This window comes from Mus caroli, chromosome 8 (assembly GCF_900094665.2).
Source record: "Mus caroli chromosome 8, CAROLI_EIJ_v1.1, whole genome shotgun sequence".
Taxonomy (NCBI): domain Eukaryota; kingdom Metazoa; phylum Chordata; class Mammalia; order Rodentia; family Muridae; genus Mus; species Mus caroli.
In genome coordinates, this window is record NC_034577.1 from 62,367,685 (window position 1) to 62,426,294 (window position 58,610).

General features: G+C 51.1%; 3 protein-coding genes across 4 annotated transcripts in view; 2 read left to right on the forward strand and 1 right to left on the reverse strand.

Annotated features, from left to right (window-relative positions):
• The window catches only part of Mef2b (myocyte enhancer factor 2B), a 16,670-nt gene extending 9,294 nt beyond the window's left edge, over positions 1 to 7,376 (forward strand). Inside the window, exons 2-9 of one of the 2 annotated variants that reach the window (XM_021169706.1) lie at positions 4,388 to 4,463; positions 4,991 to 5,194; positions 5,474 to 5,608; positions 5,992 to 6,121; positions 6,234 to 6,337; positions 6,497 to 6,581; positions 6,701 to 6,788; positions 6,956 to 7,376. In XM_021169706.1, the coding sequence (XP_021025365.1) occupies positions 4,410 to 4,463; positions 4,991 to 5,194; positions 5,474 to 5,608; positions 5,992 to 6,121; positions 6,234 to 6,337; positions 6,497 to 6,581; positions 6,701 to 6,788; positions 6,956 to 7,175 (1,020 nt within the window). In that variant the 5' untranslated portion in view covers positions 4,388 to 4,409 and the 3' untranslated portion in view covers positions 7,176 to 7,376. Of the gene's footprint in view, positions 1 to 4,387; positions 4,464 to 4,990; positions 5,195 to 5,473; positions 5,609 to 5,991; positions 6,122 to 6,233; positions 6,368 to 6,496; positions 6,582 to 6,700; positions 6,789 to 6,955 lie in introns of both variants that reach the window. The other variant, XM_021169705.1, reaches the window with a different exon arrangement.
• A 5,153-nt stretch (positions 7,377 to 12,529) lies between these two features.
• On the forward strand, positions 12,530 to 23,328 carry Tmem161a (transmembrane protein 161A). Its single transcript, XM_021169643.2, has 12 exons — positions 12,530 to 12,584; positions 14,399 to 14,502; positions 16,861 to 16,941; positions 17,257 to 17,354; positions 17,467 to 17,623; positions 18,873 to 19,024; positions 20,200 to 20,260; positions 20,367 to 20,510; positions 20,597 to 20,710; positions 20,810 to 20,984; positions 21,091 to 21,187; positions 21,529 to 23,328. Exons 1-12 carry the CDS (start codon positions 12,582 to 12,584, stop codon positions 21,783 to 21,785), a joined length of 1,443 nt encoding a protein of 480 aa, XP_021025302.1. The 5' UTR covers positions 12,530 to 12,581; the 3' UTR covers positions 21,786 to 23,328.
• A 1,556-nt stretch (positions 23,329 to 24,884) lies between these two features.
• Positions 24,885 to 51,772, reverse strand: Slc25a42 (solute carrier family 25 member 42). The gene is made up of 8 exons (XM_021170557.2): positions 51,708 to 51,772; positions 33,626 to 33,738; positions 31,352 to 31,457; positions 29,528 to 29,553; positions 28,926 to 29,092; positions 28,348 to 28,464; positions 27,806 to 27,957; positions 24,885 to 26,322 (listed from the first exon to the last, which is right to left on the reverse strand). Exons 2-8 carry the CDS (start codon positions 33,704 to 33,706, stop codon positions 26,015 to 26,017), a joined length of 957 nt encoding a protein of 318 aa, XP_021026216.1. The 5' UTR covers positions 33,707 to 33,738; positions 51,708 to 51,772; the 3' UTR covers positions 24,885 to 26,014.
• Between the last annotated feature and the right edge of the window lie 6,838 nt (positions 51,773 to 58,610).

The window sequence follows — 58,610 nt, forward strand, 5'->3', positions numbered from 1 at the left end:
GCCTCGAACTCAGAAATCTGCCTGCCTCTGCCTCCCGAGTGCTGGGATTAAAGGTGTGCACCATCACTCCCAGCCAATAAATTATTTTTTATCACAGAGAAAACAAGTAAATCCAGCCAGGCATGGCTCCGTGGGTGGAGCACCTGCCTGACTCACATGAAGATCTGGGTTCCACACTCAGCACCACCTAACACACTCAGGAAGTAGAAGCAGAAAGATGGAGTTCAAGGGCATCCTCAGCTATGTAAGAGTGGGACCAGGGGAAAAAAGAAACAGCTGGGTGTGGTGGCGCACACCTTTAGTCCCAGCACTTGGGAGGCAGAGGCAGGATTTCTGAGTTCGAGGTCAGCCTGGTCTACAGAGTGAGTTCCAGGACAGCCAAGGCTACACAGAGAAACCCTGTCTCGAAAAAAAAAAAAAAGAGTGGGACCGGCTTAGGCTATATGAGACACTGTCCCAAACTACAGTAAGAAACAAAACAAAAGTAACTTTTTAAAAAAGTGTATTTTGCTGGGTGGTACATGTCTTCAATCTGAGACTCAGGAGGCAGAGGCAGAGGCGGAAGCATCTCTGAGTTCAAGGCCAGCCTGTCTATGTCGTAAGTCCCAGGACAACCAGGGCTATGAGAGACCCTGTCTCAAGACATAAAAATAAAAAGTCAATTCCTACCCTCAGTGACAAACTAAAGGCACCTTGTCTGCTTGAAGCAGAGACCCTGCAGTCCCCTGCTAGCCTCCCTCCCATGTCAGGGCCCTTGCACCTGCTCTCCCTTCTTCCAGGAACTTACTGCCTATCTCTGCCCTCGGGTCTGTGTTCAGAGAGAGCCCCCACATCCCTTCTCTCTGCACCCCACCCTTTGGGGGTCCCTCTCACCATCATCTCTGCCTCACATCTTCAGGGCAGAGGGAGATGGCCCAATGGCTCAGGTCCAAGCATGGCCAGGCTCCCACGGATCTGAAGTCGGAGACCTTTCCAGAGTTCTCTTGGCTGGGGAACCTCCTGTCCAGTGTCCCCTTCAGCCTCTGAGGACCTGCCTGGGTTTTAACAACATGTCCCAGTCCCGGGAAAGGCCTGGTTCCGGCCAAGGGTTAAAATTAGCGAGGAGGTTAAATTTAGTAAGAAGCTGCAGCTGGCCCCTGACCGCCCTGGAGCTGCCTCCTGGACTCACCTCAGAGAGGGTGGTGACTACACAGGATCTCACCTGTGCTAGCTGAAGTATCCCACATTGCTGGGTATACAGGGCTCCCAAATGGTGGGAGCCACAGGCAGGCCACTCGGTTTGTGGACTAGGAAGCAGCAAGGGCTAGCTTCACTGGCTGAGTCTAGTCTTAAGCTTCTAGTCCCCTGCCTCCACTTTGTCAGTGCTGAGATGATGTGCCATGGTGTCTGATTATTATTATTTGAGTCCTGCTTTGTAGGTCTGACTAGCCAGGAGCTCCAGAACTCAGGGAATCCCCTGCCTCAGCCTCTGGAGTGCTAGGATCACTGGCATGAACCACCATTTGAGGCCTCCATCTCTCATGGACTTCGGGGCTCATTACCAGCCAAAGGTGGCACTGTATATGCTGTGTCTGCCTGGGCTCAAGACAGCAGAGGGTGAGGGAGAGGCAGCCCCTGTAGGGAGATGGGCACAGGCAGGCCCATGTGACCCTGAGGTGGCATGAGGACATGTGTATCTGTGTAAATGGGAACCTCAACCAGTTGTGAGGCAAGAGAGGCTGTATAGCCCTGTAGTGTGTGGAGAGGACTGTCCCCAAGAGGGTAAAAACCGAGTACACTGTAGCTGTACAGATAGTTGTGAACCTTCATGTGGTTGTTCAGAATTGAATTTAGGACCTCTGCTCACTCCAGTCGGCCCCGTTTGCTCAGTCCCTGCTCGCTCCAGCCCAAAAATTTATTTATTATAAATAAGTACATTGCAGCTGTCTTCAGACACACCAGAAGAGGGCGTCAGATCTCATTACTGATGGTTGTGAGCCACCGCGTGGTTGCTGGGATTTGAACTCAGGGCCTTTGTAAGAGCAGTCAGTGCACTTATCCGCTTAGCCATCTTGCCAGCCCATGTCTGGTCCTCCATGTGTTATGAAAGGGCTCTGGAGCTACCCAATCCCCAACACAGGGGTCAGCTTCTGCTACATAGCAAGTTTGAGGCCAGCCTGGGCAACAGGGGAATGCCTGTTTCCTACAAAATAAAAAATTGCAAGAGAGAGAGAAAAAAAAATCCAGATCATCTGAGGATGGCCAGTTACTTCTCTGCTTCTAAACTGTGTCCCAGGCCCAGCCTAGCCTGGGTCTCTGAGAGTCCAAGGTTTCATGCAGGATGTAGTGCCCTAGGCCAGTGGGTGTCCCTACCTGAGCTCTGTGTGTATGGGGGTGGGGTCTGGAGAGCAGAGGTTGGTGTGGGTTGTCATTATCAGTTGCTTTCTGAACTTGTCTGTGTATCTGTGCTCATGTGTGCGTGTGCGTGTGTGCGTGTGTGTGTGTGTGTGTGTATGTATCTACATGCCTTTGCTCAAGTGCATGTGTGTGTATCTATCTGTGCATGGATTCACAAGTGCACAGAAGACAGTGTCCTGTCCTGTCCTGTCTACCTCATCCCTTCTCAGACAGGGTCTCTAGCTGAAACTGGATCTTGATGGCTACCAAGCCCTGTGCTCCTCCTGTGTCCCCCAGTCTCACTCAGCACTAGGGTTAGACATTAGCAGGCAGACTTTCATGTGGGTCTTGGGATTCAGACTCAGGTGATCATTCTTGTGAAGCCACTTTTACACTTTTACACATACTCCAACCATCTCCCTAGATCCCACTTCATGGTTTTGAGACACTGTTGTTCACCGAGCCAGGATCTTGCTCCGTTGGCCTGGGGTCTGCTTGACTCGGCCCCCCCAGTGAAAAGACTGCAGGCTTGTGTTTTGGGAGAATGCCGGGAACTCTGACCCTAGCATCTACACAGCAAGGGCTTTACCAACTGAGCCACCTCCCTAGCCTCCCGCACGCAGCCAAGCCCAGACTAGCCTAGAGCTTCTAGACTCCAGCAATCTCCTGCCTCAGCCACGGAGTGCTCACACCATTCTGTGTCACCCATGCACAGCTCAGAAACCTTACCTTGTTTTCATTTGTTTGTTTAAGATCTCACCATAGCCCAGGCTAGTCTAAAACTCCTGGAAGCCCTGCCAGGGAGACCCAAGATCCTCCCTCTGCACCCCCACCCCCACCCGAGGCCAGGGGCTGTTCACATCCCCATATGGATCCTTTGATGGAGTCCCCAGGTCTGCCAGCCTAAACCAAGCAAACAGGGATGAGTTTTCCGTGATGCCACACACCAGTCCTTTTCCTCAGGCCCATGCAAAAAAACCACAGCAGAGCATTTTCTCTCCGGGAATGTGATGGCCGCTCTGTTCCACTGGCACTCCGGAGGCTAAGAGAGAGATTCTGAGTTCTGGGTCAGCCTAGACTCTTAGCAAAACCATGTCCCAGAACACTCTCACTCCAGGTCCCATAGTGAAAATGTGGGGAGCACCCAGGCCCACAGAATATGTTACCTCATGTGTGGAAATGTCCAGAACAGGAAACTCCACAGAGCCAGAAAGCAGGGGAAGTAGGGGAAAGGGGGAAGGGAGCAAGAACAACTGCTGCCTCGGTGAGGTGAGCAAAGAATGTTCTGGAGGTAGCCCAAAGGAATGATTACACTGTATAGAAAAAACACGTGTGCCATATAGTCACGCCAGTCAACACGGTGAATTTTACACTAAAGAAGTAAGAGAGCTGGGTGTGGTGATGCATGAGTTTGGGGCTAGCCTGGTCTACACAGCAAGTTCCAGGACAGCCAAGGGCCACATAGAGAGATCCTCTTTCAATAAAAAAGAGGACGTGTGAGATGGCTCACCTGTCAAGGCCGTTTGCTGTCTAGCCTGATGCTAGAGCTGTATCTGCGGAGCGTTGTGGTGGACAGAGGAAACCTGAAGGTTGTCCTGTGTGTGCTCAGAGTGATGCCTGCACACACACGCACACACACAGTAGATGTGTTCCACATCTGTGGCCATGGCCCAGAGCACATGCTAATGCTCCCTTCCATTGGGGCAAGTGATATTATTCCTTGCTGTCCTCCGTCTTCCCTGTGGAGCTGAGGCTTGCCTGGATCCCAGCTTCTTCCTGCCCCAGCTGCCTGGGTGCGAGGGAGGACACGGACCTCCACATTGCCTCGCATTTATTGAGCATGGAGTACACCCAGCTGGTGCCCAGTAGGGGCTGCCTGGATTAAGTGGCTGCCTTCCTTCTCCCTGTCATTTTGTTATGCTGGGACTTGAAGAGAGCAGGGTCAGGATCGAGGCTGGGTACTGTTTGCCTTGTACTGCTCACGCCTTCCTTCTGCCCTCTTACACAACAGCCGCTCTGCACAGCTACCCACGATGGGGAGGAAAAAAATCCAGATCTCACGCATTCTAGACCAAAGGAACAGGCAGGTGAGTTCCCAGGTGGTGTTACCATTATACGGGGAGTGGCATTCCAGGCAGGGGCACATCCAGGCCAAAGTCGAATGGTCTTGCAGAGAAGTCTGAGTCCTGAGGCCATCTTGGGGAGTCTGAGTGTGACAGAAAGTGTGGGTTCTGTTTCTGGGGCCCAATCTTCCTTTCAGAAGGGAACTGGACATTTGGGTGGAGTTGTAAACGCAGAGAGCTTTCCTAGCTTCAGATGGAGACTGAAGGAAAAAAGCCTGCTCTGTACTCATTTAGGAACACCCTCCTTTAAAAAAATTTATTTATTTATTATATGTAAGTACACTGTAGCTGTCTTCAGACACTCCAGAAGAGGGAGTCAGTTCTCCTTATGGATGGTTGTGAGCCACCATGTGGTTGCTGGGGTTTGAACTCAGGACCTTGGGAAAATCAGTTGGTGCTCTTAACCACTGAGGCGTCTTACCAGCCTTAGGAACACCCAGCATTAACCCTCCTCCACCCCAATCCTGTCTCTGCCCCTGTGCTGTATGTAGGTGACTTTCACCAAGCGCAAGTTCGGGCTGATGAAGAAGGCTTACGAGCTGAGCGTGCTTTGTGACTGCGACATTGCCCTGATCATCTTCAACAGCGCGCAACGCCTCTTCCAGTATGCGAGCAGCGACATGGACCGGGTGCTGCTCAAGTACACCGAATACAGCGAGCCGCACGAGAGCCGCACCAACGCGGATATCTTACAGGTACCTGAAGCCTCCTGCAGTCCCCCGAGAACATCCTGGCCAGCCGGCCACTGTGTGACCCTGTTAGTTCTTGATCCTTTCCTCTGACACTAAAGGGACTTGAACTTTGGGGGAACTCACAGTGGTTTTAGTCCCTGGGGTCCCTCTGGAGCAGGCCACGCCCATCTGTATCTGTCTGTGCAGTTTGGCTGGAGAAGGACTCTCCCAGGTACCTGAGAACCAAGTTCTAGGAGTCAGATAAGGTCGGAGGGCCCACCCTGTCATCTGCTGTTCCCACAGACACTGAAGAGGAGGGGCGTGGGCCTTGATGGGCCCGAGCTGGATATGGAGGAGGGGCCAGAAGGTCCTGGAGAGAAGCTGCTGAGGACACTGGGGGGTGACAGAGGCTCGGCCTCGCCCCCGCCTCGGATTTATGTAAGAGGACTTCCCTGTGCCCCCTCTCACCCCCAACACACTTCCAATACATAGTCTGAGTTTGAGACTCTGGGAGTAGTGATAAAAGGGCAGACAGGGGAGCCACTGAGTGGAAGCCAGTCTTGTCCTGGGTGGCTGAGGAATGCACTTTATGACCCGGGCTTTGAAGGACAGTAACAGTTCAGCAAGCAAGTCTTCCTGCCAAAATTTCTCTGACACCCCATGCTCTGCAGAGGGAGACCTCAGCCCTGAACAAGGCAATGCAGCTGAGATGGAGCCCACCCGGCAACCCCAGCCTTGGGTCTAGGCCTTAATGGAGACCCTCAGAAACTTCTGAGGCACAGGGCCCCCTCTGCCTCATTCTCTCCCCCTTCTGTCCACAGCCCGTGGCCCCCACAATGTCGGTTTCAGAGCTGTCATACCGGGTCCCACCAGCCACTCCAGGCTGTGATCCTGGCGGGCAAGGGGAGGCCCCATCTGTTCACAGCCGCCCACCTCACTTTCGACCCCCGGGTGAGCGTTAGCGTGAGAGATGGAGCGTGGGGAGGGCAGAAGGGCACGAGGAACCCGGGCTCTGAACTCGATGAGTGACACGACAGCCTCTTTTCCTGGGTCTTCACCTCAGGCCTGGGACACCCGATCTTCTCTCCGAGCCACCTTGCGAGCAAGACGCCCCCGCCTCTGTACCTGGCGACTGATGGGCGGAGGCCAGACTTGCCTCCTGGCCTGGTTGGTGCCCGAGGGGGACTGGGCACCTCGGTGAGAGGGGAGAGAGTTGGAAGAGGATAGAGGAGGAAGAGGAGAAGGAGGAGGGGGGAAGTGGGAGAGAGGAAGGAAAGAGGCAGGGGGTCACATCCAACCACAGTTTTCCCTCTGTTGTTCCTGCAGAGAAGCCTGTACAGCGGCCTGCAGAGTCCCGGTGCCCCGGGCCCCGCTCTGGGTAGCTTTGCCTTCCTACCGTCAGGCTCCACAGGTGCACCCAACCCTGTCTGATTTGCCTGCCCGTTGGCGTCCTTCACCCCAACCCCAAGTCCGGGAGCGGGAGGGTTGGAGTACTGACAGGATCTCTGCTCATCCAGCCTCTGCCCATAGATTGCAGCCCAGGAGACACAGCTCAGGGACCCCTGCAGCCCTCGCCCTGGCCACCAACGAGGGATGCTGTAGACCCCATCCGGCCAGTGTGAGTTGGGCGCCCCCTGGCGGCCAGGAGCGAGACTCGCCTGGACCGGGCTGAGGGTGGGGCTGTGAGATTTAGAGGGTACTCCAGAACCCCATGGCCTACAAGCCTTCTTACCTATCTTGTGGGTCTCTCCCCTTCCTGCCCCCCTTCCCCCATCTCTCCAACAGTGCCCGCAGTCTGTGCGAGGAGGGTCCCCCCAGCCGAGGGGCCTCCCCTCCGACACCTCCAGTCAGCATCAAGTCCGAGCGACTGTCTCCAGTCACTGGGACCGCTGGCGACTTCCCCAGGTCCTTCCCCTACCCGCTGCTCCTTGCCAGGCCCCTGGCAGAGCCACTGCGGCCCTCGGCCTCCCTGCACCGCTTGACCCCTGACAGCTGGCCACGGTAGCGCTCCAAGAGGTTCCTCCAGCCTCCACAGAGTTCCCGAAGTCTCAGGTTCCCTGCACCACCAGGAGGATGAGGGCACCCACTGTGCATCACTAATGAGGCCCTGTCCCTTCCTGGGGGCCGCTGCATCAATAAAGCCCAAGGACTCGGGAGGGCACTGGGCAGCCCCTAGCTCAGAGCTCCCGAGCCTGGAATAGCCACACCCAATCTCCTCAAAGATCTCTTTTTGCCTACACTGGCTTTGGGGTGCATACCACAGGAACGGGTTCCAAGAGGAAAGCCAGGTGGAAGGTGGGGTGACCTAAGAAGGAGCCACAGGCATCGCTACCAAGGGTGAGCCAGGAGGTCTGAGCTGCTCCTGGAAGTGTGACTCTCGGATGAGACCACAGCCTTGTCACCATGGTGGTGAGAGGGGAGTAAAGTGGTTGCCTGTGGTAACCAGGAGTTCTAGTACAGCCTGGGACTAAGAACACTTTTAAAAAAGTAAACGGGGGGGGGGGGGGGGGGGGAGGGGGCACACACACGCCTTTAATCCCAGCACTTGGGAGGCAGAGGCAGCTGGATTTCTGAGTTCGAGGACAGCCAGGGCTACACAGAGAAACCCTGTCTCGAAAAACAGAAAACAAAAACAAAAAGTAAACAGGGGAATGCTCCAAAACGGCTCATGGCATAACGGCACTTGCTGCCAATCTTGTGGACCTGAGTTTTATTGCTGGAAGTTCTGCTGGTGGAAGGAAAGAACCAACTGCCTCCAAGTTGTCCATTGACCTCCCTACATGTAGGTGCCCCCCCACAGATGCAAATGAACGGATAAATATATAAATGGGGAGAGGACGGGGGAAGGGTCGATGGTAAGAGAGCTTGCTATGCAAGTGTTAATATCTGAGTTCAAATCTCCAGCATATAAAAGGCCAGACGTGGTCTGGATGCCAGAGTAAGGTGGGGAAAGTATGGCTGGGGCTTAGTAGCCCAGCTCCAGCTTAAAGACAGATCATATCTGAGGGGAATAAGACACTCACTCCCTTTCTGTGTCCTCTGAGGCTGTGTTGGCACCGTTCTGCAAGGAGACAGACATAATTTACGTAAAAACAATGAAAGGGTGGAGCAAGGGCTTTGGGGCTGCACCCTTCCTCCTCCAAGTGTGTCCTGGGCTGCAGAGATGGCTCAGAGGGTGCAATGTTGGTTATGTCATCATGTGACTAGGGTCCAGTCCCAAGTGCCCTGGTCACAAGCCCAGGGTTCCACAGACACTGCTAATTAGAACTAGCTCTGCTGGAGGTTTGCTGGCTGCTACTCTTAGCCTAGAAAGTTCTGCGTCTGGTTCAGGCAGAATCCCTGCCTCAAAGGGGACACCTGATGTCCTCCCACAGCTTCTGCCAGGGGGCAGGCAAGTATACCGGGAAGCTCACATTCATGCGAACCGAAATGATGATTATACATGAATGCCTTTTAGTTTTAGAGGGGGTGGGGTCCCCTAGGGCAGGATGGCTGCACTGGTGGGAAAAGCACTTGCCAGCTCTGAGTTCAGCCCCAGGAGGAAGTTCACATGGTAAAAGGAGAAAACGAATCCCGGGATCCCGTGCGTTGTCCACTTGTGGCAACACCACACCTTTCCCCAGTCAGTAGTTCTCAACCTGTGGGCCACCGAAGATCATTGGAAAACACAGATATTTACTTTTCAATTCATAACAATAGCAAAATTACAGTTAAAAGTAGCAACGGAAATAATCTTGTTATTGTTGTAATGTTGGTGGAACACCATAAGGAACATACACCATAAGGAACTGTATTAAAAGGGCTTCTTAGCATTAGGAAGGTTGAGAACCACTGGCGTTAAGTCCATGTAAAAACAAGATTTTAAAAAATAGGTTTCTAGGCTCAGTCCTCTCTTTCCACCCAATCCTCCTGGTCTCCATTATGACAACACATCCTGGAGCAGGAGGAAGCAAGGTTGCTTGGGTGCTTGGGTGGCACTTAAAGGGCCTTTGAAACTCAGTAGCCAGCCGGGCGTGGTGGCGCACGCCTTTAATCCCAGCACTTGGGAGGCAGAGGCAGGCAGATTTCTGAGTTCGAGGCCAGCCTGGTCTACAAAGTGAGTTCCAGGACAGCCAAGGCTACACAGAGAAACCCTGTCTCGAAAAACCAAAAAAAAAAAAAAAAAAAAAAAAGAAACTCAGTAGCCATCTTCTGCCCGGCTGTTCCTGGCTCTGCCCTCCCCCAATGAGTGCCTCAGACACCACTGGGGTTGGGGCAGGGGATTGACTATGGCCTTAGGCCACTCCAACACTAAGAAACACAATCTGTGACACTCAAGACTGAAGCCAGCTTGTGAAGCCCAGCAGGACCCAGGAGGCCTCAGGGTTCTAGAATGATCCTCAGGGCTTCCCCAGCCCAGACATTGAGCCAGTAGGGCATGAGGAAGTTTCTGAAAACCAAACAGGCCTGGGAGGTGGGGAGTGGTGTCCTGTGTCTTTAACTCCAGCACTCTGCAGACGAAGGTGGCAGATTTCTGAGTTAGAGAGCAGCCTGGTCTACATTAAATTCTTACCCTGGACTACATAGCAAAACCATAACTGAAAATGACGCCACCAGGCCAGGCCAGGCCAGGAACCTGGAGGCTGGAGCTGATGCAGAGGCTGTGAGGGTGGCTGGCTCAGCCAGTTTTCTTCTTCTTTTCCTTTTCCATTTTCTTTTTGTATTTCCAAGGCAGAGTTTCTCTGTGTAATAGCCCTGGGTGCCTGAAACTCAATCTTTAGACCAGGCTGGCCTCAAACACACAGAGAACCACCTGCTTCTGCATTCAGAATGCTGGGATTAAAGACGTGGGCCACTACCCCGGTTTAGAACCCAGGACCATCAGCCCAGGGATGGCACTGCCTGACTTAGGCTGAGTTCTCCTACTCTACCACTAGTTTTAAAAATGCCCTACGTGCTTGCCCACAGCTCTGTCTCCCGGAGGCATTTCTCAATTAGCATTCCCTTCTCTCAGACAACTTTAGCTGTGTCAAGTTGACATAAAACTCCAGCACACAGGACTACACCAGACCATGAACGAGACCAAAATGGCTCAAAGACCAAAGCAGCTGCACCTCAAATATAGACAGGAGTTTGAAAAACAACCAGGCATGGTGTAGCAAGTTTGTAACTCCCAGCACTGGGACACAGGGATACCCATCTTCTGTCAACAGGACATTTTGAGTCCAGAGGGTCAAGGTCACTGTGAATTACCTCACATGGACATCTGCACAGATTAATAACCAATGATGAGATCATCAGAGGCAGCACAGTCAATGTATGGACAGCATCCTAGGAGAATGTGCCCACAAGACAGCCAGACACCCAGGCCTGTCCCGGACTTAACCAAGATAAGAGCTGCCCCTACCTCCCTCCCTCCCTCTCTCCAAGCTTGGGGAAGACTGTAGGGTCCTAAGATGACAGTTCATGTTTAAGCTGTATCTGAGGCTGAGGTTGTTGTACATGATGCTTTGGTTTAGAAAACAAACAAACAAACAAACAAACAAAAACAAAAGGAGACCTGCCAGCTCAGGGTGCTCTCAGGTTCACAGCCCTCCTGACCTAGCCCCCCAAGTGCTAGATTCCATGTAAGCCCCACCAGCCTACCCTGTGGGTCTAACTCTAGCATTTTCTATTACATGAGCCCAAATCTCCCCTTTGTTGTTTGAGCCTTTTGGAATTTATGTTTGAATCATTAGGAAGATCAGGCTAGCTCCAAACTATCAAAAATGACTTTCTTTGTCTGGCTAGTACAGGAGTTAGAGATGTGAACCACTAAGGCTAGTCAGCACCCTCTTTTTAAACATTAACTGCTATCATGTCGATGGAAGCAAGTGTATAATGCATGAGTGGAGTGGAGGTCAGAGGTCAACTCGCAGGCATGGCTCTCACTTTCACCATGTGGGTGCTAGGGTTGGAACTCCGGCCCTCATTGTGGTAAAAAAATCCTTTGCCCAAAGAAACATCTCATTAACCTAACAAGTGTTCTTTCCTGGTTTTTATTTTATTTTATTTTATTTCTAGACAGGGTTTCTCTGTGCAGCCCTGGCTGTCCTGGAACTCACTTTGTAGACCAGGCTGGCCTCGAACTCAGAAATCTGCCTGCCTCTGCCTCCCGAGTGCTGGGATTAAAAGCGTGAGCCACCACGTTCGGCCCTGGTTTTTAATTTTTTTTTCTGTGTTTTGTTTTTGTTTTGTTTTTGAGACCGTCTTAAAATATGAAGTTCTAGTGGCTTCAGTCTGGCTACACAACCTAGGCTGTCATTAGTCTTAAAACATGCTCCTGTCTTAGCCCTCTAAGAGAGTGGACAGCCATGCGATCCACTATGCCAGGCTGGCTAGTGAGGAGGGTGTGGCTCAGAGAGGTGACGTGCACACACACAGACACCAGGCTACTCTCTGAACTGGGGTGATGGTGTAGTGAGCTGGGGAGGTCGCTCATACAACACAGGTATTACGTTTGCATGGTGAGCTCCATTCGTGGTGAGTGAGAACACTGACCGGGCATGGTGAGACACATCTGTTACTTGAGCATTTTACAGCGGGATCAGAACCTCAAGGTCATCCTTGTCTACATAGAGAAGTTCAGACCCTACTAAAACCAAACAGGGCTAGCAAGCCTGTTCAGCGGGTTGAGGCTTTTTCTGTGAAGTCTGAGTTTGATCCCCTGGGGTCCACATGATAGCGAGAGAATTGACAATTGACTCTAGCAAGGTATCAGATATCCTCCCACACACAAAGTAAGAAACAACTCCCCCCCCCACACACACACCCCTCCCACGTCCAAGTAAAAACAAAACTAGAGAGCTAGAAAGTTGGTTAGTTGACTAGGAGCGAGTACTGCTTTGCAGGGAACCCAAGTTCAGTCCAAGCCCTCTTCTCAGCCCATAAATAAGGACATGTATCTTTAGGGTCGAAGGATCTGGCCTCCTCTGGACTCCAAGGACTGCAGCTACGTGCAAAATACAAAAAAAACCACAAGATACAGATTCATACTAGAAAATAAAACGAACCGGGTAGTGGTGGCACAGGCTTTCTTTAATCCCCAGTACTTTGAGGCCAGCGTGGTCTACAGAGTGAATTTCAGGACAGACCAGCAGAAGTTACATAGGTACTCTGTCACACACACACACACACACACGGCAAGGGCAAGGGCAAAAAGAGAAAGAAAGAAAAGAAAAAAAAGAAAGAAGGAAAAGACAGCAGACGAAACAACCTCATGCTCCAGCTAAAACTACAGTTTCCAGCATGCATTGCGCACACCCATCCCATTCTTAGCCCGATGACTGACTTCCCAGGATGCTCGTCAACAGCATTCTGTCTCTAATTGGCCAAGATTTCTCAGCGCTTCCCCGCCTCCAGCCTTGTACCACTGTGCGCCCGGGGAGCGGACATGGTGAGCAGGCCCTCTGGGATTCCCGGGGTGGAGAACGGCCTAGCTGAGCTGAGAGGGTCCCCCAAACCGTGCGGGCTATTTAGAAGTGTCATGTAGTCAGTGGTGCAGGACGCGGTGGGAGGTGAAGCTAGGGCTCTGGTCTGGAGTGAGGGAGCTGGGATTGCAGCTGTCTTTGCTTTCTGACAGGGTCCCATGTAGCCCAGGTTGTACTAGAACTTATTCGTAGCCTATGGGGACCTCGAACTTCTGATTCTCCTGCCTCTGGAGTGCTGAGATGACAAACTTGTGCCACTATTCACGGTTTTCTGTTTGTCTTTTAAAATCTTTTTTATTTTTCATTATTTTATTTAAGTATGAATATTTTGTATGTATGTCTGTGCACCGTGTGTGTGTGTGTGTGTGTGTGTGTGTGTGTGTGTGTGTGTGCTGTTCTTAGAGGCCAGAGAAGACATGTAGGATTCCCTGAGAGTGGAGTTAGAAAGGGCTGTGAGCTACCAAATGGATGCTGGGAATTGAACCTGTGACCTCTGGAAGAGCAATCAGTACTCTTAACCACTGAGCCATCTCTCTAGTGTCCCACTCCTTTTATTTTTTTCTATTTACCCGTTAAAAATTATTTACAAAGAGTCTTACTTGTTGGTGTTGATGGGCAGTGATGGCAAATGCCTTTAATCCTATCACTTGGGAGGCAGAGGCAGGTGAATCTCTGTGAGTTCGAAGCCAGCCTGGGCTACAGAGTGAGTTCTAGGACAGCCAGGGCTACAGAGAGAAACCCTGTCTCAAAAAAACCAAGCAAAATTGTACACTAGTACACCTGGCTGACAGATTATTTTTATATTGATCTGTATTTCATGTTAATTGGGTATAAAAGCAGAATGCAGGCAGGCAGCTCTAGTGGCACACAGTGTATATAATTAGATAATTACAGAAATGAGTGCTGTGTCGGCTGGAGCCTGACTTAGCTTCCTTCTGAAAGATTTGTGGAGCTGTGCTATGAACTCTTGCTGGGATGGAGTGGAGAGCTGGCATCTATCATTTGGTAGAGTGCTTAACTAGCATGGACAGGGCTCCACCCCTGCACTGCACAAACTGGGTGTGGGTACACACTATCACCCTAGCACTCAGAAAGTGGGGACAGGAGGATCAGCAGTTCAGGGTCACCTTCAGCTATGTTCTGAGATCCAGACCAGCCTCTGGGCTATAGGAAATCAACCTATCTCCCTCCCTCCCTTCTTTCCTTTGTTTCTTTCTTTTTTCTGTCTTGTGTTTTGTTTTGTTTTGTTTTGTTTTCAGATATTGTTTCTTTGTGTAGCCCTGGCTGTCCTAGAACTCATTCTATAGACTAGGCTGGCCTCGAACTCGGCCATCTGTTTGCACCTGTTTCCCAAATGTGAGGATTAAGCCCATGATTACACACAGTGCCTGGCAAGAAACATCCTTTAAACAGACAAATAGTTGGGTGTGCTGATTCTGGCCTTTAATCCCAACATTGGTGAACCAGAGGCAGGTAGATTTCTGTAGGTCGGAGGCCAGCCTGATCTACCCACATAGGGACATCCAGAGCTCACAAAGCAAACGGAAGTATTCAGGAAAGGGGTTCAGGGCTCTGCTGGTGGAAGCAGGGGTCAGGACCAGGTGAGCTGCTGGGGATGCCTAGGGCTCTGAAGACAGACTCTGGCTCATACCCACTGACAGAATTCTGAGAGATACCACCAGAGCCCAAGGCTGGCCCTCTCCACCCACCCACCTGCTCTATAAATAACTTGTGTTACATCAGAGCACTTGAGACTTTCTGACTCGAGCTGCCCCTTTAGGCGGTCCTTGGAGTGCAGCTGGTGGTGACTCTGTTCACCGCCACCCTCATGCACAGGCTAGCGCCACACTGCTCCTTCGCACGTTGGCTGCTCTGCAATGGCAGGTAAGGGAATGTTCTGCTGTCTGTCCTGCTGCCGTGGTCCCATGGTGCATGCTGCTTGTTCCTTTTAAAATATCTCCCCCTCCCCCTTCTCCTCCCCCTCCTCCCCCTTCCCCTCCTCTTTCATTATGTGTCGGGGTGTCTCCTCGTGTGGGGTTGTGCACTCATACACTGGGGCTGGCATTACAGTGGTTATGAGCTGCCTGATGCGGGGATGGAGAACCCAGCCCAGGTCACCTGGAGGAACCCCAGGTGCTCTTAACCCCTGAGCCATTGCTTCAGCCCTGGCTTTGTGGTTTTTAGACAGAGTCTCATACTGTAGTTCCAGCTGATTGTGAAAGTGTGGCAATCCCTCTGCCTCAGCCTCCCATCCGCATTTCAAAACATTTCTTTTCAACTGTGTATATCACATGTGTATCTGTGTGTGGTTTGTGCCTTTCCTAAGTGAAAGTTGCCAGTTATGGATGGTTGTGGGCGGCCCAGCATGGTGGGTTGAGGTTGGGGTCATCTGCAAGAACAGCAAGCACTTTTAACCAACAGTGAGCCATCTCTCTAGCCGTCTACACTTTTTCTTTTTCTTTTTTTTTTTTTTCCCCTGAGACAGGGTTTCTCTGTGTAGCCCTGGCTGTCCTGGAACTCACTCTGTAGACAAGGCTGGCCTCAAACTCAGAAATCCGCCTGTCCCTGTCTCCCAAGTGCTGGGATTAAAGGCGTGGGCCACCACCGCCTGGCCCATCTACACTTTTTAAACTTTGATTTATTCTTCCTGTTGTGTGTGTAATGTTTAGGTGCCTGTCTGGCAATTGTGTGGAGTCAGGTTGTAAGGTTGGTTTTCACTTTTTAGCTTTAGGAGGTTGTCTTAGTCAGGGTTTCTATTCCTGCACAAACATCATGACCAAGAAGCAAGTTGGGGAGAAAAGGGCTTATTCGGCTTACACTTCCACATTGCTGTTCATCGCCAAAGGAAGTCAGGACTGGAACTCAAGCAGGTCAGGGAGCAGGAGCTGATGCAGAGGCCATGGAGGGATGTTCCTTACTGGCTTGTTTCCCCTGACTTGCTCAGCCTGCTCTCTTATAGAACCAAGACTACCAGCCCAGAGATGGTCTCACCCACAAGGAGCCTTTCCCCCTTGATCACTAATTGAGAAAATCCCTTACAGTTGGATTTCATGGAGGCATTTCCTCACCTGAAGCTCCTTTCTCTGTGATAACTCCAGCTGTGTCAAGTTGACACAAAACTCTCCAGTACAGGGGCCTCAGACATCGAACTCCAGCCACAGGTTTTTAGGCACGGTCTTGGAACTCACTTTGTAAACCAGGCTCGCCCGAATTCACAGAGCTCCATCCATCTGCCTCGGCCTTCTGAGAGCCGGTATCTAAAGTATGCCCCACTATTTATGTTTTGTAATGTGGCAGCCTGGTGTACAGGAGAGGGTGCCTTAGCGGGTCCATGAGGTACCAGCTATACCACCAATTAGTATAAAATGAGGCACGGGAAAGGGGTAAGAAGGGATTGGAGGCTGAGAAAGAATGGGACAGAGAAGAACAAAGAGAGAAGAGAGAAAGAAGGGAAGAGGAGAACGTGGGGAGAGAGACAGAGAGGGAGTAGGAGAGAGACACACACACACACACACACACACACACACACACCTGTACCTGGCTGTTGGCTGTTGGGCAGAGCCTAGGAGAAATGCCAACAACTATGCCTGATGTCTTGGGTTTTTTTGTTTTTGTTTTTAATTTATATGAATACACTGTAGCTATCTGTCTCTGACACACCAGAAGTGGGCATCAGATGTGAGCTACCACGTGGCTGCTGGGAATTGAACTCAGGACCTAGCCATCTCTCCAACCCCGTCCTTTGGTGTCTTTAAAGTACACCTTGGATCTGTCTTGACAACAGAGCCCACACCCCCACTCCCCTCCTCCTGGCCTTTTGTAATCCAGCTTTCTCCTATTGTTCCTGTTTTGGTGCCTGGCCACTTCTGAGAATACTGTTGGAGTGGTTTCTCTTCAGAAAAATGGCTGGGGCGCCAGAGAGTCAGCCCATAGGTTGTCCTTGATTCTCGAGGTCCCTGGGGCTTGATCAGTTCCCTTCATCCCATGTTCCCAGAACTGCGCTAGCTCTGGGTACACCCATGTACCCTGGCTCATCTTTCTATAGGGCTACCCCCACCCCAGATCTAACCCCCACCCCACCCCAGCTCTGGCCCTGCCCTGGCCCTGCCCCCTCCCCTCCAGCTCTGCCCCCTGCCATAACTCTGCCAGTGTCCAGTGATCTATTTTCAAGACCAGATTCAGGTTCTTTGCATCATACCCCTAGGCCAATCTTTCCTGACCTCTGCCCCCCTCAACCCCCAGTCTGTTCCGGTACATACACCCGTCAGAGGAGGAACTCCGGGCGCTGTCAGGGAAACTGAGGCCCCGGGTCAGGAAGGAACGGTAAGTGGTCCCCACTTTGACTCCATGGGGCCCAGGCAGGGCTATGCCCTCCTGTCCAGGGACAGGCCTTATCCTGCCCAAGGGCTCCCAGCTGGGGGACACGGCCTACCCTCGCACTCACAGCGCTGCTGGGCATGGTGGCAGCAGTTGGCATCTTGTTGTACTCCTGGCCATTTGCTCGGGGCCAGCCCTTTGTCTAGGCTGCCCTCACACCTGATGTAGCTAAAGCTCTTTCCCAAGCTATCACCGCCCAAGCTTTCTAGGAGGTCCAGAGATGGTTGTCGACCTCAGCTCTCACTGTCCCTGTGTGCTCAGGTGGGCAAATGGTCTTCATGACGAGAAGCCATTGTCAGTGCCTCGAGATGCCCATTTCCAGCTGCAGACCTGTCCCCTCACTGCTGTGGATGCCCTAGGTAACACCCAGCCCAGTCCCCAGTCCCCTCCCCAGCTGCTGGGGTCATTCTGCCCAGGGGGGCTCTGGGTGGAAAGAGCCTGGAGTAGGTGCTGAGGCTCCTGTCCCTGCAGTCCTGCGCTTCTTTCTGGAATACCAGTGGTTCGTCGACTTCGCAGTGTACTCCGTTGGTGTATACCTCTTCACAGAGGCCTACTATTTTGTGCTGGGCCCAGTCCAAGAGACCAACATCGCTGTGTTCTGGTGCCTGCTCACTCTGGCCTTCTCTCTGTATCCTTCTCTGGCACTCAGCATGTGGGTGAGTGGGACTCAGGTCCCAGCTTCCCTGTCCGTCTAACTTGCTGTCTATGGGATCACCCACTGTGCCATAAACCTGTCCCAGAATCAGAGGATGCAGGCCATCCTGATTTTGAACTCCTGGCTCACCCTCCAGCTCTCGGTGATAGGCGCTCATCACTACACTGCTACTGTACACACACAGTCTGGTTTTCTTGTATTGGTCCCACTGGAAAACCAGGGACAGCTTCCTGGGATTTGGTTCATATTTTTTTGTTTGGTTTGTTTTTTCTTTTTTTTTTGAGTTTTCGAGAGAGGGTTTCTCTCTGCAGTCCTGGCTGTTCTGGAACTCATTCTGTAGACCAGGCTGGCCTCAAACTCAGAAATCTGCCCGCCTCTGCCTCTCAAGTGCTGGGATTACAGGTGTGCACCACCACTGCCTGGCAGTTTGTTTTTTCAAGATAGGCTTTCTCTGTGTCGCTGTCCTGAACTCACTCTGTAGACCAGGCTGACCCTAAACTCAGACATCCTCCTGCCTCTGCCTGCTGGGGTTAGAGTTGCACGCCACCACATCTTTTTGCCCAAACCTTCTGGTATATACATTGCATCAAAAAGCATGTCACAAGGCTAGCTTGGCGTTTGGAAAGCAGAGGCCCAGATATGGTGGGGACCCTAATCTGAGAAGGCACAGACCCTTTAAGGGATCACCTGGCCGCCAAGTGTTCTGAGTCTGGGGAAACATTTCATAGTTGAACCTTAACAGGGGGCTGCATCTTAGGAGAGTTTTGAGCTTAACTGATGGAAGCACTGTGTGTCTTTGGCTCTTAAACGGTAAAGCCACACACAGAGCTCCGTGCACGTGAACTTGGCTGAGAAATGGTGGTGTGCCTGAGCATGCAGGAGGAGGCCCCTGGATTTACACACACGAGGTTGGGGTTCTACCTCAAGCCCTGTCCCCTAAGGGGGAAAGAAAACCTGTCCTCCGACTTTTCCACAGCTTTCAAATGTCACATCTACTTGGGCTTTTCACTGCCCCTCCTTCCCTAAGTGCTGCTGCCATAGTGATTTCTGATTGGCCGGAGGTCATTAGGCCACCTCCAACCAAACACCAGTACCCCCAGATCCACATCCCAGGTTTAAACTGCAGGCACTCAAGGCCAGTTAGTACAGGGTTGTCTGTGCCCTGGTGAGGGGGTCTGAAGAGGGCCCAGCCTGCCCTTGGCTTTCTTAACCTCATCCCCAGGAAGGTGTTCCTCATGGTGACCCGGCTGTACTTCAGTACCAAGGAGGGTGGTGAGCGCTCTGTATGTCTCTCCTTTGCCTTCCTCTTCCTCCTCTTGGCCATGCTGGTGCAGGTGGTGCGGGAGGAGACCCTGGAGCTGGGCCTGGAGCCGGGTAGGTATGCTTCTCTGTTGAGTCCCAGGTCACTTTCTGTTTCTTTTTCTTTCTTTTTTTTCCCACTCACTCTGTGGCTCTGGCTGGTCTCAGACTCACAGAGATCCTTCTGTCCCTGCCTCCCAAGTACTGGGGCTAAAATTTATCTGTTATTACTGTTTTCAAAGATTTGTTTTTATTCCATATGTATGGTGTTCTGCCATCATGTGTGTCTGTGTACCAGGAGTGTACAGTATCTATAAAGGCCAGAAGAGGGCACTGGAGTTATGGTGGCTTGTGAGCCGCAGTGTGCGTGGGAATGTGTGCCCCGTGAAAGAGCAACAACGGCTCCTTACCGCTGAGCCTTCTCTGAAGCCCGTGTTTTTGTTTGTTTGTTGCTTTTAAGATTTAGTTATTTTATGAATGTGAGTGTTATATCTTCATGCATACCAGACGAGGGCATTGGATCTTGCAGATGCTTGTGAGCCACCGTGTGGGTGGGTGCTAGGAACTGGACTCAAAACCTCTGGAAAAGCAATTAGTGTTTTTTTTTTTGGTTTTTGTTTGTTTGTTTGTTTGTTTTTTGTTTTTTCGAGAGCAACTAGTGTTCTTAATCGTTGAGCTATCTCTCAAGCACCCCTGTATTTTTTTCAAGATTTATTTAAAATGTTTTGTGTGTGTGTGCGCGCGCATAGTGCTATTGGAGACTAAAAGAGAGTATTGGATACCCCAGAGCTAGAGTTACATATAGTTGTGAACAACCCTACACAGGGCTTGGGAACCAAACTCTGGTCCTCTGGAAGAGTGTCCGGTGCCTTCTCCTCTGAGCTGTCTCCTCAGCCCTAGGCTCTGTTTCTTGAACAATCCTGCAGAGTCTGGTCCTAGCAGGGCTCTGTGTGCTTCAGAGACAGGCACCTGCGCAGCACATGTGGAAGCCCTGGGTTGTATCCCAGCACAGGAGAATACAGGTACCATTAGAACAGGTTGTCTGGCCTGGGGCTTGGGCCAGTGTGACAGCCTCTGCAAGCATGAGGACTTCAGTTTGCACTCATGTAAAAAGTAGAAATTGGCTGCCCATGCCTGTAAACCCTGGCACTGGGGAGGCAGAGACAGGTGGATCTGCAAGCGGGAAGGCCAGTCGGCCTAGCTTTGGAAACCATAGCAATGGACGCCACTTGATCCTCTCCTTTCCCCAGGCCTAGCCAGCATGACCCAGCACCTGGAGCCTATTCTGAAGAAGCAGGATTGGGACTGGACGTAGGTCCTGGGGACTGGACCTTGGGGGTGGGTGCAGGTAGGGGGAATATCTAAAGGCTAAATTCTGATCAGTTGTGGGTTTCCTGAGACCATCTCTTCTCTCCAGACTCCCTGTGATCAAGTTGGCCATCCGCCTTGGGCTGGCGGTGCTAGGCTCCCTGCTGGGCGCCTTCCTCATTTTCCCTGGACTGAGGCTGGCCCAGACCCACCAGGACGCACTGACCCTGTCTGCGGACCGACCACTGCTACAGTTAGGCGGGTCTCCCGGTGTAGGATTGGAGTTGGGCTAGAGGCTGGGGGTCAGGAGCCTGATCCCACCGAGATGCTTGTCCCCAGGCTGCTCCTACACACCAGCTTCCTGTCGCCCCTGTGCACCTTGTGGCTCTGGACAAAGCCTGTCGCCCGGGACTTCCTGTACCAGGCACCCACAAGGAACATGACCTTCTCTGTGTGCGTTTTGGGGGCGCTGAGGGGCTTGGGGTGCCTGAGGCCATGGCCTGGGGAAGGAGGGCTCACCCAGACTTCCTGCCTGCTTCACTCTTGTTGCAGACCATCAGAAGGGGCTTTCGACTCTCTGCGCCTCTGGGTGTTGGTGGCGCTGTGCCTGTTGCGTCTGGCAGTAACCCGGCCACACCTGCAGGCCTACCTGTGCCTGGCCAAGGCTCGAGTGGAACAGCTGCGCAAGGAGGCTGGCCGCATTGAGGCCCGCGAAATCCAGCAGCGGGTATGCACCCTGGGTGGGATGGTCCCGGCGCTGAGGGGGCCTAGTCGCAGGGTCTCTGCCCTGGGAAGACCACCCCTTCTACAACCCCCACTGCCTCCCCCGTCAGGTGGTCCGGGTCTACTGCTACGTGACTGTGGTGAGCCTGCAGTACCTGACCCCGCTCATCTTCACTCTGCACTGCACACTGCTGCTCAAGACCCTGGGTGAGGGGCTGGTGGGAAAGAGCATGGGGCCAGAGGGTGGGGACAGATTTGATAAGGGTAGGATCTTCAGATAAAAGTGGAGGTGGGGGGGTTTCTGTTCGAGGGCAAAGTTGGCAAGTAGAGGTGGGAACATGGCCTGGTAAGGGTGGGGCTAGCAGATAAAAGTGAGGGCAGGGTTTGGGAAAAGCTACAGTTAAGACCCATAGGCAGGGCCAACAGACAGGGGAGGATGGAGGCCCCCTAAGGCCTGTGGGGTGTAACCTAGGTGTGGGCGGGGTGTGAGAGCCTCTAGATTCCCACCATTATGTCTCCACCTATAATTCCCTTCTTCACTCCTGCAGGCGGCTACTCTTGGGCCCTGAGCTCTACTCCTCCCCCACTGGCCCCATCCCAGCCCTCAGAGGCTTTGATCCCTGTAGACCCTGCAGGAGACGAGGCCCAGCAGACTGCAGCCCAGGTTGCAGGGATCCTGGGTGGCCTGCTCACGCCCCTCTTCCTCAGAGGCATGCTGGCTTACATCATCTGGTGGACAGCTGCCTGCCAGCTGCTCTCCAGCCTCTTCGGCCTCTATTTCCACCAGCACCTGACAGCCTCTTAGCAGGAAGGCACTAGGCTCTAGTGTCTGATTCCTGCCCACCAGGATTGGGACTGTCCCCTGTGTGTGTGCCTTGGTGCCCCTAGATGACATAAGGGTTGGTGTGGGAACTCCCTACCATCTCTCTCACTTCAGTGCCTAGATCATAAACCCCTTGAAGCAGTCTCCCCTGGGCCATGATCCCCAAGTGTGTGTGTGGGGGGGGGCGGGCACTTTTTACAGAAATCTCCCAGAGACTGGGGGGATGAGCAGGGGAGACCTGGATAGTGAGAGGGGCCTGGGAGAGCTGAAACCTGAAGATCCGAGGTGGCTAGGAGAGCTAGGGGTGGGACTCTAGCCCAGCATCCATATAGCCCCGGCGTCTGTCAGTATCCCCAGGAGGGAGAGACAAGAGTCTCCATGCCTGTCTCCCCAGCACACTTGGGATGCTGGGGTAAGAGGGTTAGCCTAGACTAGTAACAAGACTGTGTAGAACAAGAAGAAAAGGGGGGCCAGGGGGAGGCTTGAAAGGGAAGAGAGGGGAGAGGTTGTCACCATCCTCCAAAGCTGTGAGGATGACTGCTGTGTTTTGAGGTCTTGGTGACTAAGGGTCACCTCCAACTCCAAAGTTGTCCTTTTGCTATGACTTAGTGTGTGTACATGTGTATTTATGAGATATGCATGACCCTCCTACATATGTAAAATGTGTATTGAGAATAAAAAAGGAGGGCTTCTGCAATGCTGCCTTATCATGTTGCCAGTGTGGTCTGGCCCAGTCATGTTCAAGAGTGCTCAGTCAGAGCCTTGAGCCTCTGAGTCTCTGTCTAAGAGGACTTAGGAGTGTGACTGCCTATGTGCTGTGAGCACAGGTGCTGTGTATGATACAATAGGTCCATGTGTGAGAGCAGGGATCAGAGGACAACTTAGCATGCAGATCCTAGCCTTCTACTGTGAGACAGGGTCTCTTGTTTACCTGAGTCCCTCAGGTCGGCTGTCCAACAGGCTCCAAGGAGTCTCTGGTTTCCTCTTCCCACCTTGCTGTAGGAGTGCTAGGATTATAGACTAGTGCTGCTGTCCCACTTTATGTGGGCTCTGGGGACTTGAACTCAGGCCTTCATGACTGCAGCAAGTATGGCTGACGTGTGTATGTGTGTGTGTGTGTGTGTTATGAATCAACAGGATGTCCTTGAAGGGCTATCTGGAGTCCCTGCCTCCCAAACTGACCCTGACAAGGGCTGCAGGACCTTGTGGAAGTCTCATGGGAATTGGGGATGCCCATGCTCTGCTGTGGATTTCAGAGTGTAGGGGCGCACAACGTAGAGGGCCCCACCTCCTTCAGCTATATGGCTCAGGCCTGACTGGGGCCTGAGCTGTGTTTCAGAGCAAGGTCCCTAGGCTTCTGGCCGATGCCCATTTGCTGAGCATGATGGAGTATAGCTGATGACTCCAGAGGTAGTTGGGCCAGCCAGTGCTATGCAAGACCTAGAAGCCAGCCTGGATTATATTTCTCAGATATTAAATAAATCCGAGCCATGTTGTTGGCAGATTTAGCTACATGGTTACTGTATTCCTGGATCCTTATCTTTTTTTACTGGCAAAGAAACCCAGGGTCTTTTGTATAGTAAGTGTTCCACCCTTGAGCCATGCTCCCAGCCCCTCACTGGGGGATTCTAGGCTGGGGCTCTACTGCCCCAGTCTAATGTTCCATCTTTGGCCATCAATTTCATCCCCAGTAGCCAGTGTCACATTTACATCTATGGACAGAAAGATGCACAGAGCATGTGGACAACACACCTGCAATCCTCAACTCTCTTTCACAAGGATAGCCAGGGGAGAGATGGCTCAGAGTGAAGAGTACTGGCTGCTCCTGCTGATGACCCAGTTGTGCGAGCACCCCATGTGATCATCTGTAAGTCTAGACTAAGGACCTGCCGGCCTCCTCCTGTACTAGGCATGCACAGTTATGCAAAGCACCCATACACAAAATGCTTTTTATAGTACCAAATAGTGGCCATGCAGTGGTGCTGTCCACCTCTAACCCCAGCACTTGGGAGGCAGAAGCAGAGAGGCCAGCCTGGTCTACAGAGCAAGTTCCAGGACAGCCAGAGCTACAATGAGAAACCTTATCTAGAAAAATTAAAAACAAAAGTGCTAAGTAGCTTGACCCCGTTTAGGGCTGAAGTTCATAGAGTGGGAGGTGGAGCCAGAGTTGAAGAAGTAAGAAGCAGGAGATATTTAAAATTTTATTAAATATACTCTGTTGGCACAAATCTTCAAAATATATAAACATTATATATAAACAAAGTGTCTTCATGGCATCAAAATAGAACTCCAGACTGGACAGTGACCACAGAGGAGGGCAGCCATAGAGCTACTGGACAGTGACCATGGGGGAGGGCAGCCACAGAGCTACTGGGGGGATATGGGGAAGCAAGAAGATCAGGAACCCAGGACACCCTCACTTCTCCTGCCCTGCTGGTTGCTTGATGCAGGGCTCAAGCCAACCATCTACATGGTGCAACCTACTGGGGTGACCCAGGAGCCTCAGTCACCTCCGGCCTCCTGGTAAAGGATGCCTAGACTCTCCATCCCAGGCGGGGAAGAGAGTAGCAGTACACTCACAAGAGGACAGTCCCTCTCAGCCACCAGAGGCTGCCGGGGGCGGGGGGGGGGGATGTCTGGGGATATGGTGGGGATGGCCCATCACCATCCACGGAGGCAGAGAGATGGCCGAGCGTCACAGGCACAAGGTACGAAATACAGAATGAACAAAGACTGCAGCAAGAATTGTAAATGCCCAGGGCTCGAGCCACCCTGCTCAGGTCCTGCATGTGAGATGGCTGCCATGCAGCTGTGGGAATCAACACCCAGATCACCTCTGAGCCAGAGCCGCATTGCATAGGAAGGGCAGGGGTTTTATGTGCAGTCCTGGGGCAGGATAACTAGAAACTAAAGGTAGGTGGGGCAGTGGTGGCGCACGCCTTTAATCCCAGCACTTGGGAGGCAGAGGCAGGCGGATTTCTGAATTTGAGGCCAGCCTGGTCTACAGAGTGAGTTCCAGGACAGCCAGGGCTATACAGAAACCCTGTCTCGAAAAAAAAAAAGAGAGAGAGAGAGAGAAAGAAAGAAAGAAAGAAAGAAAGAAAGAAAGAAAGGAAGGAAGGAAAGAGAAAGAGAGAGAAAAGAAAAAGACTAAAGGCAGGAGGGCTGCTCTAAGTTGGAGGCTAGCCCAGATAACACTCAGAAGCAGGACAGCCAGGGCTTCTGGCTGGGACTGTCTCAAAGACCCTAAATCAAGAACCCCAGACACCAGGAAAGGCAAGATTTTCCTGTGCCACCTAGGGAACCCGGGGGAGGGGGTGTTCTCCTTGTGTCAGCTGGCTGGTGGTCCCTGGATACCCCAGCCTTTCCCTGCTCCCCAGGTCATGGATACATCTGTACTCATTCACACAGGAAAAGCCACCCACCCATCTTTGGGCTTCATGTGGCCTGGCTGGATGACAGCCACAGAAGGCAGTTTCAAGAGCTTGAGCCCTACCTCCATGGGTGCTATGCATATAAGAAGCTTTGGGCCTGCATTTGGCCTGATTGGTGTACTTTGGAAGACACCCCAGATCAGTGATACCCACATGGGCATTTCCAGTGGGGTCTAAACTTGACACTCCTGCCTGGTGGCCATGGGGCCTCCTGGAAAAGTACAAGCCAGGTAGTTGGCAATGGTCAGGTGCAGCCCTCAGAAATAGGATGGGCACAGTGCTCTGGGGAGAAAGCTATGTGGGCAAGAGCAGCCATTTGTCACCTGGGAGAGGATAGGCAGGCATGGTGGAGGATTGAGGGACACAGGTACAACCACCACTGAGCAAACTGTGACCCTCCAGTGTGTGGCTTAAAAGGAATTGCTATCACATCTGTAGGCCAGGCACGGTCATAGCAAGAAGGGATGGGCTCTGAGCCCCGTGTGCCAATGGGCACTAGATCAGCAGCAGGTCTGAGGACACAGGGCCAGGAAGTGCAATTGACCCATTAGGGGCCTTTGGGTAACACCTCAGGAGACTCACCAGCCAATAGCAAGGAACTGAAGGGAGGGGACAGCCAAGATCCATCATCACAATGTCACACCCTGAGGGCCAGCTATGGGCCTACAGCCCCAAGTCAGGTCCCGCCCTCCTGCCCATCCTCAAGGTACCACAGGGCTGCGAGCACACAGCTGCATGCCCCTGCTCGAACAGCTCACCATCCACTGTTGTGTTAGCCTAGCTCTGCAGCCGGCGCAGCAGAATCTGCATGAGGTCGAAAGTGGTGAAGCTGATCCCCACGGCAATTGGGCCCTTCAGCCAGTTCATGCTCAGGCCCTTGTAGAGGCCCCGCACCGCGCCCTCCTCACGTACAATGGAGCGTAGCGTGCTCAGGATGGAGCCGTGCTGGTGGCCCGTGACACCTGCTGTCTGCATGCGCCGCCGCACCACGTCCAGAGGGTAGGAGGCCGACTGCCCGATAAGGCCAGCACAGGCCCCGAAGACCATGCGCTCAAAGGGGTAGGGCTGCGGGCGGCCACTGTACTCTGCAGGGCAGAGGGCACATGAGTGCCACACTTGAAGAAACTAAGGCCCCGCTTCCTGGCCACCCTTTCTTAGTTTTGATGCTGGGAATGGGACCCACACCCTAGCCTAACACAACACACACTTTGCAGCAGTGAGACTTACACGGTGGCCCAGGCTATCTATGTAGTAGTTTCCCCTCACCTATGGGGTACAGGTTCCCATTCTGCAGTTTTCAGTGCCCCATCATCTGTGGAGATGAATCCCAAGATTCTCCATGGATGCCTGGACCCTTAGAGTACAGGGCTATACAGACAGTTTCCTCCTACATGGAGGACGTGCCTCTGCCTGACTTCCGTAAGCTAATGAGGACTGTAGCAATGTGCAGGGACAGCTGTGTGAGTGTAGTCTCCTGCTAGGGACGTTGGGGCATCTACCGCTCCATCTAGTGCCCTAGCACAGCCCATACCACAGGAGAAGAACAGCCAAACATGCTGCTGTGGATTCTCAGATCATGGCGCCAGGGATCAACAACCTCCTGGTGCAGGTGCAGCACAGGCTCAAGGAACCTCTGATGACAGGTTCTATTGTCAGTTGGTGTTCTGTGGCAGGAGTGTCACTGGCTAGCCCAGGCTGGCCTCCACCTCCTGCCCTGGCCTCCTGAGTGGGACAGCAGGCATGAGCCAGCACACCCATAGACTGAAAGGGTCTCAGCATCCTGCACTTGTGCTGTGTGCAGACTTTCTTCTTGTCACTGTTGCCAGCTGAACTCAGTGACTACTGTGGACAGCATCTCCGCATCCAGGCGGTCTGCCTTACTGCCGAGGGTGAGCTGCGGGAAGAGCGGCTCTACGCCTGACTTGAGACATCACTGTGCCACTGCACAGAGGGGATGCAGGCACTGTGGACTAGGGGGCCTTGAGGGTCCAAGACACTGTCCACACACATTGAGGGTTTGATACATAGTCTTGTTAGGTAGCACAGGCTGGCCTTGAGCCTATAGCAATCCTCCTGCCTCATTCTCCCTGAACGCTCAGATCACAGGTACACCCACCACTCCTGGATTCTGAAGCCATCTCCAGAGTGCTACCCACAGTCCCAGTGAGAGGCTTCAACTGTTCTAGATTGTTAATGTTTAATGAAACCCTGAGGGGCTGGGGCTGCTGCCTGCCTGCAGGGTGCTTCTCTCAAATCCAAGAGGCCCTGGGTCTCATCCCTAGCACCTCATGCGTGTGAGAAGCAGGCTTGTGACCCCAGTGCTGGGGGGAGGAGAGTGAGGCACAGTTTAAAGTCTTGCTCAGCTACAAGGCAAACTTGAGGCCAGTTTGTGTTCCACAATGAATGGACACATGAAAGGTTACAGCCCAAGCTCCTGGGTCCCACTGGACAGAGGGTATCTTTGAATTGGGCTCTGGATCCCCGCCTGACCTCCTGTGTGGCTCTGGGTGATAGGGTTCACAGGGACAGCTCCCCGAGGCCCCATCTCTTCTCTCCATCTCCCCTTACCTCGGTGCAGGCTCTTCAGTGACTCGTACGTGAAGAAGCTGAGTCCCGCATAGGGAATGACACCCAGCACAGTGGGAGTGAACCCGAAATAGAGGGTCTTCAGTCCTTCCTCTCTCGAGATTCGGATGAAGACATGAAAGATGTTGCTGTACCTACGAAGACCATGTGATAGGGCTTGGTGCCCCATCTTGGAGCACCCCATCACTCCTCCTGTCCAGGACAAAGTGAAGGACTCCATGGAGATAGCACCACCTGCCCGGCCTCCCACACTGCAGTCACTCGGCTGGCCCCAGTGCCTTGTGCATGTGCCAAGCAGGTGTCCTACCCCTGAACCGCAAAGTACCCCAGGCTGGCCTCAGACTCTTAGAGATCCAACTGCCTCTGCCTCCTGAATGCTGGGATTAAATTCGTACACCACTATGGCCTGGCTACCCTTAAGTATCTTGTCTTTCTGGAACCCTGCAGAATCTCACACCCAGGACGGATCCCCAGCAAGCACCCTAGATACAGCAGCACCAGCATGGACCCTGGGGTAGACTCACATTTCCTTAGGCGTCACAGCCATCCTTGCTCTAACCAGGTCCAAAGGGTACGTGAGGGAAGCCGCAGTGGTTCCTGCCAAGGCGCCAGCCAGGAGGCGTGGCCATGGGGGCAGGGCTCTGTGGACAGGCAGAATAAGTTGAGACTTCGGTAGGTGCAGAGGATGCCTACACCTCAGCCTGGGGTACATGGAGCAACACAAGTCCCAAGAGGGTTCCAAGTGGCTGACCTTATGGGGTCTCTTAAGACAGTAACAAATGTGACCTCGTCCCCCTCCCCATCTGCAATAGTGAAATATCTTCCTTGAGGCTGGGGCTACATGGTGCCCTGCAATCTGGGGAATCAGATCTCAGCAGAAAAGTAAGTGAATGAGAGTTAAGGAGGCAGCACAGTGACTGAGGGAAGGAACAGAGGGTGGGGTGAAGGGGTAGGGAGTGGTCCCTCCTAGAGGCACGGTGAGTGAGGGCCGGAGCCTGGGTGAAGAGGGCATTGCATCAGGAACCCAAAGCAGGTGTGTGGGATGGATGGGGCCCTGTGGGGAGGGGCAGGACCAGGAGGGCAGGGAACCAGCAGGCCTCACTCTCCACGAAAGCCATAGTAGTGGCCCAGGATGCGCTTGTATTCTTCGTGTGCGCTGAACTGGATGGCTGCATAAGGAATCACTCGCACCATGGTGGCTGAGTTCCCGCGCCAAAGGCTGAGGAAGCCCTCATTGAGGTAGGTGAAGTAGAGGAGCCGGAAGGCCTCCTGGGGAAAACAGGGAGTCAGCACCTCTTTGCCATCACCGGCCCTGAGCACACCATGCAAGCAGTGCCCTCAACTGCAGAGAGGGTGGGTAGTGGAGCGCCCCTGCACCAGGCCTGCCCAGCTAGTAGCAGCCTAAGCTGTGATCAGCCACACTTCCTGCACCCTGTTCTCAGTCCCCCTCAAATGCTGGATGCTAGTGATTGACAGAAACAGGGGCGGGAGCTATAAGGCTGGTATACACCACATGGTGCTTGGTCTAAGCATTCTAGTTTAAAGGTAAAGCACACAGAAAGGTAGACTGTGAAGTCCCACCCAACAGGTGTGTTAGGATGGCAGGACAGTAGTCACAACTGTCCCAGGAAACCTGTGCCCAAAGTCTCCTTGGAAGCCTGCTCCCCCAGACCACCTGGTCCACTGGTCCCTCTAGCAGCTCACCTTGGCAGAAAATCTTTTTGAAGACACTGGAACAAACAAAAGCAAACAGACCATAAGATGTGACTGTCAAGCTCCTGGGTCTGCAACCCCAATACCCAGGGCTCTGGGGCCTGACCTGCACTTGGGGCTGGATGTGAGCAGTGGACAGGAACGCACTGGGTAGAGGATCCTTCCTAGGCCTGCCCTCATTCTTTCTTCCCCAGGAAGGGCAGTGGGGCCAGCACCTAGCAGCTTAGGACAGGCAGAGGCTCAGGCTGTGGGCCTGAGGGGCTGAGTATTGTGGACACTTGGGAGGGACTCCAGTTCACTGACCCTGTTGCCAGCAAACCTGGACCTCATCAGAACAAGTCCCAAGGCTGTCTGGGTCTGCCCTCTGTTCTCCAGGCCCGATCCCAGCACAGGTGCACTAGCACTTAGTGGTACCAAGGTTTGCCTCGCTCCACACTACATGATGTCTTCAATCCTATATGCGGCAGGGGGCTGAGCTACGTAGGCCAGAAGGATTTGATGGTGAGGAGAGGGTCTGGTGTGGTCAGTGGACAGCACCAAAAACCCCAACCCCAGTGTGAAGCCTCAGTACTTCTCTAGCCCTCAGCAGGAGATGGCTACCCAGGGCCTGGTGCCACAGCTGTGATCAGTCAGCAGGTGACACGAACTGTGTTTGTACACCGAGGTGCAGTAGCCATGGTTAGCCCCTCTCCCAACAACTGAAGGAGGCTGCCACCATTTGACCATCAGTAGGAAGCCCAGCCTTGCTCAGGCTTAGCGGGCTGGACACAATTTAGTAACCAGGGAGGGACATGGGCTCTAGGCTATGTCCCCCAAATTATATCCACATCCCCAGGGGTTCTCTGGGAAGGTGACTGGGTTTGGGAACAAAGGCTTTGTGGTGTGTGGCAGACTCAAGGTGCTAGAAGGTGCTCTACAGCAGTGACTAGTGTCTCTGAAGGACACAGGGTATGGTAGCAAACACAAGTGACCCCATGAAGAGACATGAGGTATCCTGTCCGTCTCTGCAGTAATCCTTGGCCCAAACTCCCTTGTCCCTGCGTCAGCCAAAGCAACCATCTCTCCCTTCATTCCCCACAGCGCCCCACCCTGCCCCCACAGATGCTGGCCTTGGGAGCAGATGAAAGGCATTCTACCCTAGCCTCCCCGTGGCCATAACTTGCCCTCCCTCCCCTGATTAACAACCAGCATTTCTCCAGTGCAGATGGCTCCTGCCCTTGAAGGAGGCAGGAGCCAATATTCTTGAAGTAACAAAAGCCCACTCTTGGGCTATGGGAAAGAGGCAATTAAGTGTTTCCAGACAGCTGAGACCAGTTTGTAAACTGTACTAGCTTCTGATAACAAAAGGAATTACGTCTTCCCAGGTCAGGAAGGTCCCTGTCCAGCTGCAGTTCTGTGCCCACCTCTCTGTCTGAACACTTGTTCCCAGGATGAAGGACGGCACTCCTTCCCCCTCCCAGCCATGCACTGCGGTACAAAGCTCAAGAGTCCCAGCTTGTGCACACTCCTATAGATATCTCAGGCCCTGGGTGAGAGCATCCCTAACCTGCGGGACAGAGAAGGCTTGTGATCCGTGATCCGAGTCAGATTGGTATAATAAAGATTCTCTTTGTTCTTGTATCAGACTGGCAATTCCTGGCAATCTCCTGTGCCATAGCACCCAGTACTTACTAGGTTGAGGCAGGAAGATTGCTGTAGATTCCAGGCTGACCTAGACTATAAAGTGAAATGTGAAGCCTGTCTGGGCTACAATCTGAGACTCTGTATTTGGGGTTGACGGAGAAGTGGGAGGAAGAGCAGTCGCACAGCTGTTACCTTGGAAGATGATCTTGGTCCGGTCCAGGGGGGCTACTGCTGTCTTGGCAAGCGCACCAGCCAGGGCTCCAGACAGCAGGGAGCTGAGCACTTGCCTGTGGTCTCTCTGCAACAGAACTCCGGGTTAACGTCTCAAAAACAAAGTGGTCAAGGCCTCATAGAGGCTGGAGGAGCTGCTCATCAGGGGACCAAGACCCAGAGATGCATCAAGTGCCTTTAATGTTTGTGTTCTCCTGTGCCCCTGTGTGTGTGGTGGTCAGAGGTCAGCATCCTTACCATTTTTTGTCTCTCAGTGGGCTCACTGACTCAGCTCGACTGAACGGTAAACAAGCTCCAAGATCCTCCCTTCTCTGTGCCTTCCTGCCCTAGTGTGGTTCACAGACACAGGCTGTCACGGTTCCATGTGGATACTGGGAGTCTGAATTCAGGTCCTCATGCTTGAGAAACACTTTTTTACTGACTGAACCATCTCCCGGCCCTTTTCTCTTGACTTTGTTTGTTTGTTTGTTTTGGGGTGGGGTCCCTCTATGCAATCATGGCTGGCCTAGAATTTGTTAGTGCAGAGCAGGCTGGCTTCATCTCAAGACTCTTCTGCTCCTGCCTCCTGAGCACTAGGGCATGTGCCATGTGACTGTCACATGTGCCACGCCAGGCATGTAACCATCATTTCCCCTGATTTGAGACAGACTGTCTTTCTTTAATCTTGCAATCCTCCTGCCTCAGCCACCCAAGTGCCGAGACAGCTAGTGAACACTGCTCTCCCCAGACCACCTATTTCACAGTCCTCAGCCTCAGTGCTGTCTGAAACACTGCTTAGCCATGTGTAGTCAGCTCTGGGGTGAGGGGGACAATTACCCCACAAGATATTCCAGACCATCCTTCCAACTTCCCAGTTTTCATGACTCCTGTGTGCAATCCCTGGTCCTCATCCCTACCCTTGTTTGTATAATTGTAGTGTCAAATTTTGGAGCCATCTTGGGGCGGGGATTCCTCTGTGTAGCTCTAGCTATCCTGGAACTCACTCTGTAGAACAGGCTGGCCTTGCGCCTCTGCCTCCAGAGTGTTGGGTTTAAAGGCATGTGTCACCATTGACCAGCTGAGATTTTTGCACTGAGTTTCAGGTGTGTGCACTGTGCCCAGCTGGTAGTTACCCCTGCATGGGGCGGCCATAAGGGTGGAGCAGAGCAGAACACAGCAGTGGTCAGCAGGGGGTAATGTTAGGGAGTGGTGGGAGGTGATGGAGGGTGTTCATGGTAGTGGTGCCCTTCTGTGGGTTCCTGGAGCAGCACCTGTCCTGGAAGACTCTGGAATGCAGATAGGCTGCATACAAATCCTTTGAATTCTGTCAGGCAGTCAGCTAGCCTCTGAAGGACTATGCCTAATTACCCCATTAGTGACCTCCAAGCTGGCCCTGTTGAGTGCATCCTATTGTGTCCGGCCACCCTCCCCCCCCCCCCCCCCCCCCCCCCCCGCCAGCAGTCCCTGGTGCCTCCTGTAACTCAGGGAAAGGTCAGGATGATAATAGATAGGGTGCTGCCAGCTCAGCCACTGACAGAATGGACTTTGAGACTGTTGGTGCAGCACCTGCCAGGACCTAGGGAGGCCCATGGGCTACGCTAGCCTGTTTGGGTCCACAGCGTGGGCTGAGCTGACTGCTGTGCTGTTGTTGAGGTTTTTGAGATGGGTTTTGCTTACAGTGCAGGCTGACTTGGAACTGGTGATCCTCCAGCCTTGGACTCCTGAGTGCTAGGGCGACAGTCTAGGGTGCCCAGCTCCACTCTCCATTTCCAAGGGCCTCGGGGATGAACCTGGCACCCCTGCTCTACATCATCAGCTCTCCAGTGCCACCTGCAGCTATGGGTAAGGTCTTGGCCTGCTGCCAGATGCTGGGCCTGGCCGGATTTGGGTGACACCTCATGCAGCAGGCACCTTCTTGGGACTCTTGCTCACAGTGAGCTCAGACAGAAATGGGTACCTGCTATGCATCATGGAGTGAGGACGGCAGGGACTGTACTATGTTCTGCTGATCCAATAGGGAACCCCAGAGATCATCCTACAGCAGTGGTTCTCAACCTGGGGGGTTGAATGACCCTTTTACAGGGGTTCCATATCAGATACCCTACATATCAGATATATTATGATCCATAACAGCAGCAAATACCAACAAGATAATTTTATGGTTGGGGGTCACCACAACATGAGAAACTGTACTAAAGGGCCATAGCATTAGGAAGGGTGAGAAACACTGTCTCCCAGGGAGACGTCACTACTTGCCTTTGAGGAGACGGCCCCGGCCAGGACGGCTTCGGCATCCTCTCGCAGGCGCACCGAGCCTTCCTGCACACCATTACCCATCCCAGGCGTGCTGGACAGCGGGAGGCTCAGTCCTGAGGAACAAGAAGGGCAAGGTGAGATGAGCTAGATTCAGCAAAATGGTGACTATCCAGCCAAGGGTAGCTGTTGACTTCTGAGGTCCATCTAGGCCAGCTCCAGTGGCCTTTACCTCATGTGACTCTTGGCTCCCCATCCTCATAAGGGTGAGTCTGAGGCCACTGTGCCCTGGGCTGACAGTTTCATCATAACAAACATCTTTCTTTTCTGTCACTTGTTCATGACCATCACAGTCTGTTTTTCTAAACTAGTGCTAGCAGATCAGAGAGGACACGAGGCTGGCTGAGGCCACATGGCAGGGAGGAGAAAAGTAGGACACCCTCTGACTATCACCATGGCAGGGAATGGAGGTCAGGGGACCTATATGCCCAGAGCTACCGACCGCCAGCACCCCCACCAGGCCAGGGTGGTCTAGACCCAAGAGCTCCATCCATAGAGATACTGAGAAAAGTATTATTTTCTCCTACACCAGCCGCCTGTTCCTGCAGAAATAAGTCGTGTGAAGCCTCGCTCCCTGTTTTCTTCCTGAAGATTGAGCCCAGCGCAGCCAGCTGTGCTCAGGCCCCACCAGCTCAGGCCATTGGCCCTCAGGGAAGCAGGGATGAAGGAACAATAGAGATGCTATTATGCACCATTGTTCTCTGAGGTCTCAGTTTTGTACCATCCAATCACCAGGCTTGGTGGTACAAGTCTATCACCCTACCAATTTGTGAGGCTGAGGCAGGAGGACCTGAGTCCAAGGTTAAGGTCAACTTGGGCAACAGTGAAAATGTAAAGGAGGAGCTGCTGCAGCTCAGGGGGAGAGCACTGGCCCAGAAGCCATCAGTGAGGGCTGCTGCAGCTCAGGGGGAGAGCCTCTGCCTAGATCACTCAGTGTGCCATCACTGGCCTAACATACTTGAAGCTCAAGGCTTAATCCCCACTGTGGAAAAAACATGGAATCAAACAGGACAGGAGTGTGGTTCAGTGGCAGAGCTTGTGTGTACCTAGTACATGGGAGGTCTGGGGCGCCATCTCAGAACCAACAAAGAAAGGTACAAATACATGAGATAATGTGACAAACCAATACACAGTACAATGTGGTGATGAGCAGCTGCAGGACATATCTGCAGCAGTAAGGGCAGAGATAGCACTGGTTGTGAAGCAGCACGTTCCTGACTCTGCCCTCAATATGGGCCTTAGCCTGAGTCCAGGAGAAACAGAGGGCCCAGCCCACTGTGGGTAGCTATCCCTGGGTGTTACAAGAAAGCAGGTTGAGCCGAGCATAGTGGCACACACCCTGAATCCTAGCCCTTAGGAGGTAGAGAAAGGTAGATCGCTGTGAATTTTAGGTCAGTCTAGTCTACATAGTGAGTTCTAGGATAGCCAGAGCTACATAGTATCACTCTGTTTTGAGAAAAAAGGAAGGAAGGAAGGAAGGAAGGAAGGAAGGAAGGAAGGAAGGAAGGAAGGAAGGAAGGAGCAGGCTGAGCAGGCCATGTGGAACAAGCCAGTAAGCAGAATTCCTCCACAGCCTCTGAACCAGCTCCTGCCTTCAAGTTCCTACCTTGACTTCCTTTTGTAATAGCCTGGGACCTGAGTTCTAAGCTGCTCTTGGTCATGTTGTTTATCACAGCAATAGAAACCCTAACAAGTATAATCATGTCACGTAGGGCAGCTCGCTCACAACCACTTGTAACTCCAGATACACCAATTCAGTACACCAACACCCTCTACTGGCCTCTGCAAGCACTTACTCACAATGTGGCATACACACATACAGACAGATATGTAGACACAAATAAAAATGAAATAAATTTTAAAATAAATAATATGGGCAGGAGGGCTGGGGGCATGGCTGAGGAGTGAAACTCCTTCCTAGAATCTCGAGGTGAGGAGCATGGCTCAGCAGCAAAGCTCTTTGTGGGCTGTAGGATGCTCTGGGTTCCACCCTAGTAACTTAAGAGAAGGAAAGGAAGGGGAGGGGAGGGGAGGGAAGAGGCAAGCAAGCCAGCCTGAGGCTGGGAGAGGAAACATAAATATGAGTCTGCAGGCGGCACCCTGAGGTGCTCAAGGACGATGGCTGGAAGGTAGAATGAGGACGCGTGGGTGGTGACCTAGAGTGTGTCTCCAGGATCCCATTCTGATCTGAACAGCTGAGTGAAGATGCTGGGAGAAGAGAGAACTCTCCTGGGCATGGAGCCCTAAAAACACACACAACTCCATGGATCTTCTATGGTGGAAGAAAAGAACAGCCTCTACAAGTTGTTCCCTGACCTCCATGCATGCACAGTGACACACACAATCCCTATACAAATACATGTAGTTAAAAATCTCAAAATAAATAAAAGTCCTCAGGGGGATGTGCAGGCTCTGAGAAGACACTACATTTCTCCAAGGTGCTTATGCATATGTGGATTTTGGGGCCGCTGGGGCATGGCTTACTCCTCTAATGCGGTGTAACCAGAGGGTTTTCCCCTTCTGCTATGTCTCTAAAACCTATCGCCCAATGGACCTGTGAGAAACAGGACACACATAATGGAGGAACCGTGGCACAAACATGTATCCTTGCCTAGTGTATGAGACTGAAAAAGAAGTTATTTCAAAGTTCAAATATGAGCTTACATAAAACGAGTCTGGAGCCAGGCATGACTGTGCACACCTCTCACCTCAAGAGGAGTTCAAGGCCAGCCTGATAAACATGAGACCATGTTTCCTTAAAAAAGGGAAGGAGGAGCCGGGCAGTGGTGGCGCATGCCTTTAATCCCAGCACTTGGGAGGCAGAGGCAGGTGGATTTCTGAGTTCGAGGCCAGCCTGGTCTACAGAGTGAGTTCCAGGACAGTCAGTGCTATACAGAGAAACCCTGTCTCGAAAAACAAAAAAACAAAAAAAAGGGAAGGAGGGAGTTTAGGGGTACACCTTTGTGGCAGAGCTTCTCATTTGTAAAGGCCTGGGTTCCATCCCAGAGGAATGATAGATGGACAGACAATATATAAATAGATGATAGGTGATGGATAGATAGATGGATGATAGAGAGATGATAGGTAGGTAGGTAGATGGGTGATTGGATAGGAAATAGGGTCAGGAATCATGAAATAGGTCAGACACTGTCTCTGAAACCCCAATGAGAACTGTGCACTCTGTGTCTAGCTTCTGAGTCCAGCTTCTGAGTCCAGACCAGCCCAATTCAGGGCTTTACTTGGCACAGTTGATGAGTCTGTTAGAAAGTGATGCTGCTTAGAAAGCCAGAGTGTCCTGAAAAACCATCCGGGTCTCACCAATGACACTACCAGCCCTATGCAGTGGTGACATCACCCACTCTGCAGCCTGGGCACCTGCACCGTCTGGGCATCCTGAGGGCCCAGCCTCACAGGACACAGCGCCCTCTCAGGGTCCAGCCCTTTCCTCAGCTCCTGTGTCTCCCAGGAGGAGTGACAACAGCCTGAGTTACTTGTGATGCACTCCAGAGGGCGAGCCAGAAGGACCACAAGCTCTAGACAAGCCTGTGCCACAATGACACCTTGTCTCATACACAGAACAACCAAACAGGTGAAAGGCTATTTCTGTCAATATTTACCCATGGATGCCTAGGCCAAAGCTCAGCACAACCCAGTGATGTGGGGCTCATTCCAGATAGCTGACTTCCAAGCTCAATTGTGTATTTCTCGGACTCAGTATGGAACTGAGCTACCTCCCAAGGAGGCCCGCTTTGTACAGAAAGCAGTGCTCGTGAACCACCGACCACTGTGCAAGCTGGGCTATGGGAGAGGCCAGAATGGGCGCCAAGGATGCAATGGCATTCCATGAGGACAGGGGTGGGGGGAGGGGGCTGTTGCCAGGCTACCAAGGGGCTGGAGAGATGCTTAGTGGTTAAGACTGCTAGCTGCCCTTACTGAGGACCTAGTTTGATTTCCAAGCAGCCACATGTTGGCTCACAAACATTTCTCACTCCAGTTCTAGGGGACTGGATACCTGTTTCTGGCCTCAGCAGACACTGTACACATGTGATGCACAGACATCCATGCAGGCAAAAACACCCACAGGCATAAAAATAGAAATAAAATAAAATGACTGTAATGCTTACTTACACAGCATGCAGTGCTGTAAAGAAACTAAATGGAGGCCCAGGCTGCAGCTTCACTGGTAACATGCTGGGCTGGCAGCAGGGAAGCTGCGGGCTCTGATGTCAGCACTACATAAAGACTGGTGCAGCGGGGCACCTGTCACTCCAACACTCAGGAGGCTCAGACATGCGTTTACCACAGGTTCAAGGGCGGCCTGGGCAACAGAGTGGGGATTGCCTCAAATGAATAAATAAATAAATGAACAAGTGGATGAAGTAGAGGCTAAAAAACTGTGAAGCCCGCAGCCCCTGAGCCACGCCAAGAGAAACTCTGGGGCTGAGTTTCAGATGTCTGTGGCTGTCGAGTGACTGGCCTGGTGACCCAGCTCCACTTGTAGCATCTTGCCAGCCCTGCCTTTGGGGCAGTATGATCACACCAGGACACATACAGAAGGCTGAAGGAGGTACCCTTCTATAGAGCTTTGTGCTAGCTGGTTTCCTAGGAGACCATCTAGGCAAGGCATGTACTTACCCTCATCAACCTCTCTCCTCTAACCAGGTCTCTGAGGCCTTTGGTGAAAGGGTGCCCTGGGCTTCTATGTTGAGGATGAGGATGGGGCCAAGACACATATACGGATAGGGTGAAAGAGCAGCTACTGTGTGCCGAATGCCAGACCCACCCTTACCTCAGCTGCCTTAGCTAGAGACTTCTAGGTGTGTGTTACAGATGGACAGTTGGGAATAAAACTCTGATAAGCATTCGCCTAAAAATCCTCCAGTGGGGCTGTGAGCATGGCTCAGGGGTAGAGTTCCTGTCTAAGATCTCTCAGTGTCGGGGGCTGGGGAGGCACATGGCTTAGGGGTAGAGCATCTGCCTAGACTTCTCCAGTGAAGGACTAGGGTGTGGGGTGGGATAAAATCTTAGGCTATGGATAGCTGTCCCTCCCCAGTACCCTAAAACCTACAAACAAAAACCAAAAAACAAAAAAATCAACCCTTCTGTATACGAGGAAGCTTTGGCCTGTTGGGAGGAAGGCGACAGTGATGGAGACTCCAGGTGGTTACTGGGGTACATGGTTGCTCACTTGTCCGCTACTGAGCTATCTTCCTTTCTTGTCAGAAGCTCAGCCAAGCCTTGCACTGGACTCCAAAGCAGCAGGAGATCTCTTACCTAGGGAGTCCAGCCCTGTCCTAGAAAACCACATGTTCCTTAATTAAGCCTTCACTTATCCCAGAGGACCATCCACAGGGTGGGAGTGCGGGAGTGGAAGACATGTCCATCAATTCCCAAACAGCTCGACAGAATATAACCCTGTCACAGGCAGTGCCTTGAGCAGTTCAGGACCCTGGATACAGGCCCTCCAGCATGCCAGGAGCCCCTCTCAGCTCCTGTCTCAGGATAAGGACACAAGTTAAGTGTCTGGATCACCAGGCTGACAACTGGTTAACCTGCTCCTGCTGTGGGCTCCTGCCACAGACTGCCTGGTAGAGGAAAGAGGATGGGGAAACCACACTTGAGGGACTGTAGCCAGGATTCCTATCCTTGGCATGAGGATACCCAAGCCTGTTGGCTTTCACAAGTCTGGAGAAAGCCAGAGGAAAACACCTCTAAGAGAGGATGAAAGACAAAGCTTGCATGATTTTTAAAGTCTTGGGGCAGGCAATAGCACTTAGTGGGGAGCCAACTTCCCAGCCTATGCAATGTGCTGGGCCCCATCTCCTGTGCTGCCTGTCAGCATGTACTGGGAGGCTGTTGAAGGAGGGTCAAGTCCAGGCTTGGGCTCTATATAGCCAGACTTTTTCTCAAGCAGTAATAGTCACTCTGCCCCGTGAGGCACAGACCAGGCCTTGCAGGCGATGAAGAGAAACAGATGAGCCAGCTGGTGTTTTGGAGCTCCTGTCCCCACACAAAGCTGTGTGGGGTTTGGCTAGACATGCCACGTCAGGACATGATGTGATTCCTGCACCCACACTGGGATGTGAGGACTCTGTAGACTGAGCCTCACCGTCTGTGAGGCTCTGATCCCCAGCACCAGCCAGTTAGGTCAAGTAGACAGTGACCCACGGTGACTTGAAAAGCAAACACGGAAATTGTCTACAAGAGCTGAGGGTGTAGGCAACTTGCTGAGCAGGCACCAGGCCAAATAAAAAGAGCATTGGCACTGAGCATGCTCACTGTCTCCTAAACAATACAGTGCTTATTTCTACACTGTCCTGTATACTGTCACTTAAGGAGGACACACTCAGGTTGTAGGCAAACAACGCTCCACTATACAGAGGGGGCCTGGGCTGAAGGTTTGGTGACTGGGGGAGGGAAGAAGGGCAGATGACAGTACTAGAACCAAGGCTCACACATAACAGCAGATGGCAGTGTTGTTAGTCTGTCACTGTAGTCGCAGCTGATGGGCTTTGTTGGGGATCTACTAGTCACTCCTTGTATCCTCCCCCCTTGGTAAGCATTTAGCAGTTACACACTACCCCAAACCATGCCCATCCTGTCTTCCTGGATCTATGTTGCCTCCTGTCTCCTCTCCTCTGCCTCTGTTGCTCAAGACCTGATGGCCATGAAACTCTGGCTGTGTATTATCCTTCTCCCAGTGCTGGACAGGTCAGCTGTACTCTCACAGTGAGCCCGGGAGAACACAGCACAGGGGTTCTGTCAGTGCTTGGGCCTTGACCTCCTTCCTGCTTAAGGTCAGGTCAACTAAGCATCTCCTATCAAGCGGCCACTCTGCCGCCTCTGTGCTCTGCTCTCTGGGGTCACTTTGCTCTGGGATAGGGTGAGGCCAGATGACTATGGAACAGAAAACACATGGACCTATACGACCCACATTGGTTTATAGGAATAGATATATCTTCTATCCTGTTTTTGTTGGTTGGTTGGTTGGTTAGTTACCCCCCTCAACTCCCATGAGACAGGATTTCTCTGTGTAGCCCTGACTGGCCTGGAACTCACTCTGTAGACCAGGCTGGCCTCAAACTCAGAAACCCTCCTGCCTCATGGGTGTCTGAAAACACAGTCCAGCTGCGTTCTCCTGCACTGCTCCACTCTGGTGGGTGAGGGCTGAGGGGGCAACAGCTCACAGGACAACAATGTCAAGGGGTCAGGTGAGGAGCACACACTTGCTATGGATTCCATCCTCAGCACCCTTTACTGTCAGACCCTAGCTACCTACCTGCCAGGGTAGTGGGAGGGCAGCCTGTCACCTGTGCCACTGCCTGAGGGCTGCAGACAGCCCCAACCCGTATGTGAAGAGCCACCTTCTTAGTGATGGTTTCTAAGTCTACCGTGGGTCCTACAGCCAAAGTCATCAGAAGCCAATTACCATCTGTTTGCCAATGAGAAGGGCTGTTTTCTTTTTTGGATCAGAGTTTGGTGTGCGTGGCATGGTGGCTGTTGCCTGCTAACCCTGACTGCTGCCAGCCTCAAAGATAGACAGGAGCTCCTCACTCCATGCTCTGGGGACTGTGACGGTCACCCTGGCTAGGAACTCTAAGCATGCCTCACAGTCACGCAGATTTCAAAAGATCAAGACAACTCTGGCCATAGCACACCTGCCAACCAGCACCTGCAACCTAAGGTGCAAGTTCAAGGACAGCCTGTGTGGGATACATGGCAAGTTCCAAGCCAACTTGAGCAACATAGTGAGAGACTCTGTCTCAAAGATGAAAAGTACAGAGAGTGTGGGGAGACATAGAGCTCAGTGCGAGATCTCTTGTCTCTGGGTTCCGTTTCCACTACTGAAAAGAAAAGACAAAGCAGGGTAAAAAAGGAAAGAAAGGCCAGTGAGGCTTGCTGCCAAGCCTGATGATCTGTGCAGTCTCCGGAGCCCACCTGGAGAACTGAGAACTGACCCTGCCAGTTGGCCTCCAACCTCCACCACATGCTGCAGCAGGCACACATCCTCCCTACCACAACAAATAAATAATTGTACGAAGAGTCACTGTCTTCTGCTCTTGCCCACCCACAGTCACCAGTGACCCTTGGATATGCTATTATATAAGCCAAGGCACCGGAACCCCTATGCTGGGTCCTATCAGTTATTGCTCCTCATCTCCAAAAGCCCGGGTTCTCACCCCATGGGGTGCAGAACAGTGACGCCTGGCCACCCTGAGCAACAGTTAATCCATGCTCAGGTAGTTAATTTATTACCTGGACATATTCAACTCCACATCTTCATGCTCTGCTCTGCATCTTCTGAAGTGCATCCTGAAACTCCCATCCTCACTGTCCCCAGCATTCCCTATGCCCTGAGTATTCAGGTGACTCCCCTACTCCTTTCTGCTTGATTCCCACTTAGGCTGGGGGGTCCAGGAAGGCCAGCAAGGGCCTAGACTGCAATACCTGCATGGTGCTTTAGCTTCCCAGTCCTGCTCCTGCCTTTGTGCATGTCTCCATTGCTGCCCAATGCAGCTCTTCACCATGCTAACCCTTCCCCAAATGGGGGCAGATCATACTGTTGCTGTGAAAAGACAGAGGCCACATGTGACCTCTCTATACTTGTTTTCCCATCCATCACTATATTCCTGGGCAAGTGATGCGTGCTGCAAGTATGCTCCCTAACAAGGAGGCAGGCAGGGCTCAGACTCTTTCACAACCAATGGACCAAATCTGCTGTGCACCTCACCTCCCCAGCCCAGTGCTCCCCTACCATCTTCCTGCTTGTTTATGAGACAGGTCATCCTGTGTAGCCCTGATTGGCCTTGAACTCAGAGATCCTCCTGCCTTTGCCTCCCCAGCACTGGACCTGAGGGAATGTGCCTCCATGTCCAAGCTTTTGAGAAGGGGTCTTATGTATGGCCTTCAATGTGGCTATAGAATCGGGGATGGCTGTGAACTCCTGATTGTCCTTCTTCATGTCCTGAGTGCTGGGAGGACACTTTTAGCTGTTCCCTGCTGTGTTTAAGTGATGTCTGCTCTGGAGAAAGGCCTGGAAGGCAGCAGATCGTCCTCTCACCATGCTGGGAGCTGGGGACTGGGACAGTTTTCCCCTGAGTGAGATGAGGGGACCAGGATTTGCAGAGGAGGATGCAGTGGCTGGGAGCCAGGGCCTTTATGGTCCACCCCTGCACTGAACCGCTGGGCATTTCCAAGGCCAGTGGTCACAGGATCCAGGAATGCTCTGAGCAGGATTCCTAACACCAGCCTAGACTTGCTGCTGAGGGCTGCAAGTTTGCTACACCCACCAACTCTGCAGAAAAGAAAGCCATACCTGAGCAAACTGTGAACAGTCATCTGTGCTGTTTTTCTTGTCCTAGGTCCCAAAACAATACTGTGTTACAACTGTGCACAGCACTTACACTGTTTCAGCTTGTAAATGACCTAAGAGGACGTATAGTCTCTGGACCTAGTGAGTTCAGGCCTGACACCACAGAGGGCTATAGCAGGAGGATCAAGTACAGAACCAGGGGCTGGACAGACAGCTCTGAGGTTAAGAGCATTAGTTGTCCTTGACATCTGGGGTTTGACTCCTAACACCCACATGGCACCTCACAACCATCTGCAGGTCCAGGATATCTGATACCAGGTTCTGACCTCTGCTGCACTGTGGGAGGTGCATAAACATACACGTAAGCAAAACATCTATACACAAAATTCAAGGCCAGCCTGAGCTATAGTGTGAGACTCATGGCTCATACATAGCTCAATGGGAGAGCACTTGCCTAACACACACAGTACACTGGGCTCCACCCCCAGAACCACAGAAACAAAGGCAAGAGGTCTATGGGGGGAGCCAGGCATGGCAGCACACATCTGGGATCCCAGCTTTGGGAAGGTTGAGGCAGGAGGATAACAAATTCAATGGTAGCCTGGTCTACATGGTGGAAACCTTGTCAGAAAGGAAAGAAAGAAGGAATCTGGGGAGGAAGGGGGACCGTGAGAAAGGAAGGGAAGGGAAGGAAAAAGACAGACATACCAAGATTTAGGGAGCAGCATGGGATCCTGGAAGTCCTTGGCATGGTGCAACTGGCTCATTCTCTGACTGAAGAACGTGTGTTTGTCTGCTTTGAGTCAGGGTCTCAAGTAGCCTAGGCTGGCCTCCATGCAGGTATAGAGTAGAGGATGACATTAAATTCCTGATCCTCCTGTCTTTGCCTCCCAATGCTGAGATGCTGAGTGCTAGAATCTCATGCCCAGATGTTTTCGATAGCTTTTTAAAAACAAGGTCTCCTCATGTGGGCCAAGATGACCTTGAATCTCTGGGCTCCTCCTGCCTACCCCTCCTCAGAGTCATACAATTGTTTTCCTTTGTCTGGCTGAACCCAGTGTTTCTGTCAGCTTGTGAGAGGAGCAGCCATCACCTCCGCTGTGGGCAGCTCTAGGGGGCCTTGTCCACACTCCTGCATTTGCTTCCTGTAGCAGCCACCACAAACTACCACGCCTCAGGTGGTAAGTCAGAACAGTCAAATTTTCTTTTGTGCCTTTTGAGACAAGGTTTGCTATATATACAGCCCAGGTTAGACTTCATCTCAGGGATGCACTAGCCTCCACCTCCCAAGTGCTGGCTGGCAACATTGAGAAAGCATAATAGCCAGCAATGAAACAACAGAACAATGGACTATCGTAAAGTCGTGTCCTTCTCTGCTCCCTCCACAAAACAAAAGCCTCTGGGATGTGAGCAGGGCTGCAGACAGTAACAGCAAAAGGTGCCTCTGTAAGAAAACAGATGTCCAACAGGCACATTTAAAAATAGCACAGTGACGGGGAGAATGGGAGAGACAACAGTCTGCTTCTCTACTACTTGTTACTTTTTTTTAAATTAGGTATTTATTTCATTTACATTTCCAATGCTATCCCAAAAGTCCCCCACCCACTCCCCCACCCTACTTGTTACTTTTTAAAATATACTTTCTTTCTTCTCACACCATGTGATATTTTTCTTTCCTTTTTATTTTATCTATCTATCTATTCATCTATCTATCTTTCAGACTGCATCTTTTTTTTTTCTTTTTTGAGACAAAAGCTGTGTAGCACTGGTTGTCCTGAAACCTGGTCCTCAATAGACCAGGCTGGCCTTAAATTCATAGACATTCTCCAGTCTCTGCCTCCCCAGTGCTAAGATTAAAAGTGTGTACCATCATGCCTGTTTTTTTGTTTTTCTTCTTTCTTTTCTTTTTTTAAATTTTATTTTGTGTTTGTTATTGAGATAGAATCTTACAATGTAGCCCAGGCTAGTCTGGAATGTTCTATTCTCCTGCCACAGCATTCCAGAATTACAGACATATGGTACACCATCAGAGACTCTTACTTCTTAGGCATTTAATAGTTAAAACTAAAAATGCATTTCTGGGACTGAAGAACTGGTTCAGTGGTTAAGAGCACTGACTTCTCTTTTAGAGGATACAGTTTCCATTCCAAGCACCCACATGGCAGCTCACAACAATCTGTAACTCCACTTCCAGGGAATCTTGACACCTTCTTCTGGCCTCTCCTGTCACTGGGCACTCGAGGTACATAGACACATGCAGGCAAAAACATCATAGACATAAACCAAAAATAAAATATCTTAAAAAACAAAACAAAACCCAGGGCTGGAGAAATGGCTCAGTGGTTAAGAGCACTGACTCCTCTTCCAGAGATTCTGAGTTCAATTCCCAGCAACCACATGGTGGCTCACAACCATCTGTGATGGGACCTGATGCCCTCTTCTGGTGTGTCTAAAGACAGTGATGTACTCACATAAATAAATAAATCTTTAAAAAAGAAAAAAAAAAACAAAAAAACAAAAAACGTTTGACTGCATTTCTGAGTCCAGGAAGATGAGTTGGTGGGTACCAAAGTTCTAGGTATATGAGAGGGCTCAGCATACCTGGGCAGAGGGCGGTGCTGCCAATTGTGATCCCCTGAGTTCCACCTCCAGAGCCCACACAGTAGAAGAAAGAACCAACTCTCACAGACCTCTGCTCTCCATCACACCTACTCCCTGTCACATGCACACATCCACCCCATCCTCCCACAAATAAATACATGAATGTAATTTTTAAAATTTCAGGGGCTGGAGAGATGGCTCAGCAGTTAAGAGCACGGACTGTTCTTCCAAAGGTCCTGAGTTCAAGTCCCAGCAACCACATGGTGGCTTACAACCATCCTAAAAGACATCTAATGCCCTCTCCTGGTGTGTCTGAAGACAGCTACAGTGTACTTACATATAAAATAAATATTTAAAAAATTTTCAAAGAGGACCTGAGTTCAAATCCCAAGCACCTACAGGAAAACCCAGGCATGGCCCTGCATGCCTGTAACTCCAATATTGGGTTGCAAAACCAGAAAAATCCCAGGAGTTTGCTGGCCACTCGGCAGCAGAAGAGGGCATGGATTCAGCTGGAGCTGGAGTTAGCCACCAATGAGTGCTGGCAGTCTAGCCTCAGTCTTCTGAAAATGTAGCTCTAGCCTGTATGGACTTGTCCTTTAGACAGATTTTACTACTTTGCCACAGCTGGCCTGGAACTCTCCATATAGGCAAGGCTGGCCTCAGATGCATAGAGATCTGACTGCCTCGGATTCCTGGGAGCTGGGAATAAGGTTTGGCTGAAGACACCTTTACCCACTAAGTCATTTCAACAAGCTTTCAAAGAAATGGATATTTTGTAGCTGGTGGTGACACACTCCTTAATCCAGCACTCAGGAAGTAGAGGCAGGCAGGTGAATATCTGTGAATTCTAGGTCAGTCTGGTCTACAGAATGAGTTCCAAGGCAGCCAGGGCTATGTAGAGAAACCCTGTCTCACAAACTACAAACAAACAGATAACAAATGGTGGGGCCGGGAGCATAGCTCCCTGGTAAAATGCTTGTCTACTGGCCACCAATCCCTGGCTTTCATTCCAGCACCAAAACAGCAGGTAAATAGTTCTTGTGTGTGTGCATGGGTATGTGCACCGTATGCATGCATGTTTGTGTGGGGTGTGTGCATGTGTGTCTATGTACACTCATGCATTCATTTACACATGTGTGTCCTTATTAGGTGCCTCACTCAGTCACTCTTCACCCAGAAGAGTGGCAGGTAAGAGGCAAGAGAAATTAGACATTAAGGCCAATTTCAACTACATAGGTACTTCAAGGTTGGCCTGAGCTACATGAGACCCTGTCTCAAAAATAAATCAGTAAGGGCTTGGTGTGGTTAACCATAACTTTATTCCCAGCTCCCAGGAGGCAGAGGCGGTCAGATCTCTATGCATTTGAGGCCAGCCTTGTCTATAGAGAGTTCCAGGCCAGCATGTGTGTGTACCACTTGTACCTGAGGAAGCGAGAAGATAGAGGAACTGGAGTTATAGATGGTTGTGAGGCACCATTTTCGTGCAGTGGTTCTGAACTAGTGGCTCGTGATTCTTGGGGTTTACGAATCAGATACCCTGCATAGCAGATATTTACATTATAATCTATAACGGTAGCAAGGTTACAGTCAGGAAGCTGCAAGAACATGAGGACTCTATTAAAGGGTCGAAGCAAGGAAAGGTTGAGAACCGCACTTCTCCCATTGGCTTAGACATGTTAAGCTGGGCTGGAAGGCCAGCAAGCCCCAGGGATTCACTGGTCTCCACCTCCCCACCCTGGGTTCCAGACTTTTCTCTAAAATAGGTTCTATGGCTTGAACTAAGGTCCTCACCTTTGCACAATAAACATTGTAGTCAGCCATCTTCCCAGCCTCACTGTTGTTTTTCTTGGGGTGCCTTACCCTAAAATATCAAGACCTGAGTTGAAGTACTGTTCGGGGTCAGAGCACTGGCAAACAGAGGTGATTTTCATCTTCTGTGTGAAGAGGGAAACCAATCCCAGCACGCACACCCCAGGACAACAGGTCATACCCTGACTCCTCTCTGATTTTTCTTAGCATTTTGCAGAGAGGGACTGTGAGATGCCCTGACCTTTTACCTCACTGTGGAAAAGGATCCAAAGTCTGTTGTGAGGCCTGCTTCCTGAGCCAGGACATTGAAGGGGACAGATCAAAGGCTTTCAGCACTGCTGCTAACCTGCCACAGGGGCAGGCCTGAGCCCTTAATCCTGTCTGAACTGGCTACTGTAGGAAGCAGGCCTTCCACCTTCTCCCTGTGAGAACAATGGCCAGTTAGTCTCCTTGACCTGGCCCTGGCAGCTGAACCTAGTCATAAAGACAGGGGTACTGAGGGGCTGCCCTGATCCACTCATGCACATCCCCACTGGCTACTTTAGAGGCAACAGCTTAAAGAGTCACCAGTGGGGGATCTGCTACTCATCTGGCCTCACCACAGCAAGAGCCTATGCAGATCCCATAGTTAGCTATAACCGTCTTGCTATCTATCTATCTATCTATCTATCTATCTATCTATCTATCTATCTATCTATTTATATGAGTACACTGTTCAGACACACCAGCCAACTCTTATGATGAACAACATTTAATTGGGGCTGAGTTACAGGTTCAGAGGTTCAGTCCATCATCATCAAGACAGGAGCATGGCAGCCTCCAGGCAGACTTGGGGTTGAAGGAGTTGAGAGTTCTACCTCTTCATCCAAAGGCAGACAGGAGAAAACTGGCTTCCGGGCATCTAGGACACTGGTCTTAAAGCCCATGTCCACAGTGACACACTTCCTCCATCAAGATGACACCTCCAAATAGTACACTCACTGAGCCAAGCCTATTTAAACAACCACAGCCACAATGTTGCTGCTGGGAATTGACCTCAGGACCTCTGGAAGAGCAGCCAGTGCTCTAACTGCTGAGCCATCTCTATAGCCCAATCTTGCTATTTGGGGGGGGGTGTTGTTGGAGGGGTCTCGAGACAGGGTTTCTGTGTAGCCCTGGCTGTCCTGGAACTCACTCTGTAGACCAGGCTGGCTGTGAACTTAGAAATCCACCTGCCTCTGCCTCCCAAGTGCTGGGATTAAAGGCATGTGCCACCACGCCCGGCCCAATCTTACTATTTTTAATATCTGGGTTTTTTGTTTGTTTGTTTTTTTGTTTTCACTTTGCCTGACACAGGGTCTCAAGTAATCTGAAAAGACCTTGAACTTTCTGTGTAGCTAAAAATGACCTTGAACTCTTATATTCCTGTCTCCTCCTCCTAAATGCTAAGATGGTAGTGGGCATAAAACAGACACTTCTGGGGAGTTTTGGTTGTTTCATTTAATTGAAACAAGGTCTTGCTGTAGAGTCCAAGCTGGCTTCAATATTGTCTCAGCTTCCCTCATCTGGGACTGCAAGCCTTACCACTATACTCATGTGATTATAACTATTTTTCTTATTGTTTTTTCTAATAGGATATTGCTATGTATTGCAGGCTGGCCTTGAACAGTTTCTCTGGTACTAGGATCAAAGGAGTGCACAGCATGCCTGAAAATATTGATTTATTGGAAATAGTCTTACTATGTAGCCTTGGTTTTTCTAAAACTCACTGCATAGACCAGGCTAGCCTCAAACTCACAAAGATCTTCCTGCCTCTATCTTTTAAGGGCTAGAATTAAATACACCATTGCTGGCACATACTGATTTTTTAAAAACTACCTGTATCACTTATATCATCAAAATCTAATTTTATGTACACGTTATATATGTGTGTATAAAAAAATGTGTACAGAGGGGCTGAGCAGATGGTTCAGCAGGTAAGAGCTCTTGCTGCAGACAAGCATGAAAACCCAAGTTCAAATCTCCAGCACCCACGTAAAAAGCCAGGAATGGTTGCTGAAGCAACACCAGACATCCTTCCCTGGCCTCTGCGTGTTTGTGTGCCTTATTCACACACAGTAAACTCATAGACATACATATATGCTCACAGCTCACGTAAACAACCATATATAATATAAGTACATACTCTACACATATATTATAATTTTCTTTTTCAAGGCTGGGGTGAAACCAAAGGCTTTGAAAATACTAAGGAAGTATTCTACTACTGATTGTACCCCATGACCTTGCTTGAAATCAAATGGAAAGTCCCAAAGGCTACAGTTTCCACAGGAGAAGCTGAAGGTGACATGAGCAGGAGGAACATTCTGGCACTATCCTCAGTGAAGGGAGAGACCACTGAGAGTGACAGCACTGGGCCAGCCTTACAGGAAATAAGACCTTTATTGATTTTTCATAACAAAGCCACTGTCCTCCTACACACATGGAAATTAGACTTAGAACTAAAAAACTGCCAGAAAAACCNCCCCCCCCCCCAGTTCAAGCCCCCACCTTTTTGCACTGACGCTTTAAGCAGTTGAAACATTAGCTCTCCCAACTCTGAGAAGTATTTCCTTACTGTTGAATGGCAGCAAGGAACTCGGGCAGGTCACGGAGAAGGCCTGGTCTGACCACAACCAACAGCGCCCCAGATGTTTAGCAGCCCACCAATCCCGCCTGCCTCCACACCCACCAAAGCCTGGAGACACACGCTCAGGCAGCCACCTAGGGGCTGTCCCTTCCAGCTAAGCATTTCCGGATTCATCAGTCACGACTTGGGAGAAATGCCTGGGAATGGGGTGGAGTATGGTGGGGGCTCCCCTCCTCCACTAACTCAAGAGACAGAAACACCAGTAAGCAGCCTTTGACAGGAGCTGGCTCACAGACAGGGCTCAAGGGGGCCAGGCAGAGCCTGCTGCAATGTTTGAGGGCTTCAGACTTCTGGTTGAAGTCTGGGTGAACTGGGATGCTCTGAACATCAGGCTGAGGGGATTATTCTAAGTACAGAAATGACTCGAAAGCTGTCCAGCCCTGAGGTTTTTGTTTGCTATTGGTCTTTGAGACAGGGCCTCTGAGTAGCCCAGGCTGGACATGAACTCCAGATCCCCCTGCTGAGATGTCAAGTGTGCACCCCCATACCTGGTTTCTGTGGTGCTAGGAATGGAACCCCCAACTTCAAACAAGCACTCTACCAACTCCACTCCAGTCTATGCACTGTTTGCTCATTAGTTTTCTTTCTTTTTGTGAAACAAGGTCTTAAAGAGCCCAGGCTACTCAAATTCACTATGTGTGTAGCAAGGTAACCTTGAACTTCTGATCCTACCTCTACCTGCTCAGTGCTCAGATGACTCATAACATCATGCTGTGTCAAGAAGTAATTTTATATGCATATACATATACATACATATTGTGGTGTTGTGTGGGTGTGTGTATTTGCACGTGTGACACAGAGCCCATGTAGAGATCAGAGGACAACTTTTGGCAGTCAGTTCCCAAAAACTCAGTTTGCTGAGCCATCTCACCTACCCTCAAGCACTCTTTATAAAAGTTCAAGGACAACCTGGGTTACAGTGCAAGACTTTGACTCCAAAACTAATCAATAAATAAATACAATAAAATGAAATACTAGAAATAAATTTAAAAGCCCTGTTAAAACAATAACAGACCAGATGGTAGCCCACACTTTTAATCCTGGCACTTGGGAGGCAGAGGCAGGGAGATCTCTGTGAGTTCCAGACTAGCTGGCTCAACACAGTGAAACACGGTTTCCAAAACCAAGCCACCACTCGCACTACACCGGGGACGAAAATAAAAAATTTAAAACCACAAGTTAGGTGGACTTTGCTTTGGGAGTGAAGCGATGGTTGCGCGACAGGGACGGGGAGAGGCACGCAGGTGCACGTGTGTAGCAGCCGCGTCCGGGTGGCACCCGAAGCTTGCACCCAAAGCGTCCACCCGGGTTCCGAAGGAGGGACACGCAGCGGGCTGAGGAAGATCAGGTCAGCGAGGCACGCATGTTGGGTGCGTAAGCGGCCACCTCGGCCTCACAGGGGTTGTCACTCGCAGGGCAGCTCGGTGTGAAATCAGGGTTCGGCCTGGCCGTAGGGACCCCGAGGACGCGCGAAACACAGGGTGTGTGAGGGGATCTGTCACCTCTCCACGCTCGCGACACTGCTGTCACAACGAAACGGCCCCATGCCGCGCTTCCTCCCAGCCCGGGCCGCGAGAACCCCGCCACCCCGCGTCGCCCCTTGGCGCCTGCGCTCCTTGGGTAGCGCTCACCTGCCCGGACGCGTCGCCGCCGCCGCCGCTGCCGCTACTGCCTCGGCCGCCTCAGCCGCCTCAGCCGCTGCAGCCCCGCCTCGCGCGGGCCCTAAGCTCGAGGTCCGGGAGGGGCCCAGGCCCTGCCGCCATTGGCCACGCCCTGTCCAATCAGCGCTGGAGACGGCAAGAATTTGTAAGCATGGCACAAACGGGCATCCTTTTAAACCAATCGCTAAAGGAAGGGGCGAGGCTACGTGGAGGGGTGGCCCTGGTTCTTCTGAGCGTTCTACACCGGGTACGAGGCGGAGAGGCCTGGTGGGGAGCGCTCAAGAATTGGAACCCGCAGAAAATGGGCAGAGCTCCCAGCCAATTGCCAAGGGGCATAGGCGGAGCTAAGGGGAAAGGCGGCTCTTGGTTTCGGAGAAATCGGGGCACAAGGAGACAGAAGCGAGGATTGGATTCTGCAGAAAATAAGCAACGCTTTGGGCCAATAACTGAAGGGAGGGGGCGGGGCCTGGAGACAGCCCTCTTAGCCAATCGCTGAAGAGCAAGGTCAGCGCTCGGAGTAAGCTGGCGCGCTGGGCAAGGGCGAAGCTCGAGGATCGGAGGGTGTAGCCCGGAGGTCGACGATGATTGACTGTGACACTAAAGATGTACAGGTTCTGGGACCAATCGCAGAAGCTGTAGGCGGTGCATCTTCCAGGGGTGGGCGCGCTAGGTACAGACCATAACTATCCTGTCTGCCCTGGATGATCTAGTATGTTCCGCGCAGACTCCTCAGGTTCCCATGGCGCGCAGAAGCTTTACTCTTTCCTGAATTTAGACTTTGACAGTTGAAACACTCTCAGTTAATTCTCAGCCCGTCCCTCCTTTACTGTTCCTCTGCAGATGATACAAAGGGCAGAAACTCAGATCACTCAGCCTTTCTCTGCTACTTGAGCTCGTGGGCAAAACATGGGAAGCAAAAGTGCAATCCTGCTGACGCGATCTGACTTTCAGAAAGCGACGTCTCTGGGTCCAAGCTTTATCCTTTACGAGATCTTATGACATCCCTGTGTTTGTGGTAACTCTTCGGTGAATTAACCAAACAATAAATACAACCACATGTCAAAGGGAACACAGAAACTAACACAGAGAGGTCAAGCTCTTTGACCAAGGTTACAGAGCACTTTAGCTGTTCAATTTGTATATTGAAGCTCTGAACCCCCCCAGAAAGGGTAGAAAAGCAGTGGGGAATGGAGTGACCTGCGTTACTCAGTCTGCTCAAGCCTTGGACAGAGCAATCCTTAGGTTCAATCTTGCCTCCTCGACCCCTTTGTGGAAACAGAAGGAGCCAAGATGGCTCAATGGGTAAATGTTAATCCTACAGATTCGAAGAGAAAGACCACCGACCCAAATCATGGCCAAGAAAATTAAAGCAAGCAATTAATTAAAGCAAGCTTGTGTACATGAGATGTCTCTTCCTAAAAACCAGACATCAATCAACATTGAAAGTGGGGAAGATACATTTGTTTTATTTGTTTTTGTTTTGAGACAGTGTCTCACTATAGAGCCCTGGTTGTCCTGGAACTCACTATGTAGACTAGACGGGCCTCAAAAACACAGAGATCCATCTGCCTCTGCCTCCCAATTGCAGGACTTAAAAGGAGAATGCCACTATTTGGGTTAGTAGATTAGGTCTTTATAACTCATGGCAGGGGGTTTCCAAATGAGGATCTGGCAGGCAAATAGGGTTACAGCCGCAGAACATAGGGTAACAAGTTGGTCATAACACCCACGGGAAACAGAGACATTGTTGCAAGGTGGCCATAACAGGGTAACAACCTTTGAAACTAAGACATGGTTTTTCATTTCCTGGAACAGGTAGTACAGAAAGAACCATTTGTAGTTAAGGTTACAGTGGGATATAGCCCATGTCCTGAGAAACAAAGATGTAATCATAAACAGGAACGAGCATGGTTTGTTTTACTATAAGATGCCTTCAAGCCCAAGATGGAAGCAGCCTGGGCCTTCAGAAAGGCTCTGACCTGGCCACCAGCCACAATGGCCTGCATTTAATATCCTAACCCACATGGTGGAAAGAGAAAACAGAGTCCCAAAAGTTGTTTTTTTGACCTCTCCACACCCATGCTATGGCATGTTCATGCCCAAGGTCCTGCCTCTCTGTGGAGCTGAGGACCATGAGCAGGCCCTGCAGTTGCCCACAGCTGAGGGGCACACATCATCCTATGCTTCTTGTCCCCAGAACCATCTCCTCTCTGACTTCCCAATAACATTTTCTTAACTTTCAGACATCAAGAAGACAGAAATGAACTCTTATTTCCCACATGTTTGGGTGGGGTCAGTAGAGATCAAGTTTAGCAGCAGAGGATCTTGGGAGGAAGCCAGGATAAGCTTAATATTACAGACTCAGGTTTCAGGGCTGTATAAAGCCCTGAACTCTTCATCTGAAATGTTAAAACGGGCAGGCTCACATCATGCAAGCCACTATCTGGCCACCGTTGGGACTCCCCATAGACTACTTCACTGTAAACTTCCTGGCAAGGATGAAGATATTCTAAAGAGATGACTCAGAGGTTAAAACCACTCTGCTCTTGCAGAGAACCTGAGTTTAGTTCTCAGTACCCACATGACAGCTCACAACTGTCTGAAACTCCATTTCCAGAGGATCTAATGTCCTCTTCTGGCCTCCACAGGTACCTGCACACACATTAATTCATCATAAATTCATATGGGTGTACGTACATACACAAAGGAGGCATCTTTGCCCTTCTCTTACCTATCAGAATATTTAAACAAGGGCCTCCAAAACTTTAGAATTTCTCCAGGGACCAGGTGGTGGTGGCTTATGCCCTTAATCCCAGGACTTCGAAGGCAAAGGCATGTCTATGAGTTTGAAGCCAGCCTGGTCTACAGAGTGAGGTCCAGGACAGCCAAGGCTACACAGATGTAGAGAAACATTGCCCCTCCCACTGACACCCACACAAAAAGAATTTCCCCAGGAACCTAAGCCTGATGCAGTCAACACTGAAGCTTAACTTGCCTCTGGCAAAGAGTCCACACAGTTCCAACATCCTGTCAGACTTGAGGAGAGACTGAAGCTGAGCCAGCAAGGTGACAGTGACAAGCAAAGAGCCGTGGCCTGAAGAGGACCACTTAGCTGTTTACAGCTCCTGCCTTCTGTTCAAATATGAATCTTGGGCTTGTGAGAATATGGCTCGGCTAGTAAAGGGGCATTGCTTCAAAGACTGACAACCTGAGTTCAATCCCTGGGCCCCACCGTGGAAGGAGAGAACTGACTCCTGAAAGTTGACCTCTGAGCCCCCCCCCCCCACACACACACGAGCTGTGTTGTGTGAGGTGTATACTCACAATAAATTGAATACATACATAAATAAGTGTGATAAAAATGTAATCCTTCACCTTGTATCAGGACCCTGAAACTGGACTTGGGAATCAGCAGACCTCTTTACTTGCTCCTCTTCACAGTGCAGCCCTTCCCTGCCTGTTTGTCTGTGTGTGTACCCTGTGCAGAGGCAGAGAAGGAAGCTAGTGTCTTGCTGTCGAGCTCTCTACCATTTCCTGAATCGGGATCTCAAGGCTGCTCTGACAGCCAGTGAGTCCCCAACATCCTCCAGTTTGTACTCGCCTGGAGCAACCTTACCATGACAACCATGTGCAGCCATGACCAGCATTTTCGTGCGGGAGCTGGGGCTGGGGATCCAGAGCCTTACATTTGCATAGCATAGCAAGCCATCTCTTAACCACCAACCCATCTTTTTCAGCCCACAGTGCCTTTGATGAGACAGGGTATCACTATGTAGCCGTGGCTGGCCTAGAGCTCATCACATAGACCAGGTTTGCCAGAAATGAATTTCTGTGATGGGGACCCACCTGCCTCTACTTCCCCAGACTAAGAGTGAAAGGCTTGCACTGCCATGCTATGCCTCCCATGTTTAATTTTTTTGTTTTTTTGTTTTGTTTTGTTTTGAGACAGGGTTTCTCTGTATCGCTCTGGCTGTCCTGGAACTCACTCTGTAGACCAGGCTGGCCTCGAACTCAAAAATCGGCCTGCCTCTGCCTCCCAAGTGCTGGGATTAAAGGCATGTGCCACCACTGCCCATTCCATGTTTAATTTTTGACACAGGATCTCATGTAGCTTACACTGGGCTCAACTTGTTATGTATCCAAGGATGATCTTGAATTCCTGATTCTCCTGCCTCCACCTCCTGAGTGCTGAGATGGCAGCTGTGTGCCACCATGTCTGCTTTATGTGGTGCTGGGGATGGAATCCAGGATGTCACACATGCTAGGCGAGCAACAGGCCAACAGAGCCCGGAAGTGCCAAATGGGGCGTGCACCCAGCCTGAGACTTACTTGTGTCTTCTATTGGACCACTGGGGATGAGTGACTTGTTATGGCCACCAGAAGCCAGACTCCACCCCTAACAGCTCTAGCAACAATAGGGTCAGATGGCCAAGCAAAGAGGATGATGTCCCTGTCAGAGAACAGAGAGCCTCACTGTGGTCCTACCAGGCTTTGAGGCAGAGAGAGGGAAAGAGGAGGGAGGGATGAGGGAGGGAGAGAGGGAGGGAAGAAGGAAAGCTCCCAGAAGACCTCATGGCACCCTACTGATGCCAAGTGAGGCAAGGGTCAGGCAGTGGTCCAGCACTGAGCTGCCTCTGCCAGAGGCACCAGCAGGGTCTGGCATGGTAACAGCAACAGCTGACACTCCATTATGGCCCCACAGTGTAGAGCACTTGGCCGGGCACCAAGCCTTTCTGCATGCTTGGACCCAGCCAAGACACTGTGTCCATTTCCCTCAGTTTCCTCTCCCTCTGGGAATCCCCCCGGGGGCAGGTGGGAAACCCAGGGCCTCAGTGCAGTGTGGCCTTTGGAATAGGTGCAAGTCTTTGTCTCATCTGGAAGACTGGGGAGGGGGTGTTTGTCTCAGAGATTTGTGGCAGGGAATGCTGGGATCCCAGCACTTGGGAGGCAGAAGCAGGAGGATCACTGAACTTGAGGCTGACCTGGTTTACAGGGGAAGTTCCAGGAAAGACAGGGCTACACAAAGAAACCCTATCTCACACAAACAAACAAACACACAAACAAAACAAACCTCAAAACAAACAAACAAAAATAAGGTCAGTGGCTAAGAGCACACACAGCTCTCCCAGCAGCCTCCAGTTCTGCTCCCAGCACACATATCAGGTGGCTCACAGACTGGACCTCCAGCTATACAGGCTTTGATGCCCTTAGCCTCTACACGTGTCTGCACACTGAGTGAAAAGAGACAGACAGACAGACAGGACTGCTCCCAGGTATGGTGGAGGAGAAGGTTTGTAGATATGAGGGAGAATGTAGCCAGCACAAGGACATCTGGCAAAGTTCAGAATGAATGTGACCCTAAGCCCAACCATGTGAGCAGAGAGGGGGAAGGAAACAAGAAAGGAACCCCTCCCCCAACAAGGATGTCCCAGTTATATAATGGCTGAGTTATACAGTGACCAGGAGCTTGGTGGAGAGGGAATCTCAGCCCAATGCCTGGGCTGCAGAGTTCAGGGTAGGGAATAAGGTATGCCAACCAGGAGGGCCCTATACTGTAACTGATAGGGACTGAGGGACACTGGGAGAATTTGGTGCTTAGTGTCTGCTTTAATATATTAATGGGCTTGAGACCTAACACACACATATGCACATAATTACTACTTTTTTTGTCTTTTCATTTTTTATTTTAAAAACAATTCCATTTGCAAAATATAAAAAAATAGGCTTATTTTCAAAGAACCCTTTAAATACAGCTTTGATCATAATGATTTATTTACAAAAAATAGAGGCGAGTGCAACAGTACTGACAGTTGCTCATCAGAAGAGTTAGCATCAGTCTAGCATCCTTCGGGAGCAGGCCTTTTACCTGGAGATCTACAATGACATAGAAATCAAACCAGTAATGGCCATGGACAAATGTAATTTGTATTTCAACCTGAATTTGAGCAACCAATGCAGACAAATAATTATTTGGAGTCTGGAACCATAAATCTAAAAATGAAGGGAAACTAGAATGTTTGTTTCTATTTAGTTTTTCAACAAACTTACAGCAAACATTCCATCTCTGTGAAACATGAGCCAGCATTTCTGATGAGTGATTTGTAGCCACACATGCTAAATAAAGGCTTCACCGGATGCTGGAAGTTCAGGTTTTATACACCCTAACCACACACTAATGTGATGGCCAAAATACAAGGTCTGTGTCCAGAATCTCACTGTAAATAATTAAGCAATGGAACGGCAAAAGGTGCTAGATATTTCTTAGAGAAATCCATGACTTCTCCAATTTCTGTACTTAGTGTGTTCCAGCTGGATTACAACTAAAGCACATCTATAGCAGACTTTTTTCTAACAAAAGTATCCCCATTCAAAATGGGCTAGTTAGATAATACCTTATTTATAAGTTCTCCAAGTTTAATTTACCCTTGGAATATAGTCATTCTTGTAAGAAGCCAGTTCCTCGCTATTGCACATGGTCAGTTTTAAAGCCAATCCAGGCAAGAGAGTTCAGAAAAAAAGAACATTCATCAAATTATTTACAAATATTGCAAATGAGCTTCTCCCTGAATAACAAAATGGAAGATTCTGTACATTTTTGCCGTGGCTATCAGTTGCAACGTCAGGCAGATGGTACCCACTCCAGGTAGGGGCAGTCAAGCTCCACACACACGAAGATGCAAAGAGCAGAAGACATCAAGATGACTTAGCAGTTCTTTAAAATAAATCCAAAGCTTGGGAGGCAGAGGCAGGTGGATCTCTGTGAATTTGGGCTATCCTGGTCTATATAGCAAGTCCCCGGCCAGCCAGGTCTACATGGTGAGACTCTGCCTCAATTTACAAAGAAAGAAAGAAAGAAAGAAAGAAAGAAAGAAA

What these genes read in the sequence shown, in the direction of transcription:
- Tmem161a (XM_021169643.2), top strand. An exon ending in CCCCGGGTCAGGAAGGAACG is followed by an intron (nt 16,942 to 17,256) that starts GTAAGTGGTCCC and finishes CTGTGTGCTCAG; the next exon opens with GTGGGCAAATGGTCTTCATG. An exon ending in CTCACTCTGGCCTTCTCTCT is followed by an intron (nt 17,624 to 18,872) that starts GTATCCTTCTCT and finishes CCTCATCCCCAG; the next exon opens with GAAGGTGTTCCTCATGGTGA.
- Slc25a42 (XM_021170557.2), bottom strand. Translation starts at nt 33,706, where the DNA reads ATGGGTAATGGTGTGCAGGAAGGCTCGGTGCGCCTGCGAGAGGATGCC. An exon ending in GACCAAGATCATCTTCCAAG is followed by an intron (nt 29,554 to 31,351) that starts GTAACAGCTGTG and finishes TGTTTGTTCCAG; the next exon opens with TGTCTTCAAAAAGATTTTCT. An exon ending in ACTGAAGAGCCTGCACCGAG is followed by an intron (nt 26,323 to 27,805) that starts GTAAGGGGAGAT and finishes TCTGCCCTGCAG; the next exon opens with AGTACAGTGGCCGCCCGCAG.